This window comes from Miscanthus floridulus, chromosome 5 (genome assembly GCF_019320115.1).
Source record: "Miscanthus floridulus cultivar M001 chromosome 5, ASM1932011v1, whole genome shotgun sequence".
NCBI lineage: Eukaryota > Viridiplantae > Streptophyta > Magnoliopsida > Poales > Poaceae > Miscanthus > Miscanthus floridulus.
Window position 1 is genome coordinate 88,945,387 of NC_089584.1, and position 69,568 is coordinate 89,014,954.

Sequence of the window (69,568 nt, forward strand, 5' to 3'; positions counted from 1 at the left end):
GAGTTGTTCAAATCTACTTTTCACTGATCTTTTTGCCATATCAAACATAACCAGAAAGTAACTAACTTTAAAATCCTTCTCAGCTTGCAAGATGACTTCCTCACTATTATTTTCATCAAAATGTTTTTTCTAAGAGCACGACGCTTTATAGGAAATGATGGCTCAACACCCATTTTAGATGTAATTTCTTTAGCACTGACCATATTAGAAGCAAACCCATCATTCCTATAGGTCTCAGAGTAATCCATTATGCCTTCTGTCTATCGTATGGCAGAATCAATGTACATAGATGGTGATTGCAAATTTTTCCTCACTTTATTGACAACAAATAGATTGTCATGCCAAATAACCATGCCAAAAATAAATTCAAAGCTGCCAAGCACATTAAATAAATTATTTGCGTCACTACTACCCTTGGGTTGATCTTCACTTAATGCAAGTAAAGCAGCCCTTAGCTAAGGAGCTTGATATCTAATTGTTGTAACACTTTTAATCTGACTCTCCCAACGTGTGTTGCATAATGGTTTCACAATTAGACCATCAACATAATCAAGCAAAAATTTCCATCTTTTGCTTAGCCTAATTCTCAACTGATTCTATGAGGTCATATTGGTAATGCGCTCAACACTAATGCCATGCTCCCTCAACCTCTCATTGATATGCCTCCAATCTCTAAACCCATCATTCTCTAATGAACTCTTGCATTTGTTAGAATTAAAAAGCTTACAACAGAAGTAAAATGCTCTGTCCAAGTGTTTGGAATAAACTAACCATTTTCTATCATGTACCTCTCCATTGCTCATTTTTCTAGAGTAATAGGCATTGGAAAAATGTCTATCATTGGCATCCCAAGGGAATTCAATATTCTCTTCTCTTATAGGCCCCTTCTCAATAATGTATCCCTTGCTTTGTTATCAAGTTTATCTCAATTTCTTGGATCATAAATATCAATAGAAACTGGATCCTCATCAACAATAGTAGGTTATGTTTCATTTGAATTAAATATGTGCTCATGATCACTCACATTATGTTCATCTAGGTTGATGTCAACATTGTCTGTCATATGGTCTTGATCTTCTGGATTAGCATTAGCTGGTTCCTCCACATCAACTATCACCCAATGCATCTGGATCTCTTGAAGTGCTAGTATTATTCTTAAGAAATTTATCAAGAGCCCCTCTCTGTGATTGTATCAAATCATCTATTCGCCTTTTCTTCTTCCTTTTTATCGTTGCTAGAAGCATACTTTCTTGATGACATGTTACTGTTAAAATTTAGAGAAACAATTAGTAACAATAATTTTATAAAGTAGGGATCACGTGAGAAATAATTAGTAACTAAATTTCAGATTCCTACTTTGTTGGTTGCTGCTGCCGCTGGCGCCTGCCTGCTCTGCTGCGTGCTGGAACTGCCCACGAACAGCGGAACAGGGATGAGGGTTGGTTGAGGGATCACAGATCACGTGAGAGGTGAGATTGAGATTAGGGGTCCCTGCGATTTGCCGCCTGCTCTGCTCTGCTGGACTGGAACAGGCCCATGGATTGGAACGCCGCCAGGCCCACCATGCAAAAGCCGCACGCACAGGAAGGAAGGCAGAACTCGAAAGGTCGCGTCGCGCGGACCGTGCATCTGTACATTATTATGGGGAGTCAGGGATCTGGTGTATCGCGTATTACAGGGCCTAGGACGGCCGGTCCCACCACCACCACACACAAATAGCCTGTACGCTAGTTGGTTTCGGCCAGAGTTTATCAATCAGTCAACGTTGTTTTTCTCTCGCAACAACCGGCCAAATTTATCAGCCTAAAAATCTACCAGCGAACAGGCCAAAAGACAAAGCCAATATGATGATCTTATTGTTCTTCTTAATTTTCTCATTAAGTCTGCTGAAGATGTTATATCTTACTCTATCCGTAACTAATAGTTGATACTTCGCTATCCACAGCTTTTTTTTATGGTACACTATCCACATGTTTGTCAGTGACTTTTATCATATGCAATATTTACATGCTCTTGTATATTATCTCAGTAAGCCGGTCTTCAACAACCGCGACATAAAATATAAGACACATTCATCGTTTGGATGGCGCTACAGGTAAATGATTCAATATCTATTTTTGGTCTTGTCCAACATCAAAACCTAAAAGATAACCCTTTATGTAAATAGATCTCCAGGAGAGATGATACTTAAATTTAGGTTATAACCCTCCTGATACCTAAAATGAGTTTTTCATTAGGTACTCTGAGAGACTATAGATATTACATTAAAAATATATTTTAAGTTTAGGTTTCATAATAGATCTCCTGTGAGACGGCCTCACAGACTTATGGTCTATTTGGTTGGGCTTTTGGCTTTGGTTTTTTGCCCCCAAAACCAAAAGGGCTGCTTTTGGAGGTTGCTTTTTCAGAAGCTGCTGCTTTTCGGTAGTATATTTTTGAAAGCTAGTTTGACCCTGCTTTTGGCCTTTAGCTTTCTGCTTTTCGAAATTGGTGGAATAAAAAGTTGTTCCATAGTTGCTTCAAGAGAGATAAAGATAGAAGGTATATTTTATACTTGTTTAACCAAATAGCTTTCAGCTTTTTCATAACTCACAACCCACAGCAATTTTTTCACAATTCACAACCCCCAACAGTTTTTTTCACTGGAAGACCACGACGTCGTGGAAGCATGGCAGGACAGGAGGGACAGGCGGCTCTTCCGTGCGCTGGGCCGTCGTGCTCACTCGCGCGACAGTAATAGAAGATGCAAGTCAACTTGGGGCTACTTCCCCAGTTCACGCGACGCTTGGGCACAATATTATTATTACATGGAACACGTGCAAGTACACTCTAACTTGACTGCCAGAAATCCCGTAGGCACTGTAGCGTACTGTATCATTTCGTTTGTATTTAGTAATAATTGTCTAATCATTGATTAATTAGGCTTAAAACATTCGTATCGCAAAGTACAATCAAACTGTGCAATTAGTTTTTAATTTCATCAGCATTTAATACTCCATACATATACCGCAAGTTTAATGTGACGAAGAATCTTCTTTTTATATAGTGTCAAAGTTTGGATTTTAGCTAACTAAACATAGGCTTATCCGTTGCCGAGAACTGCAGGGCTCGGTGGGAAAATTGGATCGAGGTGACATGTTACGTAAGCAATGACGAAATGGACTGGTACTTTTTGAGAGTCGCTTCTAGGCTTTTGGCTGTTCTTGGAGAACGTTTTTTCAGAAGCAGCTGTTTTTTCGTAGTTTATTTTTAAAAGCTGGGTTGACCCTGTTTTTGGCTTTTGGCTTTCTGCTTTTCAAAATTGGTGGAATAAAAAGCTCTTCCATAGTTGTTTCAAGAGAGATAAAGATAAAAGGTATATTTTATACTTGTTTAACCAAATAGCTTTCAGCTTTTCTACAGCTCACAGCCCACAGCAGCTTTTTCACAGCTCACAGCTCACAGCAGCTTTTTCCCATAGCCACAGCTCAACCAAACAGGGCTGAAGGTGCTCGAATTCTCATCTGAACTTCTAAAGCATCCCTTACGAAAGCACCGCAGCGCATTGCTCACTCGTGGAATACATGGAACTCAGCTGGTAAACTCTAGGCTTACGAAAGCACTGTATACAATTCCAATTCACCACCTGCAGAGGCTGTTCAAACTTTGCAAATGAAGCTACACACACTTGGAGGGCGCCCCAAGTAATTGGATCATTTGAGGCTTACTGGGATGGAGATCACCAAATCATACTTAGCGTTCTTCCTCGATTGATGATTCCGTCAGATAGTATACAATAGAAAACTGCAAATATAATAGTCTGTCCAATCATCATCTGGAACATGCATCCTTTCTAGGGCCAGTTTGGATGCCAAATTTTTTGACAAAACGCTACTGTAGTGTTTTCGTTGTTATTTGACAATTAGTGTCCAATCATAGTCTAATTAGACTTAAAAGATTCATCACGTGGATTTCGTCTAAACTGTGTAATTAGTTTTATTTTTTATTTATATTTAATGCTTCATGCATGCGTCCAAAGATTCGATGTGACGGGGAATCTTGAAAAATTTGACGTTTTGGAGGTGAACTAAACAGGCCCCTAGCTATCTTCCGCCAAAAGTTTCCAGATTTCTTGCTGCTCCGCTTTCTAGCTACGCCCTCCCTTCCTCTTGATCTAGATCTACTCCCAAGAGCGCAGCTGCGCAAGTGCCGACATGCAGCCAGCCATGGCCATCAAAGATGAGCAGAAGCCGCTGCACATCCTCTTCTTCCCGTTCCTCGCGCCGGGGCACCTAATCCCGATCGCCGACATGGCCACGCTCTTCGCCGCCCGAGGCGTCAAGTGCACCATCCTCACCACCCCGGTGAACGCTCAAGTCATTCGCTCGGCGGTAGACCGCGCCAACGACGCTTCCCGCTGCACCGAGGGCACCCTGGCCATCGACATCGCCGTCGTGCCATTCCCCGACGTCGGGCTACCCCCTGGCGTCGAGACCGGTCCGGTTACTCCACGAGCCGTTCAACCGGTTCTTGGCGGAGGATCGCCCCGATGCCGTCGTGGCTGACAGTTTCTTCGACTGGGCCACCGACGCCGCCGCGGAGCACGGCGTCCCGTGGATGGCGTTCCTCGGCGGCAGCTTGTTCTCGCGGACCTGCATCGACTGTATGCTGCGCTACAACCCCGTGGAGGCCACCCCCGACGACCCCGACGCGCTCGTGCTGCTTCCGAGGCTGCCGCACCGCGTCGAGCTGAGGCGCAGCCAAATGATAAATCCCAAGAAGCGGCCGGAGGCCTGGGCCTTGTTGCAGCGCATGAGCGCCGCGGACCAGAGGAGCTACGTCGAAGTGTTCAACAGCTTCCACGACCTAGAGCCAGACTACTTGGAGCACTACACCACTACGCTCGGCCGCCGTGCATGGCTCGTCGGGCCGGTCGCGCTCGCCAGCAAGGACGCGGCGACGACGGGCGCCAGCAACGGGCCCTCGCCGGACGCGGACGGCTACCAGCAGTGGCTCGACACCAAGCCGAGGGGCTCGGTGGTGTACGTGTCCTTCGGCACGTTGTCCCATTTCTCGTCGCCCGAGCTGCACGAGCTCGCACGCGGCCTCGACCTGTCCGGGAAGAACTTTGTCTGGGTCATCGGTGGCGGCGCGGACACCGAGGAGTCGGAATGGATGCCCGACGGGTTTACGGAGCTGATGGCGCGCGGCGACCGCGGCTTCATCATTCGGGGCTGGGCGCCGCAGAGGCTGATCCTGACTCACCCGGCAGTGGGCGGGTTCGTGACGCACTGCTGGTGAACTCGACGCTGGAGGCCGTGAGCGCCGGTGTGCCAATGGTGACGTGGCCGCGCTACGCCGACCAGTTCTACAACGAGAAGCTGGTGGTGGAGCTGCTCAAGGTGGGTGTCAGCGTGGGATCCACGGACTACGTGTCGAAGCTCGAGACCCCACGCGTGATCGGTGGCGAGGTGATCACGGAGGCCATCGGGAGAGTGATGGCGAGTGAATTTTTTGTATTTTGGTCCCTTTTGAAAACATTTTTTACAAAAAGACCTATGCCAAAACGTTTGCTAAAAATAGACTATTTTTAGACGTCTTAGAACATGACGCCAAGTTATGAGGGTCGGCGTCGATTGACACGACGTCGAGGTCTTGCCACGTCAAGGACGACCCCGGTCGACGGCGACACGGTGGTGCATGGGGTCCGACACGTCGGCGTAGCGTCAGCCAACGCCACAGGCCGAACCTCGGCGCTGTGGAACTACACGCCGAGCTATTGGCACCATCCGGCGCGCGGCCCAGGCGGCCCAACAACGCTTCGTGGCCTAATAACTCGGCGCGGGGTCACTTAACGCCGAGCCACCAGACTCGGCGTGGCCCGACTCAACGCCGAGGTCTGAACTATTGAAGCCGCGCCGCGGCCCCCTTCTTCTTCTCCCTCCATTCTGAAAGCGTCGGCTCTCTGTCTCCCAAATCCCCCCACGGACCCCACGAAACTCTAACCCCAAATGCGACCCTAGGTGCCCCGATCTCGTCTCCTGAAGCTTCCTCGAGGTAATGGTCCCTCCCCTCCTCCAATCTATCCACGTAGATGTGCTTTTATTGTCTCTAATCATGTGGAATCATGGGTGTATGGTGTTTTAGTATATGTGTATTTGCATTTGCAAAATGTATGGCTTAGGTTGATTGAGTGCATTGTTGTTTAACTGTTTTATGTGCTGAACATGTTAGGTTAGTTTGGTTTCTAGTTATTTTGGTCATTAGGGTTCTTTGTTTATTATAGGTGTCATTAGGGTTAGTTATTTGTTGGTCATTAGGGTTAGTATGTATTTTAGTTATTTGTTGGTCATTAGATTTCAATTTTTTATAACTAGAACGTTTTGCCAAGGTACTCCTCTTTCCCCTCTTTCATTTCATCCATTTAGATTCGGTTGTTTGTGTTTTTTTTTGAACTTGGCATTATAGGTTTGGTTCATGTTCATGTCATTCGTGCAATGTATGGTGGTTCAAATGATTGAATGACCCAAATGTATGGTTGTTGTTGTTGTTGTATATGTTCTGGTTTATAATTATTGAGTTAAATTTTGTGTTTGTTGGGATTTAAATTTGCTTAGGGTTTGTAATGAAAAGCTTATTTGGGAGGTATGGTGATTTAGTGTTAGTAGCTTTACATTCGTTGCAAGGTACTTTGGATTGATTTTTTTCTACGTAATGTTAGGATGCCAAGGCGTGGTAAAGCTCGTATTCCAAGGTAATCCCAATGTTTATTTATTATTTGTGCAACAAATAGAAAACCCTAGGTTTAGGTTTGGTTCTCCGTTAATATGACTAAATTCTTTCAATTGTAGCTATGGTTACCAGAGGGTAAATCCCTACGACCTAAAGCCTCTCCCTGAAGGTGTTCCTCGACCCATGTGCTTTTGTGGTGATCCTTGCAAGGTAGACATCTCTGAAGATGAGGAAACATATAGACAGATGTACTGGATGTGTCCCAATTATGCATGGGAACCTACAAAGCAACAGCGTCGTGCATCGATTGTGAGAAATTTTTATTGTGTGTTAATTAATTTTCTTGTGATATTAAGTATTGCTTATTTATTTGTTTTGTAACAATTTGTTTTTCTTGCAGACCGTTCCACCACTGTGTGACTTTGAGCAGTGGATTGACACTGAGATCAAGGAGTCGAACAAGCAGCATCTAGAAGGCCTGAAGGAGTGGGATACGGAGGTTAAGGAGAGGTTTGAGCAGAGACGCAGACCGGAGGCTATAGAAAAGGAGTATAAGGAAGAGGAGGAAATGAGGCGTGTTGCTGCGTACAGGGCAGAGAGGGAGAAGAAGCTTGAGCGTGTGTGCTAAGCGAAGGCAGCGATGGAGGAGAATCCCGATGCCCAGAGGAAGGGAAAGTGGCCTCGTTGCACTCAGTAGGTATTTGGTTTATTCATGAGCGATGTCGTGTAGCCTTGGACTTTTTTTACTATGTTGTAATGCACTCTGTTTTTATTTCAGATGAACTTATTCTCTAGACTTTTTTTATTATGTTGTAATGTACTATGCTTTTATTTCAGATGGTCTTATGCCCTGTACTTCGTTAACTATACTAGGACTGTAGTGCTACTGTTTGTATCACTGAAAAGGCTACTTGTGTTGTTGTAGTCACTGAAAGGGCTACAAGTATTGTTGCAGTCAATGAAAAGTCTATTTGAAAACTCACTGAAAAGCCTAGATTCGTTTACTGTTGTATCCGTATACGCAATTAATTAATATCAGAGTGATGTACTGCATTTAGATGAAGTGACAAAACACAGGTGTAGCCTTTTCAGATGAAATGACCAGTCATGGTTATAGGCTTTTCAGATAAAGCATCTAGCCTTTGCAGATTCAATAAATGAGTACGCACACAAGTTTTTTGTCAAGTAGCATTCATGGTGAACCTGCCTTCATCTCTATATATAGTGCTCCATGTCTTGCTCCACATCCACACAACTTGTTTTTTGGTTTAGTTTTAGCAAATGTTGAGCAGAGGTTCCTCGAGTGGAAAGGGTTTCGGCGGAGGGAGAGGAAAGGGGGTGAGGAAGGGGCCTCCGATTGTGTGGGAGGGTTCTCTAGGTCCTGATTCTTTTGAAGAACCAATAGAGGAATTTCCTTTGGAGATGAAGAGTGACTTCACCCGTGAGAGACCTCTTAGATCATACGACAAGCGCATTGAAGATTGGCCAAAATGCCGCCACGGTTTGGATTGCGTTGTGCAGATGTACAACGACTGTGATGGTGGAGGCCATCGTTTCTTCAGATTCTCACGATGATTTGCATTTCCTTTGAACTCTCACCTTTTTTAGATTTGCATTTGGTTTGTAGTAGTACTTATTGGTAGATGGGTTTTTAGGATTCAAGTTGTCCAGATAACTGTGGCTTCACTAGATGGGTCGACCCTCCTTCTATCTATCCCCATCAACAGTACATCACATATCTACAGGGACGCATCTTTGACCTAGAGTATGGCCCTAGAAGTGATAACAGGGACAAGTCGGACGATGACAACAGCAATGATGTAGAGGAGGCACTATGCAATAATCCGTACTGCTAGTGCCCATACCATAAGAAGCACGGGCCTCCTTCTCCACCGCCACCGCCACCACCGTCGTCAACTGGAGAATACTATGGGGAAGGCGCAACTCAGTTCAATATGTGGGAGCATTATTAGGACCAACCTTTGTTAGTCAATCCAAATGTGGAATGCTTGTATGAGTTGTTCTTTTCAATCTCCTAAGGCATGCTAGGTTTAGTTTGCAACATGTCATTGTTAGTTTTCATGTGAGTGTGTAATCGTAGTACCTTTGCAACGTCTATATCACTTATTTCTTTCAATCCCCTAAGGCATGCTAGGTTTAGTTTGCGACATGCCATTGTTAGTTTTGATGTGAGTGTAATCGGTGTGCATTTGCTATTTCATAAATTGCAGTTTACCTATATCTAAGTTTCATGTACTATGGTTGATTCCCAAACTAAAAAAGATTTGACTCTCTAAAAATAGGGGATTGAAATCGAACCAACCTTCAGTTTTTCTTGCAGGAACAAACATAAATATAGCATGTCTACTCTTATTAGTATAACTCGTGTTAGTAGAATGTCACGGTCTGGGCGTCTACGTTGGGTGGGCACTCCCGAAACTGCTAACAAAGCCACCTCAGGGACACCCCACTGCTACGCCGTTTCTTGCTAGCCTCAACTGTCGCCTTATGGGTGTTCAGGACATTTTCTCTTATTGTGGTCCGTCTTATGGCAACCAGAGCAACGGCTCTTTTGGGTGTCCTCTATAAAATGTGTCCCAACCTTACTCGTGGTTGATCTACCTTTCGTGGCTCGGTCCATGTCCATCCTAAACCGCTTCCGCCGCCTAGGTCCTCTACTCTTCCAGAGTAAACCAAGATCAGCCACATACTTGGGTCCATCATAAGTAGGCCATTGACTCTCGTCAAGAAATGGCTCGAACTGAGGATTCCAGGTGCTCATTAGGTTCCTCAAAGAGAACTCCGCGACCATACGGGGAGGGACCTCAGCGTCAACATGTCTAAGGCGATAGGCTGTAATCATGTGGGAGCAAGGCCTATGGTATATGGTCAGTTTTCTACACGTACACTTGTTCTCATTGATCACTACTTTATGTTTTCGAGCACCCCGGTCTTTACCACCAATGTTAATTCCACCACCCTCTAGAATCTCATATCCATGGTTGATCGGATCGAAACATGAATCCTTCTGTCGTTTAGACTTTTTCTTTGAGAAAGCTAGTTCCTAAGATGCTAAAAGTGGCCAAGCTTTGCCTACTGTCCATAGAGACCTCGCATGCTTCTTCCTCGAAACGAACCAAGCATTCAACTTGTAGAAGGTGAATAAGGCAATAGCAATCACAGGCAGACCACGACAACCTCTTAGAAGGCTATTGAACATCTCTACCATGTTACTAGTCATGAAGCCCCATCTCCAACCTCCGGTGTCATATGCAAGTGACCACTTATCCTTCGACGCCATCAACTCGCTCAAGAATTGTCTGCCATCAACATTTGTGGCTAACTTTAGGGCATCTAGCTTGTCTTTGAATAATTAAACCTCTTGCTGCCTGCAAACCTCCTCAAATAATTTGAAGTTGTCCTTTGTGTGATCATGCCTTATAAGATTCTGAGCAAGGTGTCTGGTGCACCACCAGTGATGTATTTTGCCGTAACCAGGAATCTCTTGTTCTACGGCATTCAGAATGCCAGCATGCCTATCGGATATCACACAAACATCACGTCCCAAACCAATTACCACTTGTCTTACTAGCCTAAGAAACCAACACCAACTATCCGTGTCCTCCTTCCGAACAATCGCAAAGGCCAATGGCACAAGCTGGTCTTCTACATCTGTCCCAATATAAACAAGCATTGTGCCTTCAAATTTCCCTGTAAGAAAGGTCCCGTCAATTAAGACGATGGGCCTGCAATGCTTGAATGCTTCGATGCTCTGCCCGAACGCCCAAAAGGCCCTTCCAAATACCTGGCTACCATTCCTTGTTTCACCCTCCTTAGGTAAATACTCAAAGTGCATCCTAGGATTTATAGCCCTCATTGCGTTCAACATTACAGGGAGGCGCTCATAAGCTTTTTCCCAATTTCCAAATATTATTTCCAGTGCACGTTGCTTTGCCCTCCATGCTTTTCCATACTTGACATAGTAATTGTACCATTGGAAGATGATCTCAACCAACGTGGACACCATAATGGTTGGCATATGCTTTACCATGGGGCATAACTGCCTTGCAATGAACCTAGAATTGAGCTGCAGATGGTTCTCTTCTGCCTCAGCAGTGGCACAAACATGTGGTTGCTTCACTGAGGTAATCTTCCATTTGCCTGCCTTCGTCTTCCTAGCACATACTCTCCAACCACACTGTTGTTCTTCACAAGCAACAGTGTACCTCTTCTCCTTGAATGAATTGATGACCCTAAAAGGTCGGTTGTGTACAATGGAGTACTCTTGCAACCATGATTTCAACTCATCCATGGTAGCAAACAATATGCCCTTCCGTATGATGAGGCAACCGCTAACATCAGGCACTGTTGTATCACTTAGCCCACCATCAGCTACTGCCCTGTGACCATGGCTAAGGTCCTCGAAATCACCAACTAGTGGATCTCTCCAAGGCAAGACCCTAGACAATATCTCTATTTCCCTAAAATTGAGACGACCAACAGGGCGATCGTCATCAGAGTCTTCGGCTATCTCCTCTACGAAGGATTCATCATCTCCAGCTATCTCCATGTCAAAACGGTTCATAGCCCTAGCATCACCAAAGTCTTCTTCACCACTAAGATCATCTTCGTCGCTAAGCTCATCCTCAATAGAAAAGTCTCCGCTAACGTCATCCAAACCTTCTTCTGCATCACCAATTACATAATCATCATCCTCTTCATAACTATCATGATTGCCCTCACCATCGGCAACCGCATTCTCCTCCTCATCTCCACCGTAGCCTAGTTGTGTGACAAATATTTCTTCTTCAGACAAAGGACCATAACCTATGTGAGCGGGGGAAGATGGGCATGCTTCGAAGTTATCATTTCCTAAGCCGGACTCCTTACTTACTACTAAATCCAAAGATCGCACTTCTGAGGCCAATACAACTGCCTTGTAATCATTCCATTCAGACTCGCTTGTAATTTTGAGCAACCGCTTGATCCGAGGACCCTTCGACGACCCAACATCTATGACACCTTCAAACTGAACATGCACGTCTCCTTCATTCCAGCCTAACTTAACCTTCACTCGCTTCACTAACTGGGTCAAAGATGGTGTTTCAGAAAAAAATCAACAACTCCTCACACATGTCCAGAAATTCCAAACTATCATCTCTTGTCCTAACAATACGGCCTCCATGATGCAACCTCACTAATTTATCCATCTACAGCCATCACACAACAAGTAGTGTCACATATCAATATATCATGCGAGTTTCAATCCAATAAGTAGAAACTAAAATATATCATTTCATCTTTTTCAACCCCAACAACATAATCATTTCTAGTCATAAAAAATTGAAATCTAATGACCAACAAATAACTAAAATACATACTAACCCTAATGACCAACAAATAACTAACCCTAATGACACCTACAATAAACAAAGAACCCTAATGACCAAAATAACTAGAAACCAAACTAACCTAACATGTTCAGCACATAAAACAGTTAAACAACAATGCACTCAATCATTCTAAGCCATACATTTTGCAAATGCAAACACACATATACCAAAACACCATATATCCATGATTCCACATGATTAGAGACAATGCAAGCATATCTACGCGGATAGATTGGAGGAGGGGAGGGACCATTACCTCGAGGAAGCTTTGGGAGACGAGATCGGGGCACCTAGGGTCGCTTTTGGGAGTTAGGGTTTCGTGGGGGCGTGGGGGGAGCCGAAGAGCAGAGCCGGCGCCGGTCTTTAGAATGGAGGGAGGAAGAAGAAGAAGGGGGCCGCGGCGCGGCTTCAAGAGCCCAGACCTCGGCGTTGAGTCGGACCGCGCTGAGTCTGGTGGCTCGGCGTTAAGTGACCCCGCGCCGAGCTATTAGGCCACGAAGCGTTGTTGGGCCGCTTGGGCCACGCGCCGGATGGTGCCAATAGCTCGGCGTGTAGTCCCACAGCGCCGAGGTTCGGCCTGTGACGTTGGCTGACACTACGCCGACATGTCGGACCCCATGCGCCACCGTATCGCCGTCGACCAGGGTCGTCCGTGACGTGGCAAGACCTCGGCGTCGTGTCAGTCGACGCCGACCCTCATAACTTGGCGTCATGTTCTAAGATGCCTAAAAATGATCTATTTTCAGCAAACGTTTTGGCATAGATTTTTTTATAAAAAAATATTTTCAAAAGGGACCAAAATACAAAAATTTTACGATGGGCGACTGCGAGGACGCGGAGGAAATACGGGAGAAGGCCAAGGAGCTCGGGGAGAAGGCCAGGCGCGCGGTGGCCAAGGGTGGGTCCTCTTACGATTATGCGGACGGTTAGTGGACGAGCTGATGGCTCGCAGGAGGTCCGTCAATGTCTGATTGGGGCATCGGTGAAAGCATGTTTGATTGGAAGAGTTGCCTTTCTTTTGAAAGGTGCCCCGGCCTGCGCGTCTACAACTTTAGGCCATGATTAGCTGTCTTCTTAACACTTCTTCTATATATTTCGATGTCTGAATTTTAAGGTTAATTTAGACGACACTCTTCTACGAACAACTAGTATAAATAATTATTACTTTTATTATTTGTTATTAGTCTTTGTTTCAAAATATATTAAACTTTTGTCCTTGTCTAACTATATAAATAACCTTAAATTGTTAATTGTGTTTGTACCAATACAAATCAAATTTTATCAGGTTTGTGATTTTATCTAACGGGGTTTTTTATTCTTGAAACCAAAAATCACGGATTATGCCTAACATAAATTGCAATGAAAAAGCTATAATTTTATTATAAAATATATGCAATAACCGTCGCCTAACAGAAAGCTAAAATTCAGTCACGGTGAATTTAACAAGTCCCTCATCTTAATATAAGCTCTCTGTCCTTTCAAAAAAATGTTGAATAGTATTACTGCGGATCCAGAAATTTAGTTGCCACGGTGATACTCCCTTTGTCAGGTACTCCCTTCGTCCCTGACAGTTTCTAGAGTTATCTTATACTCCATTCATCCACGAAAGAATGTAATTATAGGAATCATACCGGTCAAATTAGCTTAAGTTTGACTAAGTTTATAATAAATAATATTATCATTTATGTCTATAAATAAATTTATTATGAAAATATATTCTATAACTTATCTAATGGTACTTATTTTTGTTTCATGAGTGTTAATATTTTTCATATAACTTTAGTTAAAGTTTAAACTGTTTGACTTCTCGAAATGTGAGAATTGCATTCTTATATGGACGAAGACCGGAGAGAGTAAGTTATAAGAAGTACTTTTTAATTTGATCAAATTATAAACGAGAATATATCATTATATACATAGTAGAATATATTTTTTTAATATACTTATTTGATGTCATAAATACTAATGTTTTTTCTATAAATTGAGCCAAAGTTTTGGGTTTAACTTAAAACAAGAAGTTGATTTATTTACATATGGAGAAAGTAATCCAGTTGCGTATACCAGTCTGTGATCTTGAACAGTTGTTATCATTGGCCACTAGCCAAAGAGTACGTGTGGAAGTGGAAATATTCCATCGCAGTTGTTTGAAAAGTCTAGCCGAGTTGCGAGTATTTTTTTTCCTTGGGCACGTTTTTGAAATAATTTTTCTGGGAAATTTGTTTCATAATACAACTTTCAAATCATAAAAAAATGTCAAAAAGAAAAACAAAAAAGAAATTCCGCGCCGCTAGAGCAAAACCTCCCCGCGCGGCCGCGCGTTCGCTCCTCCCGGCGGTTCGCATACGTGCATGCCGACATGTGGACCTGGGGATTGCCCAGTACCAGTTTGCGGTTGGAGACGGCAGAAAGAGCGGGCGGACGCGCAGATGGTCCGTGCGCCGCCACCGCCGCCGCCTCCCTACTCTCCGTCTCTCCCTCTCTCACACATCTGCTGCCGCCCCCCTCCCTCTCCCCGCGTCTGCTGCTATCCTCCGCTTCGTCTCCCACGAGGCCACGACACCAGCGCCCCACCCTTCCTCTTCCCGTGCCGGCCTCCACTAACGGTGGCGCCGACCTCGTTGTGTGCCCGTGCGTTGCAGCGATGCGAGGGGACGTTGCGGGTTGGCGATGAGTTGGAGGCGCCGGATCCAGATGAGGCTGCCGCGTCCGTGAGGAGGATCGCCGTGGCGCTGTACCGGCCGCATCGGCCGCCGCGGGAGTGCGGGAAAGCGCGGCGACGGTCGGAGGTGAGCCTTTTTTCTCGACTCGAGGTCCAATTTGCGTTGCTGCTTTCTAGGCGAGCTCTATTGCAGCGCCGCACTGGCAAGAGAATATGGGCTCGCTAGCTGGGCCTGCGGAATTTAGTACGAGCTTGATTGAGGCTTTGATTGCTTGTTCGGAAGGCCGTATCGTATCGTGGATTATTTACTGCTGGCTGGTTTGGTGTGAGAGAAAAACACTATTCCCGACTGGAAATTTACGATCGTTTACGAGTAAGCGAACATGCTGAACAGGCTATGCCAGTTGCATTCTTACACGGCCCGGCCTGGCCCGGCTATGCCGTCGCAACAGTATTGTCCAGCGCTCTCTCTCAAAAGAATTTGTTGTTCAGTTCCTCAAACCGGGGGAGAAAAAAGAGAGAGAAGCGGAAGAGTTGTTCAATTGACACGAAACAGTCCACTCTCTCTATAAACATGAGGAACTGTTAGTGAGAGGGACGTTCCCAAGATCATTCAAAAAAAAAACTCTTGTTTATCTCTCCAGTTTCCACTGGGTCTTCTCGTCCACGGAGCCCCCACTATTCGACATTTCTATTGCTTGCATCCCATTTGGCCAATCTTGCTGAGCCGACTGTCCGGCGGCGGCGTCACACGGTGGCTCCTTCCCTGGTTTCTGGATCGGCATCGTCCTCTACGCCATCTGCCGTCCGCCGTGCGCTCGGCGTGATCCTGACAGTCGCGTCCGGCGAAGCGAGGAGGGTTTTGATCCACGGCTTTCTTGCCCCGGGTACGTACGCGCGCTGTCCTTCTCTATGCATCGATGGCCATGCGTGTTCTGTTATTGATGTTATATCATTCATGGCGTTGAGTTTTCATGGAAGATTGCATGCTAGAAACTGTAGAAAGGTTCTCTATTCACCCGCGCCGCCTCGAATTCGAAAAGCCGCGGTGTTGTTCCGGATCGATCAGTCCAGGAAACTAGTTACCAGTATATAGTAAGCAAAAATAAGAAAACCAATAAAAACGAACGCTCGTCATTCCTTTCAAAAAGAAATAAAAATGTTTTTTTAGATGTTTATAGAGTGGAACCGATCCAACCGTCGTAGTCTCGTAGCAGGTGAGGGGGTTGCCATCACAAAATGCAACACCGTGTCTGACGTTTTAAATTTAATTTACTGGATCAAAGTTTGGTAATGATATTCGAAGACCGTTTCCATTGCACTTGTCCGGTTGCCGTACCGTTACATATGGGAGGAGAAGGTGGAGTAGTGGACTATATTGAACGCTAACTAATTCTTTTTCCAGAACTGAACCGCTTCCATATATTTCGTACGGAAGAAAACAGTCGTAATCCTGACGTGCTCACCTTAACTGTCGCTAGAGCTGATACATCAGCAGACAGCAGCCAAGCTTTTGCGTGCGTGCCTTAACTTTTCTGTTTACTCCTTATCCTCCGGTATTAGTATATCCACAAGACCATTTGGTCGCTAATGATGGCTGAATTCCTGGATTCTTGATGATTATGAACAGACAACAGAGGTTTGGCGGCAGCGGCATACGCCCGGAGTCGTTGCGCTAGTGTATTTGGGGGGCGGACGGGCCGTGGGCAATCATGGCGACGCCGGCGCGCCCGTACCGGTTCCCAGCTCTGCCGGAGGAGGAGGAAGACGAGCAGGTGGCCACGCAGTGCACGAGGCAGACGTGCGGGACGTGCAGCGCGTCGGCGGTGGCGAGCTGCGTGGCGCTGTGCTGCTGCCCGTGCGCCGTGGTGAGCTGCCTCACGCTGGCGCTCGTCAAGGCGCCCTACGTGGCGGGCCGCCGGTGCGTGGCCAGGATCGCCAGGAGGCGGCTCCGGAAGGCGAGGACGAGGCGCGTCCGCGACCTGAACGACGAGCACGAGCAGCAGCAGGGCCCGTGGCGAAGCAAGGAGCTGTGGGGCGACGACCTGCCTCGTGCGGCCGTGGACTGCGCCGACGACGGCGGCAGCAGGACGAAGGTGAGCTCCAGGATGGACGTGTCCGAGAAGGTGTGGGTGGACATGTACCAGGTCGGGCTCTGGGGGTTCGGCCGGCTGTCTTTCTCGGCGGCGATCGGAGGCGACTCCGAGAAGGACGGCGACACTACTGCACCTGAGTCCTTGAGTAAGGCGGGCACTGGTTCACCCTAGAGCCGCGTCTAATGTCGTATTGTACAAAGTACAAACTTTTTCCTTTGGCAATTGCCTGCACAAACTTTTTTGTGATGGTGTGGATCGTTGTGATGCGCGCTGCCTGTGGTTGACTCACCTTTATTGTTTCATCAAAACTCTGTACAAAACTGCACCCGGTAGCCGGTACATCATTGCACACACACCCTGCTCCTTCTCGTCCACAAGATGGGCCACCGATTGTGATGCGTAGCTTTGCTATTGATTCGCTTCCGGTGCCCGCTTGTCAATGGGCCACCGGTTGCAGTTGCAGACTGGTGTAGTCAACCCTTGCTGCGATGATGGCTCGTCACTTCCTCAGTGCCATCGGTTTCCCCCTTCATGGCAATGCATCTGGGAGCTAGCTAGTCAAACGCGCCGGAGTAGTAGGTGTCGTACGTGCACCTCCTCCTGGAGGACATGAGCCTGGACAGCTTCCGCTTGCAGAGCTCGAACCTGGCCGGCCGGTCGTCGTCGGAGCCCTGCGCGGCCGCGGCCGCGGCCCCGCCCGGCAGCCCCAGCTGTCGCTCCAGCTCGGCGAATTCCTCCGGCCGCTTGACCACGTGGTCGTAGCAGATGTACCTCCCGCCGGCGGTGTTGTCGCCCATCGCCTCGTACGCGTGGACGTGCGCCTCGGCCACCGTCTCCACGTTCGCCGTGGCGAGCAGGCCGTCGGCGAGCATGGCACGAGCCCCTGCGGCAGAATACGCAAAAGGAGTCAGGTCAGAGTGATGAACAACGCGTGTTGGCGCACGTACGAGTTGGTGCGTCTCACGGTACGCATCCGGGCGGCACCGACCTTTGAGATACGCGATGGACGCGGTGGAGTTGCGGCGGCGGAATCCCGGGCCGGTGACGAGCGCGGGGCAGATGGTGACCAGCTTCAGGTCTCGTCCCCGCGCTGCCCTCCAGGCAGCCTTCTCTGCTGCCGTTTTGCCAAGTGCAAACCACAGCTGAAAAACGTTTACTATTAGATTAGACATCCCCATAATAGTAGACCTGTGCTAGGGATGGAAATGGGCCGGAGTCGACCCATTGGGAACAGGCCAGTAGGCCACAGGCTGTGCAGTTTTTCAACAGAAAAAGAGCAGTTTTCCACTATTGTGACTTGGGGGTGCTCTTCAGCAGTTCAGTACCACTGAACCCTGGAAACTGACAAGAGCTGAACCCACATACTTGTTGGTGCAAACTTTAGATGGATTTCCTCGAAGATGGTTATGTGGCTTCTCCCTGATCGCACTAGTTTGTGTGATCAATTAAAGGAAACATAAATGCATTTAAACATAAATACAAATGCATTTATGTTTTCTCCCAATCACTCACTTTATTATCGCGGCAAAAGCTCTCGTCGCTCCAGCAGCTCTCATCGATGATGGTAGGGCACCGCCGGTCATGAGGGTAGTTCTGCCTCCACACACATGCCAGCAAGGAAGAGGTGAAGACACATTTCCTGACGGACTCCGTCCTCACGCAGGCTTCAATCACCCGCTCCGCTGCTTGGGCTTCTAACGTTGCCATGTGTTTCTGTTGAAATCAGATATTGCCATATGTTAGCCACAAATTTCTTCAGCTTGTATTGATGTTTTTTGTGAGGAATACCCCAACTTTGTTCAAATATCTACTAAAGTTTTATTCAAAATATGTTGCTAACATGTGAAACATTATTATATACTGTTAAAAAACAAAGTGGCTTTTCTTGTTTTATATAATAGTGCTCGCAGTAAAGTTTGGTGTCCTCACTCACCGTGTAGCCGGACATGCCCCCGGGGTCCACGAAAGTGGAGGTGTGGAACACGCCGGCGCATCCGTCGAAGGCGCGGTGCAGGCTCTCGGGGTCCATCACGTTGGCCATCACCGTCCACACCCCGTCCCTGCCGTCCTCGCCGAACATCTCCATCTCCCGCAGCTTGTCCATGTCCTCTGCCAACAAAACAGCACGCACGGGACACCGGTCCATGTCAGATCAGAAAACCAAAATACTGAAACACTTTGAAAGCTGAATCGGGACTATATTGGCAGTGACAACACACAGCAAAACAAAAAGTTATCAATCAGCCTGCGTCTCCTTCGGATTCTAGCTTGTCCATGACGACCGGCTCGCAGATCGGACAATGGGACCTCGTGAGATACCAAACTGCTAGAGGACACACGCGTCGCGCGTCACAGATAGGCTGAGGATTGATCGATCGAGTTCTCCGGATGGCCCCCATTCAGCAAAGGTGTAGGTTGAGGTGAAGCTTTCAGAAACCTAAACCCTCGCCCCTGGTTCACCACGGTACCACTTGAGTACTCTGTTCATCTAATGGTTTGCCTGCCCGCTTTCTTGCAAACAGCATCAAGACTTTTCGTTCATGGTTTAGTCTAGTTGACACCAACAATCTGTTGCTAGCTGATCGAGGTGACATATTGTAACGCCCAGTCCAGGAATACGGCTAAGATCCACTCTACACGTTGAATAGACCATGTCTGCTAATTAACTCTCTTACGTTTTCGTCCTCGCTTCGCGCAAAAAGTTCAAACCAGAGTTAACAGCTTCCCAGACCGAGACTTTTAAGTTGGTTCGGTACCCCTTCAGGGATGTGGGACTAAACGCCTCAGCTACAGTACTCACATCACACTTCGCTGCAGTACTCAACTATTCGGCCTAACCCATCAGCTCGGCCCAACTTAGCCCATTAGCGGGGTCTCACGCATATCCAATCTACGCACAAGATCTTTTTTTTAGGGGACCTACGCACAAGATCTGGTTGGACTACGAAAAGCACATGTGACCAATCGCCAAGTTGGATGGTACTGTGGTAGTGCAGTGCTAACAAGAGCACCAGTCAAAAAAACTAATCGTCTTGACTAATGCGGTTGACCCCCCAAAGTTAAAGGTTTTCTACGGTCGCGTCTCCGTCAGAAAGCATGCGCGCAGCAGCCGTGGAAAATACGGTCTGATCAGACAGTGTTTGATTTGTGGACTACTACTAACAATCAGGGGTGTTTGGTTTTTAGTTGCTCTTAAAATTTATGTCACATCGGATTTTTTTAAGCCTAATTAATATGTCATTAGCATATGTTACTGTAGCACCATGTTGTTAAATCATGGACTGATTAGGCTTAAAATATTCGTCTCGCAAATTAGTCGCAAGTTGTGTAATTAGTTTCGTAATTAGTATATATTTAATACTTCATGTATGTATCTAAACATTCGATGGGACAGGAATTTTAGACGCGCAAAACCAAACATGGCCTTAGCCAGCATTATATACTGCCGATCAGTTTTACCAAGTCAAAGTGCAACTTCGAGCGGACGCGTATGGTTCCGTCGTCTTTTACCGTGCAAGTTGTAATATCCTATAAAATAGAATAGAGTGCCTGCAGCCGACTATATTCTCTTTTGTCTTAGGAGCAAGTTAGATTGATCAAAAATTCATTTCGTCCTTGGTCGTGTTTCTTTCGGTCGTTTCAGCAGGTGAGTTGATCGGATCATTCATGTGAGGTAAGCAATGGGAAGACGTAAACAAACAAAATAGAATGCTGCCGCGAAAACCATGTGCTGCAGAGCCCCATGCATAGGAAGTGGCTGTCATAATTCATAACTACCATTCGATCTTTTAACAGACAAATGATGATAAAGGAAAGAGAGAGAAGACAGGGGGAGGAAAGAAACAGAGCAAGAGGCCATTGTCAGCCAGCCAGTCTGAAACTCATCGTGGAGGAAAGAAAAGACCAGCTAGATGAAAAACCCGGCCAGCTGTCTTCTTCAAACGGGGAATAATAAGAACGAACAAACGGGCTAATAATTGCCTAGTTCGTTTGGCTGATAAGACATGTCTAAAACTACTGTTGGCTAATTTGTTACAAGAGAAAAATATTGTTCATTCGCTAAAAAAATACGACTTATAAATCAAGCGAATATGACGAATAAATAATAATAACAAACGCCTAGGCATGCCTAAACACGTGATAAGTTGCGGCGTGAGACCAAGTGTATTTGGGACATGGGCTTCGTTGGCTCGTCTGACCGTTCCAGCTGAATTATTGAAAAAAAAAATATTTTAACTGAAAAAAAAGTCGATCAAGCCGGTAAACCGAACTGGGCCCAACGCATGGTGCCGCCGCGTGAACGAGCATGTCCGCTTTGTGTTTACCTATTCGATTTGAATTTGATGACCGCCTTCGTGGATTCACATCCAATCCAATCAAACGAGAGCGATCACTTTCCTAACCCCGTCCCTGCCGCCGGGGATTGGCATTGGCTGCCGGCCGAGGTGCGCGAGAGGCGGCGTGACGACCGGCGAGAGCAAATTAACGAGCAGAACCGACTCCACGCGAGCACAAGCACCATTGGTGCGGAAAACGTCACTACGCAAACCCAACGGGGCCCACGTGGCAGCGGCTCCAAAGCCAGAAGAAGGCACAAACGGCAGCGAGAGGCCGAGAGCGAGCGAGAGAGAGAAGCAGCTGGGTAGGTTCCGAGGTAGTAGCGGGGGAGGACGGGCGGCTGATGCTGACCTTGCGTCTCCAGCGCGAGGCGGACGGTGTACCCGTGCCGGAGGAGGCGGTCGACGACGGCGAAGCCGACGAAGGAGATGCCGCCCGTGACGCACACGGCGCGCGCCGCGGCCCCGCCCCCGGGGCCTCGCTTGGCGTCCGCGTGGCCCCGGCCCGCCGAGCGGCGCCACCCGGCCGCGGCCTCATGCCCGCCGCCGGCCAGGAGCGCGGCGCGCAGCTCGTCCACCTCCGCCTGAAGGCTCTGCGTGCTCCGGAGGACGCCCATGCCGCCTGCCGCCGGGCGCGGGGCCGGGTCCCTGCTCCCGCGCTGCTGCTGCGGTAGTGGTGGTACGTGCCTCTGCGCGCGCGCGTGGGCGTCTGCCGATCCCCCTCCGGGGCGGGCTCTGCTGCCTCTCCTCTCGGTGGCCTGGTGTTTTCACGACGAGTGGGGTGGGTGCGCCTGCGCGCAGGCGGGGATGTGGATAAATAGCCACTACTGCTAGGTGAGCTCTGTCTCCGTCGCGCGAGGGGTTGGGTCGGGTAGGTAGGCTTGTGTGCCGGGAGGGCGCGGCCCGCGTGGTCAGCCACTGTGCTGTGGACTCGCTGCTGCCAGCCTCGCCTTCTCCCGGGACATATATCGGGGGTAGTTGCGCTGGACGGCAGGGATCGCACGGCCGTTCCTGTCCGACGGTTTAGCCTTGGGTTCGGCTTCGGCCTGACCACGTGTTGGATCACTTCTCTGTTCTTTCTGATTCCGTGGAGTGTTGTTGGGTTGAACTCTTCTCCTCCGCTACCCCCGACTTCTTCTTGGTGTTAACACTATTGCGCTTTTGAAACAGCAAACCGAGTCTCCACCGGATGGTAGCGGAAGTAGCCACGCTATGCATCGAAGGCCATTGATTTCGATGGAAACCGGTTTGATTATGAAGCTAAACAGAATACTAGCACCTCAATCAGACACCAGGATCCTGATCGAGAGGTCCACCCTATTCGCTAGCTGGTGCTGGTGCTGGTTTGGGTTGGCTGGTGCTTGTTTTTTTTAGAGGAAAACATTATTGGCTAGTTAAATAAGCATGGCTCAAACCAACCAGCGAACAGGATAAACGATGGTTTACGGCTCTGGGAAATTTTATGAAGCGCGCCGTTGGCCCCGTGTATTGGCACGGCGGACACATATTTGACAGCTTATATTATATACAGATAGAGAATATATTGGTTATCTCGGTAGAGTATTATATATAGAATCATGAACATATGGTTATCTCCAGGGGCGGTTCTCTCTCTCTCTCTCTCTCTCTCTCTCTCTTTGAGACGGAATAGAAGATTATCTCGGCAAGATCCGAAGACAGCTTCTTGTACGCCACCTATTGGGACCAAATCACTGACTTATCTGATATACTAGTATAGTTGAGTACCCATGCGCTACGGGTTTAAAAATCTATTCTTTTATAAGCAAATTCACTATGTATGCATCATGGTTTCCATTCAAGTACAAGTGATGTATTTTGTGAAACACATAATAATTCATGCTACAAAGCAATTTTTTATAACAAAGTAGAGATACAGGCCTGTTAATTTTCCCTAACGAGTGTTTTGGAGTCCTGGAAGCATAGTGCAGATACTGAAATTAGTATTTTTTTGTCCCAAGCTCTTATCTTCAGTCAGTGGATTATATATCTATATTACGCTGGAGTGCCGTTTTGCACCTTTTTATTGTCATCATAATCATCGGTTGTGTTATTTTCCGCTTCATTTGCTAGTCAGTCATGATCCGCGGGAGCAGCTTGTTCCCTTTCCTCACACATCACTCATGCTCTTCATCAGCCTTTTTGATCTTTTATTAGTCCTTGGTTCAGTGATATGTTTATATTCTCAAAATGTTCGCAACTCAGCCTCCTTATACTCGTTGTCGTCTCGCAGCCACCCCAGTTGGTTGGTAAACAGAAAGCATCAGTTTTATGCAGCGCTGATCCCTACAAGCATCAATTTAAACTTGCAGGTACATTAAACTGAAACATGGGCTACTACACGTCTACACAGCATCACAAATCTTCAGGTCCCCCTTTGAACACAGGATTCTCAAAACACAGGAACAGGAAAAATGCATGATTACAATTGTATGAAACTTGCAATCCTACATAAATCTATAATGCAGGAAAATTTCTAATGTAGCCTTTGGACAAAACACAGGAAAAATACAGGAACCAGAGGAGAGAGAGAGGCACAAAGGAAAGTTTCCCTGAGGTCCAACCTTATGTTAGTTTTCCTCCAAAATTCCTATGTTTTCATGCATCCCATGATAATCCTACAAGGAATTTCATAGGGTTCAATCCTTTTGTTCCAAAGAGATGTATATGAAACTGTACTATACAGGGTTAAAATCCTCTAAAAAATTCTTGTTTTTCCTCTATTCCAAAGGAGGCCTCAGGATCCCCACCTGATACCTCTAAAAAATTCTTGTTTTTCCTCTATTCCAAAACGGCCCGTGAGATACATTGAGGATTACAGTTATAGATGCCTTCTCGTTTGATTCAGAACTTAGGAAACTACACAGCATCACAAATATTCAGATGCCTTCTTGTTTGATTCAGAACTCAGGACAAGAGAAAAAGATACATGAAACATGAGCTACTACGTACTATCACAAATAATGAGATGCCTGCTCCATAAGTTGACATGACAAAATGATTTATCTCTAACGAATGGAGCATGCTAAGGCTCAGGGATAAGGCGATCGAAGAAGAGTGGGTCTGGGCTGTTGCTGGTTATGCAGTAGAGGTAAGCAAGAATGCAGAATCGCCTTAATATGCATCAGTTCACTCCGCGGCGAGCTTGGCAATGGGGCAGCGGCAGGCAGCTGGGGCTGCATAATTTTTACAACCTACAAATTATATTCGTCGAGGGTATGTCATCATCAAGCGTCGCCATAGACAACCGTCAGTCCCTCGTTATTTGTTCTTGTCTGATCTTGTTTGTGGTTAGTGCAAAAAATAATTTTCAACGATGGCAAACAGCCCAGCCCAGGCTCATATCAGTTCTGTAAAATATCAAAAAATTTCTAGAACAACAGTTTAATCTTATACTGATGCATCGTGTCATCGGTTTTGCAGTGTTTCTGGCCACTTTTGTAGGTCTGGCAACAGAGCAGCCTCTGTTTCATTGTAGTCTACCTTCACCAGAACACTCCACATGCAGTCATGCACACACAGTCATGACCCGGTCAGGCGGTGACGGTCACCATGGACTGCTCAAGTTCTCATGGGACTGCTCAAGTTCTCATGGGACTGCCCTGAACATAGAAAATTTAACGGGTGCAGAGAAAGAAGCATTTTATAGTGGCAAAGAAGTATTTTTAAGTTTTAACCAGACCTAGGATCAATAGCTGCTCCTAATTCTTGAACAATGGTGTCGCCAAATTTCTGTAAATCTCTGGCCAAGCCTTTGGCATCACAGCAGACATAGATGTAAGCGCCTTGGCTCTTGGGAGATCATGTCCCAGATTTCGATGCCTGGAAATGGGCAGAGGAACTTTGAGCCACCGAGTTAGCGATTGGAGGGTAAAAAAAGAAGTTTATCAGAAAATTGGCAGCTGAATTACTTTCTATGCCATTTTGTGTTGCATCAATTCCAAAGTACAGCCCTTACGCGAGAAAGTCATACATGGAATTGGCACGGCGATATACATGGAATGATATTGGCTGATCATATTCCACAAGAAAAAGAGAAGCAAAATTAAGTAGAGGTGAATCTATATTAAGGTAAAGACTTATGTGCATAGCACTCCTTTTATTTGTCTCATCAGCAGTAGCAGTGAGAAGCATTGATTCTTTTATGGGCTTATGCTTTCTGAGCAGTGACACATAAACTATGTCGAATTACAATTATGCTTGTCATATTGGTGTTTAATGTCTTTTTCCTACACAAAAAAATTATTTCGGCGTATTTTTTTTTTTTAATTTTGCTCAATGCAGAGACCATATAGGAAAAGTGCCCGCTCTAGTTAACACCATCAGTCAAGGCCTCCTTGTAGAGATAATTTAAGTAACCGCGCATGGGAACGAAGGCAAACTCGATCTATGTGTGACAAGCTAGAATCAATTGAATAATATTGTTTCTGCTTCAAGAAAAAGACCAAGATATATGCCCCCCTATATACCCTTTTAGAAAGAAAGAACATACATCACATATATACACCTAGTAGCCATGTCTTCTCTCTAATGTATATGCAAAAACTAAATTAGTACTTCAACCAGAGTTGCACAACTTGTAGTATGAAGTAATCAGAGATGAACCACCATTCTAACTCTAAACCTATTTAAAGATGGTCTTTTTTACAACAAACAATTGATAGAATTTGCTACAGGAAATATCTTCTGTACATGGAATCTATACGGAACTCTAAACTCAAAGAGCTTCGTTCTTCTGGACAGCCATGTCCCTAATATACATTCACGGTACAAGAACACTTAGCAAGTTTGGATCCTCCCTCCCTGAATCCATCGGTCAATTCAATTCTGGCTAATGTATGTTGCACTATTGGTCCAATTCTTACTCTAATGAAATGGTTCAAGCAAATAGGCATTTTACTCCCAGGCCAAACCAACAAGGCATGAGTGAAACTAAAGGGAGTTCAGAGATATCAAGCAGGAAGTTAATGAAAAGGTTCAAGCAGGAAGTTTCAGAACACCATAACATAGAGTTAGATCTAATAAGAAACACAAACATCTATCTGCGAATCTAAAAAGAATTTAGGTCTCACTAAAACTGCATGAGATCAAACTCTAGGATTACATTTGTTTATTATGGTGACTACTCTACGTTGTCCATAATAAAGGAGACACATGAGCGATATGCTCTTCTTCGGAAACGAAAAGGTTTTCTCAACACATCAGTTTTCAAACTTTCGAAAGAAGGGATCATTATTTGTTTTGATGTTTTTGTTCAGATGCAAGGCAAGGGAGAAAAAACAACAGATTTTGTGCATCCCTTGAAAAAGGAAATTCAAATCAAAACACTGAACATGGGGGAATAAATACTTCTACGCTTATGAGGTCAAGGTCAGATTAGGCACAGAGCAAAGAAAAACTGAAACATAAAAAAGGGAAGGAAAGGAAAAGAAACCTGATACATAAGTGATAAAGAAGCTATGTACAAATTCCCTAGAAACGGAAAGATAATTGAAGCTCATAATAAACATGCAGATATTTGTGTTATTATTAAAAAATTAATCAGCAACTGAAAATGTAGCCAGAGCATCCCAATTCAGTCGTCTGTGTCCATACCAATCAACAAATCAAACATTCAGAACTACTCTAGATATCAGCAAAATGACTTACTGCATGTATCATGCAATTCATTGATGCTATCTGTCAACAAAATGTCAATCGATAGGTTAGATATCAGACTCTCGGAGGAGGCTTACCCAATCAAGGAGACACAGTGAGGAGGCGAGATAGACCGACAACAGATGTAGTTTCCTGATCGATGGCGGGTGCATGATCGATCGACGGTGGTGGCTATCGTTTACTGGCCTCTACTGTTTGATTCTTCGTGCGGGGGGCAGCGCTGATCGATCGACGGCGGTGTCTGTCGTTCCTCCGCCTCCGCGCCTGGTTGATTCTCCGTGCAGGGGGGCGGCGGGAGTTTCCGGCAGTCAGGGGAGATGGGTGGTGGCGGTACGGTGGTGACTGTCAGCGGGGGAGGGGCGGCGAGGCGGCGGGGATAGGGCGTGTGGGGCTGGGGCCGAGTCGTTTTTTTTTTTTTGTTGTTGTTTGGGTTAATTTAACAAGATCATACCCACGCATTGTGCATCTCCGCCCGCGGCACCGCGCCGCTGCTCTCCCGCCCACTCACGCCGGCCGCCCCCGCCCGCGGCACCGCGCCGGTGCTCTCCTGCCCGCCCGCTCCTGACCGGGGCCCCACGCCGGAGCTCTCCGCCTGCCCGCGCCGGTGCTCTAGCGTGCGTGCGCGAGAGAGAGACGGCGCTCGTTCTGGGGGAATATTGGAGAAAGGGCCAAAGGCGAGCGGGGTCCATCCCTCAACCAAACGGAACCGCTCCGTCCCGTCTCAACCCGTTCCCCCTCGGTCCCTTCGACCAAAGTCACCAAACGCATCGTAAACCAGCTCCTCGACTCGAGCTCGAGCTCCAACACGGCGGAGATCTCCGGCGAGGCGCGGGACGCCGGCGATGGCACCGGGGGCCGACGAAGCACTGTACGAGATCCACCGGCACGCGTCGGGATCCCACGTGATCCCTCATGTGAGTGCCCGGCCCCTCCCTCTCCCCCTCCTCATCCTCCCATGCTTCCTTCCGCCTCGTAATCCAATCGCGGGCGCGTTGTGCGTGGGAGAGATGCGAGGCGGGTCATCGTAGATTCGCGCTCTTCAACACTATTTTGTTGATGTCCTTCTTCCGAATTCTGTTTTCGGGTGAGGGTGTCGCCAGAGTTCATAGCAATAGCTCACAAGGATTTTTCGTTTTAGCCTGTCTATCATTCTATATGTGTTTTTTTTTAATTTCGTGCAACGTTGCTGCGAGGGTGTTCAATTTACTAAGTTTTTAGTAGTATTTTGGAAGCTAAATAGCTGTGAAATCCTGATGGTTATCTTCATTGTTATGTAATTCTTGCAAATACAGCAAGAAGAATACCAAGGTGCTGCGACAAGTAGTGGTAGCTCGGATGCTGGAGGAGGAGGCGTCCTCTCCTATCTTTCCTTGCAAGGTACAGTTCCACTCGCTTCGAATTCTTCACAAATCCATCCATACAGGATGCAGCGCTGACCAGTTGCTTCTTCATGCTACCACCAACCACCCTTGAAGGTGTGAGCAAACTTAAGGAAAGGTGGGCTAGGTACAGTGTGCTGGGGAAGAGTAGGCAGAGGAAGAGGGGGGATGGCGTGGCACTGTTCGTCTCACCAAGTGCGGAATACGTGTCTGTTACTGTTGGGAATGGCATCATCATCTTGAGGAAAGGCGATGGCTATGCATCACCTTGCGGTGTTTACACAAGTGAGTGAGTGTCCTGCTTGTTCCTGCATCGCTTCGGTTCTTATAGTGTTATTCACTGCTGTTGACTATTATGTCTATTATTAAGCCTGAAAGAAATTGCCTCTCAATTCTTATGCGTAGAGAGTATTAAGTTATATTTATTGGAATGAGTGTACCACATATTATTTGACCTTTGAAGTCCTTTCAGAAATGTGGCATCTGAGATCATCATAATTTGCATTTAATTATACAAAAAAAATGTTGTTTGTGGAAGATATCTTTACTTGGCCATGACAATAGCATTTTTTGGCGTGTAATTTTAATATGCACTGCTGACACAGAAGTAAGGTTGTTGTGACTCTAGCTTCCTAGCTTGCTGCTCCCTTTGTCCGGGAAAGAATACAATTCTAGCATAGTACCGAGTCAAACCATTTTGAGTTTGACCAAGTTTATTATTATGACAAAATATCAATATTGATAATACCAAATAAGTGTCATTTCATTTTTCATGAAATATATTGTTACTATACATATTTTGTGTTGTAAAGATTGATACTTTTTCTATAATCTTGGTCAAACTTTAGAAAGTTTGACTAAGGATAGAGCTAGAGCTGCATGTTTTCCTGGACGTAGGTAGCACTTCACATATAAATTGTCTATGTTAAGGCTCCAAATTTATTTATCCAAAAGATGGAGGATTTGGGTGCAGGCTACCATTTCCATGCTTCGAAGAAAAGTTGAACTGATTATTGAAAGGATTTCAGCCCATGCATCATTTGTTACCATTTACATCAAGCATACATTTTCCACTGCTCATTATGTTTTCGTTCCTCAGGGAGACCAATTAAAATTTTTGGGAGATTAGGTTCCAATTTTTGTTTATGTTGGCAGAAATATTGCACTATGCATTTTGCAACAATCCCTATACAGTAGCAATCTGCACCTTTCCATTTTCTTTTTAGTTACTTAAAAAAATGGTTTTATAATGTGGAACATAGTTTCATGTGCATTTTCTGCAGTAGATGTCCTTGGGCATCATTTTTTTTCTGATTATACATTGTATTCTAATTATTTATGGTCAGGTAATGACAGAATAACATTTTTCACAAATGGGGCTTGGCTGGAGGCTCAAGGCATTTTTGGTGTGGTGGATGACCTAAGCACACTTTACTTGATCAAAGAAAATGGGGAGTTATTAGCAAGGAGGACATGCGATCAGTTGAAGCTATCTTCTTCCATTATTGATCTGGTTTTGCAGGATGGTTCAAGCTTGCTTAGGTGATTCTCAGTTGTTTTCAGTTGGGAGCTTTCCCCTTAAATTATGTATGACTTCATTTCGTGGGAATATTTGGCAGTAACTAATAAATTCCATATTTCCATTACTATTTGTAGGCCAGGTTTCTACATTTTTACAAGTGACTGCTTGGTTCATAGAGTTGATTACACTGAAGAACCTGAGGCCAGATTATGCAAAGTTCCCATATCAACTAAAGATGTGATGTCAGCTAAGACTATCCAGTTACCTCGAAGTTTATCGTGCATTGATTACCATCAACGTCACTCACTATTTGTCCTAGTTGGAGATTCCAATGTTTCATTTAGCTCCAATAGTTATTCTGGTATGCTCATTCACTAGCTTGTTCTCAACTGCTATACTTGTCCATCCTGCACTATATAGCTTGTTCATGAAATTCAAATGGTGTTGTTTCTAATCTTCTTTATTATCATATTTTAGGAACCTATTTTATGTATCTATTACACGTCAACAAAAATCTGGAACTTAGTCTTTCATTTCAAAGCCTGCAGTTGGAAGGGGTATTTTCTCCCCTAAAGGATCAAAGAACCTTTGTTTCGTCCCCGAAAATCAGGATCTCGCCTCAGGGAAAGTATGTTGCTACGTTGGATTTGACTGGAATTGTAAACTTCTTTTCACTTGATGGTGACATGTGCACTGTTTCACTTCATACTCTTGGAAATGGTAGACACCTAATTGATGTTAAGGACATCAGTTGGTGGACAGATAATGTTCTCATGTTCGTAAGAAAAGATGGTAGCATTAGCATGTACAGCGTCACTGAAGACAAGATAGTTTCCAAAGATGACCCAGTTTTATCTTCACCAGTATTGGAGAAAGCAAAGGCTACTGAAGGACATGCTTTTGTTTTGCAATCTAAGAGATATGGAACAAACACTCCAGTTAATAAGCAGATGGATAGTGACTCGGAACCTAGCCTGCTGAGTGGTTCTGGGGAGCACCAACAAACAGAAATGGCTGAAACGTCCTGGAGTCTGATATCATTCTCCAAAGTTACAGTAGCAGAAATGTACTCTGTTCTGATAAGAGAGAAACGATACAAGGAGGCTTTAGATTTTTCTTCAAGATATAATCTAGATAAGGATGAAGTTCTTAAAGCATGCTGGTTGCACTCTGACAGCAATACTCATGAGATAGACTTGTACTTAGCAAAAATTACAGACCAAGTATTTGTATTATCAGAATGTGTAAAGAAAGTTGGGCCTACAGAAGCAGCTTTAAGGGCTCTACTTTCTTTTGGACTTTGTATAACTGACCGTTACAAATTTTCTGAGTTGGATAACAGCAGTAAAGGTTCAACATGGGACAGTCGCATCATTAGGCTTTGTTTATTGCGGCACAGAGACATGTTAGAGACATTCATGGGAATTAATATGGGAAGGTATGTCCTTGCTATTCTTTCTCTAGATAAGAATGCACAACCAGGAAATTGTTAATTTCTTGGAAGCATTTACAACTATATTACAGTTGTCGAGTCACATTAATCCTACACACATCTAATTAACATAATTTGTTACGGGTCTGATTGGTTGCCTGCACATCTCTTTATCCAGGGCACCGTAGTGCAAAGGCTACTTGTTTGGTTGTCTGCATATCTCTTTATGCAGCATAGCACTCTCCTCAAAGCATCTCTGGCCTGCAAAACCGTGTGCGCTCACAATTAGTCGTATCCACCTATGCAGCCTTGCATTGTGCGGTGCTTGCACCCGCTCTACAGCCTGTTGCACCCGCTCTGCACTTGTGTGCTCGCGCTCTTCCTCCTCCTTGCCTTTGCTCTCCACCATGCGCATGGAAGCCGCCGAAACCCAGCACCAGGTCTCCTTCGTCCTTGAGCCCCAGCACCAGGCTGTCGTTGCCATGGACGCGAAGAACTCGTGCATCTCCCCTCCAGAGATGTGGCCGTGCAGGTGGCCTTGCCGCTGGTGGGTGGGTGAGGTGTAGGCCGGGCAGGTGGCCTTGCCGCTGGCAGGCGGGTGGCCTTGTCGTTGGCGGGCGTGCTGCGTGGAGGCTCGGTGTGGAGCTGGGTTTCGACACGTGCCGCCGTTCATGGTGGCGCCCATGGGTGAGTGGTACCCGGGCAGATGAGGAATAGCAGGCACACAGGGAGGACAAGCAGGCCATGAGTGCGCCGCGCAGGACGAGCTGTCATAGTCGTACTTGTGCCAGCGCCAGCCATTGCCGTTGCCTGCTCTCTCTCTCTCTCTCTCTCACTCTCGGTGATGGTAGTAGACTGAGAAGTAGAGAAGATTTTATTGTTTGACTGATTGCACTGATGAGCGGTGGGTGGGGTTGTGAGCGTGAATGACTAAAGATTGATTTTACTAATGGATGAACAGCGAGTCGGTAAGTGACAGAGTCACGGGGGACTCGCCGGGGTGACCTGGGTTCCTGCAGCGAAGACGTTCGATGAACTGCTGATGCCTATTTTAGATGTGCAGTGCAACCAAACACAAATTATTAGACACAGCCTACCGTTGTACATTCAACCAGAGGCACAAACAATGCAACAGAGTAATTCAGTCTAACCAAACAAGAGCAAATTGCATTCATTTGTGCAGGCGTAACCTATACTGCATAACCCCTAATGCAATGCAAGTGTTGTGCGAGCAACCAATCAGACCCTACATGCATAGAGCATATCTGAGTCACAGTTCATTACTCAAGGTACTATAGAGGTTTCTGCACCGATATACTCCCCTTAGTAATTTGGCGTAGTGTTCCACTTATAACCGAAATGAGCTTAACCCAATGGCAACCTGGCTCTAGTTTTTTACATGAAGGAAAAAGAAAAATGGATGCAAACACTTATCTTCTTCGTCAAAGGAATGTTTCTTGACTTGTTTCCATTTTATCGTTAACTTAACATTTCCAAGATTACATGTTGGCTTGTTTTTCATTTGTCTAACCTATTTGCTCATTCCAGTTCTTAAAACCACTTTCCTCTTTTTCTGCACTGTATGATGATGTTAGCTTTCTTAGAAAAATATTTTGCAAAGTTGATTGCATGCGCATGCAGTGCATGTGCAACTTGCCGCTTTATATTGGACTTTGCTTGCTTGCTGCTTACTTCTTTATGCCAAATGCAATGGTCTTGTTATGCAGGTACGCTGCAGGAGAATATAGCAAATTCCGTTCAATGCCATTGGTGGAAACAGCCATAGCATTAGCTGAAAGTGGCAAAATTGGCGCTTTAAATCTTATATTCAAGCGTCATCCATATACTATCTCTTCAGATATTTTACGTGTTTTGTCTGCTATCCCAGAAACTCTTGCTGTTCAGACTTACAGTCAGTTGCTACCAGGGAAATCCCCTCCCAGTGTTATCATATTGAGAGATGGTGATTGGGTTGAATGTGAACAGATGGCTTCATATATAAACAATTGCCCTGCCGAGTTGGACAAGATTGGAGAGATCAAAACGGAAATACTTGTAAAGCACTCGAAAGGCTTTTCATGGCCTTCAGTTGCTGAACTTTGTGAGTGGTACAGGAACAGAGCAAGGGACATTGACTGCTTAAGTGGACAGCTGGAAAACTGTCTGGCCATGATAGAGCTTGCATGTCAGAAGGGCATCGTGGAGTTGCAGCCATTCTTTGATGATATTAAATGCCTCTACCAGGTTGTATATTCTAACGAGTTGAATGAGTTTACAATGAATCTTTTGACATGGGAAGATCTGCCTGATTATGAAAAGTTCAAAATCATCCTCAGAGGAGTCAAAGAAGATACAGTTGTTCAACGGCTAGAAGAAAATGCTATCCCTTTTATGAAGAAGAGATTATACTCAACCTCCTCAAATAACGAACGCAAACAAGAATCCTACCTGGTTAGATGGCTGAAAGAGGTAGCTGCTGAAAATGAGCTTTTGATTTGCTTAGGCGTCATTGAAAATGGTTGTGGGGAGTCACCAATATATGGGCTCTTCAAGGATCTTGCTGAGATGATAGAAACAGCTGTTCACTGCATTTATATGTGCAGTGCAACTAACCAGTGGAATACCATGTCATCAATATTATCAAAGTTACTCTATAAAACAAAGAGAGAGAAATCTTTAGTGGCTAGTGAAGAAGACTGCAATCTGAAAGATGCTAAGCATGCTCTTAGTTCTTCTGTGGTTTCTTATGAGGAGATGCAATGCGTCTGTGCTGATATCTTATCTGGTCTGGGCAATGCTCCAGAAGATTTTCATCACTATGATTCAGTACCTTACGAACCTAATAATTCCAAATATCTTGATATATTGGAGAAGAGACTAAAAGTTGCTGAAGGCCATGTAGAAGTAGGACGGCTCTTTGCTTATTATCAGGTATTGATGCCTCTTCAATAAAATTACTGCTTCTATGTTTTTGTTTTGGTTTCTTTGGTGTTTTTGACATGTTGAATTGCAGTAAATCTACTTGGACTTCTTTAGCAGTGCTGCTCTGTATAGGGATATCTCATACCTGTGAGCATATGTGATGTGAGGGAAAAAATGAAAAATTTATCACATGCTTTTCCATTTGTGCTGCAAAACATTGTCTATCTGCAAGATCAAACCCAACCAAAAATAGGGCTTCCACCTCTTAATTCACAGAACCACTGCTTGACAGAATAATTGTCACTCTCAGAACCCCTTTGTTGTGTTTGAATTCTATGCCAATGAACCTTTCATGCTGCCAAACAGAATATATAGATCTTTCATTTTATCAGTGAATAGTTCTATTTATTTAATCAGTTTATAAGAAGCTTGAAGTATTAGGAACCTTGAATTTTTTATCGGAAAGGAACCTGACCTTCAGGAATGATTTCGAGATGTTCACAAGATTGAAGGAGAGTTCTTTGTAGCCATAGTTCTTTTCTTTCCTTTGGTGGGCTTGGAAGCACTGGTAAGTGGCGATAAGAGTGCACTGTGGGAGATGTGGGTGGATTGATTGGAATCGGTGAACATGTGAGGCAGATGCTGTTTGTGAATAAGTTGTAGAATTGTTCATTCATTTTCATTCCTTTGCATATTCATTTGCACTGATATACTCCCCTTAGTAATTTGGCGTAGCATTCCACTTATAACCGAAATGAGCTTGCTAGCAGTCATACCTTTCATTTTTCGTGGATTGTTTACTTGCTTGCCAATGTTTTGCACTGTCAGTGCAACTCATAGCTGAATGTGGTTACAGGTCCCAAAACCAATGCATTTCTTCCTTAGTGCTCACTTAGACGAGAAGAATGTAAAGCAAATTATACGGCTGCTTCTATCGAAATTTGGCAGACGTCAACCTGTTCGATCAGACAATGAGTGGGCTAACATGTGGCGTGATTTGAAACTCTTCCAAGAGAAGGCATTTCTTTTTCTTGATTCAGAATATATGCTGGCAGAATTTATTAGAGGGCTTTTGAAAGCTGGTAAATTTTCGCTAGCCAGGAATTATCTTGGAGGAACCAGTGCTGTTTCTTTATCCACAGAGAAGGCTGAAAATCTTGTGATACAAGCTGCAAGGGAGTATTTCTTCTCGGCTTCAACTTTGTCTGGGAATGAAGTGAGTTAATGTTACCAATTTTTTTGCCATCCAATTATTGATCTGCCATTTCATTTCTGATTAATGCTAACTTGGATTATACAATCCTTTGCAGATTTGGAAGGCCAGGGAATGTCTAAATCTGTTACCTAATAGCAAAAATGTTCAAGCAGAAACTGATATAATTGATGCTCTTACTGTTAGACTTCCTTATCTAGGGGTGACTATCCTTCCTGTTCAGTTCAGGCAGGTAAAGGATCCTATGGAGATCATCCGCATGGTGATAACAAGTCAAACAGGTGCATACCTTCATTTCGAAGAGATTATTGATGTCGCTAAACTTCTGGGATTAAGAAGTGAAGAGGAAGTAGCGGATGTGGAGGAGGCTATTGCCAGAGAAGCTGTGGTAAATGGCGATATTCAACTTGCTCTTGATATCTGTATAAATTTAACAAAAAAGAGTCATGGTGCAGTGTGGGATTTATGTGCTGCAATTGCTAGAGGCCCTCCACTTGACAATTTGGATACAGGTACCCGTGAAAAGCTATTGGGTTTCGCTCTCATCCATTGTGACGAAGATTCTGTTGGGGAATTGTTGAATGCTTGGAAGGAGCTTCATGCTCATGGTAAATTTGAGAAATTAATGATTACAACGGCAACGACTCCTCCCAATTTCTTGATTGATGGATCTTCAATCACACCACTTCCTGTACAAAGTGTGCAAGACATACTTGACCTGAGAGTTGACAGTGGCCATGATAGACATAGAGATCATGCGGAAATTGTTAAAGACATGCTGTCAAAAGTTTGCTTGGACTTCTCAAATGGAGACACACATAATTGGGAGTCTATGTTGGAAGAAAATCGGAAATTATTGTCCTTCGGAGCACTGGAATTACCATGGCTTTTGAATTTGTTCAATAATGAAGCGTGTGATGTTGAAATAACGGATCATCCCACTAGGAGATGTCGATTTTCAACAAAAGTAGAAGCAGCAATCAGCATCACATATTGGCTAGCTGTAAATGGTTTGGCCCCCAACGATAATATAATCATGATTCTTGCAAAGTCTATAATGGAGCCTCCCGTTGATGAAGAGTTTGATGTACTTGGCTGCTCGGTTCTTTTGAATCTCATGGACCCTTTCAATGGAGTGAAAATAATAGAGGAAGAGCTAAAAAGACGAGAATGTTATCAAGAAATTAGCAGCATAATGAGTATAGGAATGTTATATAGTTCCCTCAATAATTCTAAGAAAGAGTGCTCCACTCCTGAGCAGAGGAGAAATCTGTTGCTTCACAAATTTCATGAGAAGTTCACCTCAGCCGATACCGGTAGGTGTACTAAAATCAACAAGTTATTAATATGGTCACTATTTTACCTTTGAATATTCTGCTGAGCTCAATACTTCTGGGCTTTATATGAATTGTTTTGTGCTAATATATACCATATTCATTTTGTTTCTACCAACTTTGACAGATGATTTAGACCAGATTGATATGGCAAATACAACCTTCTGGAGAGAATGGAAATCAAAGTTAGAAGAGGAGAAACAACTGGCTGATCAAGCGCGGATGCTCAAGCAGATATTACCTGATATAGACACATCTCGATTCTTGTCTGGTGATGTTAATTATATCAAAAGAGTAGTTTACTCCTTTGTTGGTTCTGTAAAGCTGGAGAAAAAACACATACTCAAGGAAGCAGTGAGGATAGCTGAGACATATGGCTTGCAACGAACTGAGGTCTCTCTCACACATCTGAGCTTATATTTTTGTTTTCTTTAGATGTAAATTTCTCATCTGCAGTTTTTTCTCCTGATGTTTGACAATCTCATATTGTTGCTTGGATTTTTAGGTGCTTTTACGATTTCTCGCCTGCAGTCTTGTGTCTGAATACTGGGATAACAATGATATTCTGAACGAAATTTCTGAATTCCGGGAGGACATTGTCAGATCAGCTAAGGGTGTGATCGATATGATATATTCAGATGTCTATCCGGAGATAGATGGGTATAATAAACAACGCCTTTCTTACATTTATGGCATTCTTTCAGCATGCCATTCATATCTGAAGAGGACCAATGAGATAGAATTGAGATACCCAGAGCATGTGCATACCCATAAGCTTGAACCATTTCAGTATTATAAGGTACTTGAGGAAGAGTGCAAGAAAGTCTGCTTCATTGATGGCTTGAACTATAAAAACATTGCTGGACTGGATAATCTGAACTTTGAGCATTTCAATGAAGAAGTATGCAAGAATATCCATGCCTCTACCGTCACTGCTCTAGCCAATATGGTACAATCTCTTGTGAGTATGTATGTCGATGTACTGGCCAAGGGACTCATATCACAACAAGGTGTTTACAAGCACTATGTTCTGGGGTTGCTGGCATCATTAGAAGGCCGCAGTGAAGCACAATCGAACTGCACAGATTATGAAAAGTTGCAGGCTGCCCTATGCGAAGTTGAGTTGAACTATGATAGTTGCAGGGAGTACATCCAAGCTCTTCCAGCCACAGATATTTCATATATTGTAGGAAGGTATTGCACCCTCTGCTTTCCATCTAACTTAGCACGAAACCATCCACAGGAACCTTCATGGAGGAAACCTCTTGCAACGCTACTAGCATTTTGGTCTAAACTTGTTGATGACATACCGGGGGATTCAATTGATGCTTGCTCATATGAAAGAACAGACTACTTAAATTCAAATAGGTCATCGCTGTGCATAGGAGTTTTCAGGCAGCTATTGATAAATGATGAGATAGCACTGCACCAAGGTTGGGATGCCATCTCCATGTATGTAAAAGATTGCCTTAGAAGTGGAATGATGATGGGAACATCATGTTTTTGTAGAGCTATGATTCTATCAGGCTGCAGTTTTGAATCTGTAGTTGAAGTATACTATGGAGGACAGGGACAATTAGGGAGTGAGAATGCAGATTCAAGCAATTATTTGGATATCTTAGAACTTTATAATGCTGCTACAGAAGAGTGTTTGTCGGATTTGAGTGAGGAATCTTGCGAATATCGAATATTGCTTCATCATTTGCTGTCATCTTTGAGCCGGTCAACGGGAAAACATGCTGGTACTCTAGAAATGGTCAGATCTGGTGTTTGGGGGAAGTTAATCCGCTTTTCGGAAGACATGCAGCTAGAGAGCCAATTACGCGTCTATGCGCTACAGCTGATGCAATGTATCACAGGAAGAAACCTTAAAACCCTTCCAAATGAGATGGTGTGCCAGGTTGAGCCGTGGGAATCATGGTATGAGCATGGAGCAGGTGCTGCCATGGCTGATGAGAGTATCAACTCCTCTAGCAGCATCACAGGGACTCTTGTGGCACTTAGATCTACTCAGATGGTCACTGCAGTTCTGCCTGATGCTAATATCACTCCAGAAAACCTAGCAACTCTTGACTCTGCAGTATCTTGTTTTTTAAATTTGTCAGAACATGCTTCTGCTGCGAATGTTACTGTTTTGGAAGCAGTGTTAGAAGAGTGGGAGCAATTGTTCTCCCCCAAAGAAGAGCATGTTGCGCCTCATGAATCACCAAAAGAAACAAGTGACTGGAGTGATGGATGGGATGATGGCTGGGAGGCCCTACCGGAAGAGCTGGAGAGTCCAAAGAATAAACAAGAGGGTGTGTTGTTATCTGTCCATCCCCTCCACAGTTGTTGGATGGAGGTTATCAGAAAACGTGTTGAGCTTGGTGAGCTGCACAAGGTCCTTGAACTTCTGGACCGAGCATCTGCGAAACATAGCGTGTTCCTAGAGGAAGAAGAAGCACACAGCTTGGTTGAGCTTGTATCTGCTCTGGACTGCTTCATGGCTCTTAAAACTGTGCTGCTACTCCCATATGAAGCTCTGAGACTGCAGTGCCTGCAGATGGTGGAGGTGAAAATGAGGGAAGGAATCGTGTCCACCTCATCAAATGCTGATGATCATGAGCTCCTTGCCTTGGTTCTTTCCTCTGAAACTATCCAGAAGATCACCACAGAAGAGGCATACTCCAAATGTTTCTCTTACATATGCCATCTTGTCGGGCACCTTGCAAGGTCATTCCAGACTGATCTCCTCATACAATGGAACGATGAAGCAACATCTAAGATCAACAGATCTTTACTGTTCGGTAGAGTTTTGTTTCCATGTTTTGTATCTGAACTGGTCCTCAGAGAGCAGTATCTTCTGGCTGGGTTCGTCATCTCGAGATGGATGCACACACATCCATCCCTGGGCCTGATGGATGTCACTGAGACCAGTGTGCGACGCTTCCTTAAAGGCCAGGTTGCCCAAGCTGAGCTGGTGGGAGGGAGCGATGCTGCTTTCACTGATGGTGAAGTTTGTGTAAGGCACACAATCTCCACCCTACAGTCGAAACTTGTTTCTCTTCTGCAGTCCGCATTGGCAGCCCTCCCAAACCAGGAGTTGTAGGCAGCATTAAGTCTTGTGTACATTTTTTAACTTTACACTGTTGCTGTACTACCAGTGTACCTGTAACATAAAATGTTTACTTGAGATAATGGTAAAAGTGAATAGTTGAAGATTTCAGAATATTTTTCACAAACCTACAAAGTTCTCTAGGTTCAGAAACACGACCAACTAAAACAACCGCATCCACCAATCCAAGTCTTCTGATCACCAAGCCTGGGTTCAACCAAACAAACAGCGCAAGCCCACAGAGGCTGCAGAGCACGTTCACAAAGAAGTTAAAACGACTTAGGACCCGTTTGGAGGAGCTCGGGGAGCTCCGGCTCCGGCACTGTTCATGCACTGTAGCACGGAGCGGCGGAGCTCGAAATCGTGGCTTCGCCGGCTCCTCCTCTTTTCGGCTTCTTTTCAGTTCATTTTGCGCCTCGATTTCCGAAACGGCTCCTGCTACATTGTTTGCTACAGTACCCAAGGTGAGGAGCCGGAGCCGCCTGGAGCAGCGCCAAACGCGTCCTTAAACTACTTCATTACAGGCTATGTTCCGGCAAACAGCACACAGGCTGACAGGCTGAAGAAGAACACTACACAGCACACGGTCAATCAGAACCATGAGTTGCTGATCATCCGTATTTCCTTCCTTGGTGACTTGGGCCCAGCTCGCTTCGCTGAAAAGTCAGACTGAAAAGTACCGTTGACTAATTTGTTGTGAGAGAAAAACATTGTGCAGTTTAGACTTGTGCAAACCTGCCAAATAGACGAGGAAAGAACAGATCATACAGATGATCTCAATCAAGGATTTGACGCGTTTGTCTTCGCAGCAGACAGTTTCTTGTGCGCGAGATTGTCTAGCAAATAGCAGCAAGACCCACTGCGTATTCGCCCAACGGTCGCCTCACAGCCAACCTCCTCGATTCCACTGTCAAGCACATCAGTCCATTATCACCCAAATTTTTTTAGGAATTCGAACAAAAAAAACATAGTGTTTCTTTTTATAATACAAGCAAAAACCCTCTACACTTCATGGATGAGCTCGGACAGCCGTCCGGGATCACCGGGGCGGTGGCTCCGCCACTAAGACTCTTTTTTTCGGGTGATGCCAAGGTCTATAACGACTCTACACCGTGCTTTTCCTCCCACATGATGTGTCCGTGTGTGCTGTCTGTCGGGTTCATAAATCCGAGGTCCCTCGGGGACCGGCTTCCACGCCAGGGCTCAGCCCAGGAAAACGACCTTTATTTCTTCTGGACCGGCCCGAAAGTCTAAAACCAACAGACTGGAGCACTCGCTTCAGCCCAGGCCGCCTTCGGCTCATCTCTTCGACCGGAGCACTAGCTCAGCCTCAGGCCAGCTCCGAACGGCCTCTCCGATCGAAGCGCTAGCGTCAGGCCCCGGCTGCCTCTGCACGGCCTCCACTAGGAAAGCCTGACCCGAGGACCGCCTCCGACTCCGACCCCGTGTCTCCGACCGGGATTCATAGAAAAACACCGCCATCACTATTCTCCGACTGGCGCGCCAGAACCGACTGGGGAACATCCGACCGAGGACGCCCGCTCGGAAAGAACCAGAAGGCGTGCGGAGAAAGGCAAGGCATGGCTCACAAGTCAACACCACTGTACCAGGGACCATACCCTACACGAAGCAGTGCTCTACGGCCACCCTGACACAAAGTATTGTAGGGGCCGCTAGAAACTCCCATATGGTAAGCCCCCCGCGTGTCTCTGGACATCGATCGTGGTATGGGCTCCAGGATTTGCCATACCGGGTGAACATAGCACGGCTCCTCACATGCCACTAGGCATCGAGAAGTATCTTGCAGGTACCGGCGTCATCCTTCCTGAAGAAGATAGCTCGACCTCCCGTGCACATCCGACATCCGACATCCTACAGTGACATCGATAGTATTGGGGGGCTTCAACCATTATCCAGTTTTCATCACCGTAGGCAACAAGACTTAGAAATATCTGTACTCTCCCCCTCTCACCTGTAAAGCCATCCCCTTCATCTATAAAAGGGGATGCGCTCCCTCCAAGCAGGAGAGATCGACTTCTTCAAGCCCAGACTCACTAGATTGACCTCAACGCTTCCAACCACAGGACCGCCAAGTTCCGACCGTGACTCTTCCGGTCGGAGCCGACCGAACCTCTTGTATCCCACCTTCTTCCTCCTTCTCGTTTGTACTCCCACTACAGACTTTGAGCACCTGGGCTCAGGAATAAAGTCACCGACCGACCCCGACTAGACGTAGGGCACGTTGCCTGAACCAGTATAAATCATGTGTCATTGTGTGCTAGGCCACCTCTAATCATAACGTACAACAAAACTACAAATATTTACTAGTTGGTCACTTTCTGCACCGACAGTTGGCGCCGTCCGTGGGGAAGATGTTGTACGTTCAACACTCATCGGATGGCCCATTTTTTCGCCACTCCCGCCGTGGCAGGCTCGGGCGATACGATTTGCTTCGGATCGCTGGAGTTCCTCGCACTCTCGCCCGTTGGGATGCGGGTTCCACCCATCTTCGAGCCATTCTAGGTCTTCCGCTTTGGGAGCCTGGACTTCGTCGCCGATCGGCTCGACGTACTTCACCTCCGCGAGGAGGCTCACGACCTGGCACCCGTCGGAGGGATGTCCTCCATCGACTCCGGGACGCGCGACTTCAACGGCACGACATCTGCGCTTCATTCTGAGCAAACTCTCTGCTCAAACCCCGCTGTGAGTAATATACATGCCGTTATTTACTTACTGTGCTCTATCTTCCGCCAAATACCCGGTGGGTTACCGTTGTCCCCATTGCAGCCGCCATACGGCCGGTTCCCCTATGGCCTTGCGTCTTCCGCGGACACATACGCCCGGGGACTCCAAAAGGTGCTAGCACCGCACCCTCTCACGTCTGAGTTTGTGGGGATGGCGAGCTATGCTCCCACCTGTTTCCTCGACATCATGGATGACGACGTCGGGAGTGATGGCTCTAGCATTGGCGACGTGGCGCCTAGCCACCGTCGGTCCCGGGAGTACGCTACGGCGGATGCCTCGGAACGGCCGCTAGGGGTAACGGAGTCCTTTCGGACCCACGCCCCACCGGGTCCTCACGCGGAGACCCCTGAGCTCACACGTGAGCACGGGGAGAATCTACGATGACAGTGGCCGCATCAACCACCAACTGCACCAACGCGCTCAGCGCACCACACTGCGCCCCATGCGCATAGACCAGCGAGCGGCGCTCAGGGTCGCGCCCATCAGCCCTAGTGCAATGCCCCGGTTCGAGGGACCAACCCTCCGCAGTTCGCTCAGGCCAGTCAGAACGTTGCCGCCGCGGCAATGCTCCTACGTGACCTGCCCGAGCCGAACGACCCTCGTGGACGAGCAATCCACCAGAACCTCCAGGCACTATTGGAGACCGCCGCCGTTTAGCAAGCAGAGTGCTCCGTATCGCGACGCCGACCCACGACCTTGCTCCCCGTCCGAGGAACAGGGACGCAGCAGACGGGGCACTACACCCTATCATTGCCACAACCACCGATTGCGGCACAAGAAGCTACAACCGCTCCTTGTCTTGACTTGACGACCACCCCATGCCGACCGCCCATCTACGCGCGGCTTAGGCCAAACCAAGACGCGCGGAGCGTCGACCGGAGTCCCAGCCCTGACAGCCTGGAACCATGGACCTTTGTCCAACACCCCCAGCAAGCGCCTTTTCCGCCGCGCTTCGACGGGGGCCGCGACAAAGGTAAGGCCAAGCACCAGGATCAAGACAAGAGCCCCTCCATGCAGAGGGGAAAGAAGAACAGAAAGGATCGCCATCGACCGACCAACTCCGCGTTGGTCGCCACGACAGATTACGCGGGCACTCAGCCCTAGCAAGACCCGCCGGGCCACTTCCATGATCTCATGGAGAGCCCATACACCAACCACAACTATCCCGTCAACCATCTCTACAAGGACTGCTAGCTCCTCAGGCGCCTGCTGAGGTAGGCCGGCAGGCCAAAGGAGGAGGAAGACGGGGAAGCAACGACCGAAGAAGGGGGCGCAGCAGACAAGGATCCAGACGACTGAAGTGATCCGACCGAAAGCCTACCAACTGAAGGACAACGACGACGACGACGCTCTCTCCGACGACCTTGGAACGGCTATGTCTCTTCTTCTCTTCCTAAGTTTCAGTCTTACCTTTACTTAGCGAACGCTCCAGTAAGAGCACCCCGACCCGAACACTTTTCGGCTTAGGGCGCTCGGGGGGCTTCACTAGGGGGCTCTACTACCCCTTTGTTTTTGTTTTTACCTTAAGAACTCTTTTGGTTTTGTATGAAGAAACTCCTTCCTACCTGAACAAAAGGGTAGTTCATTCCTTTGTTTTACCTTACGTAACTTTGCTTTAGAACATTCCGACTGATCGCACCTCGCCTTTTCCTACGGTTACGACCGGCCGAGCCTCACGGGCCACGCCCCGGGCTCGCAAAGTTGTGACCTATGGAACAAACAGGCAGGTATGAGATAGAAAGAAATTTAAAACAAAATTATGCTAAGGGAAAACTAAAGAACGAAAGGGAACAAGCTTCCCTGAACGGAGCGACTCCATCACAAGAACAAAAACCAATTACAGTCATTAAAACACACCACGAAACGTCTTACACGGGGGCTTCCCCACGAACTTAAAACTTCCTACATTTGCTAACTACTATTATATTTTTACATGCTACTAGGCCGACCCGGCGACATCCGACGATGGTGCAACCGACGAAGGCTCGAGCTACTCACTTCCCGACGACGCGGCATCTGGCTCGGCTAAGACTGGGGCGACATTCACCTCCAATCCGACATCACGCTATGGGTTTGCAAAAGGATCCGTAAGTCCTCCCCCTCGCTCACTCTTCCTCTCACTAAGGAACCGCCGCAGCATACAGGCACTCTCGGTGAGAAAGAAGAAGGAAGGAAGAGCGAGGAATCTCCGCCAGAAGAGACCACCAGACCTCCCTGAGTCGATCGAGTCACCCAGGAGAGATCAACTGGCCTCCTGAGTCAATCGATTCACTTAGGACAAGCACCTGAGATACAGGAAGGAAGCGAAGGGACGCCCCATGTGGGCCATGCCGACTCCGTCTCGAATGACGAGCACAGGTCCTGGTTAGACATTTCTGACTAAAGCTCTCCGAACCCCGTCTCTCAGGTCATCAAGGTCTCGGATGGGCATTTCCAACTGGAGCTCTTTGAACCCCGTTGCTCCAGTCTTCAAGGTAAAACACCATCAAAGCCCCTCTATTTCATTACAAATCATTCATACATCCATACGCGCATTTATCCCATACGCCTGAACCCCCCGGACGGTTAGGGCATGAACCGCCCGGGGGCTCGGGAACTAAGCATCGCACATGCAGCGAAATGCACCAAAATGCTCTGTGTTGCGCCACAAAGCGGTGGCTTGCCTCATTCAACATGAGCAACCAAACAGAGCCAGGGGAGAAACCCGTAGATGAGCACCGTGCGGCCTTCGCCTGGTCTGGCAAACTGGGTCATCTCAACCTTCTCATTCGATCCTGAACCTCTTACCAAGCCCACAGAATCTCCATCGAGGGAGAGGCCGTCAGGCCACCTGGGTTGATCTATGGAATGACCTAGGCATCTGTCGGGCTGCAGGTAAAGGAGTAGTGGAATGTCACAAGAGAGCTATGCCGACCCCGTCACGAACGATGGACCTGGATTCCACTCGATCACACCCGTTAACGAGCTCACCGAGCTAGTCTTCGAGCCCGAGCGATCGGGACAGGCGACGAAACTCAGCCCCTCCAGTTGTGAGGAACCGGATGGGGTAGCGCAAAAACGACTCACAGCCCCCACGAAGGCCCGACAGGGCTCGGAGGTTTAAACGCCATGGGACCGTGACTCTGAATTCGTGTCGACGGGATAGGCGACATCCGGCTACGCCTTGGGACCGTGACTCCTTAACTCGCGTCGACGAGATAGGCGACATCTGGCTATGGCTTGGGTCCGTGACTCCTTAATTTGCATCGACGGGATAGGCGACATCCGGCTACGGCTTGGGACCATGACTCCTTAACTCGCGTAACGGCTTCACTAACTAAAACTAACTCTTTCGATCCACAGCGAGCACCGACGCCTAGGTCTACTCGCGACTCTAGCTTACCCGATCCCACGGCATGCACCGACGCCAAAGATCGAACTCTGTTGCATCCGAAACTAAGTTATTTCCGTTCACGGCGCGCACCGACGCCAGGGCTTGTTTCAAAAAACTAAAAACTTCCTCGTCCGATCCCCGGCACGCACCGACACCGGGATCATTAAGTTCTGTCTCAATCTAATCCTCGCGCTTAAAAACACCTCGGCTGCACAACGACGCCATGGTTAAACAAAATTCCGTCTCAAACTAAAAAATATGCATACACGCCTGCTGAGACAAACACCCTCAACTGGTTCAGCCCGAACCACCTGGGGCTCGGGGGCTACACCCGCAGGTGCACTCGCGCGCACCCGCTGGCAAGACAAAAATCCCCTGGACGATTCTGCCCGAATCGCCCGAGGGCTCGGGGGCTTCTGTCGGGTTCATAAACTCGGGGTCCCTCGAGGACCGGCTTCCATGCCAGGGCTTGGCCTAGGAAAACGGTGTTTCTTTCTTCTGGATCGGACTGAAAGTCTAAAACTAACAGACCGGAGCACTCGCTTCAGGCCCAGGCCGCCTTCGGCTCATCTCTCCGACCGGAGCACTAGCTCAGGCTCAGGCCAGCTCCGAACAGCCTCTCCGATCAGAGCGCTAGGTCAGGCCCCGGCTGCCTCCACACGGCCTTCACTCGGAAAGCCTAACCCGAGGACCGCCTCCGACTCTGACCCCGTGTCTCCTACCGGGATTCATAGAAAAACACCACCATCACTATTCTTCGACTGGCGCGCCAGAACCGACTAGGGACCATCCGACCGGGGACGCCCGCTCGGAAAGAACCAGAAGACGTGCGGAGAAAGGCAAGACATGGCTCACAAGTCAACACCACTATACCAGGGACCATACCCTACATAAAGCAGTGCTCTGCAGCCACCCTAACACAAAGTATTGTAGGGACCGCTAGAAACTCCCATATGGTAAGCCCCCCGCATGTCTCTGGACATTGATCGCGGTATGGGCTCTAGGATTTACCATACCGGGTGAACATAGCACGACTCCTCACATGCCACTAGGCATCGAGAAGTATCTTGCAGGTATCGGCGTCATCCTTCCTGAAGAAGATAGCTCGACCTCCTGTGCACATCCGACATCCTACAACGACATCGACAGTATTGAGGGGCTTCAACCATTATCCAGTTTTTATCACCGTAGGCAACAAGACTTAGAAATATCTATACTCTCCCCCTCTCACCTGTAAAGCCACCCCATTTATCTATAAAAGGGGATATGCTCCCTCCAACCAGGGGAGATCGACTTCTTCAAGCCCAGACTCACTAGATCGACCTCAACGCTCCCAACCACAGGACCGCCAAGTTCTGACCGCGACCCTTCCGGTCGGAGCCGACCGAACCTCTTGTATCTCACCTTCTTCCTCCTTCTCGTTTGTACCCCACTACAGACTTTGAGCACTTGGGCTCAGGAATAAAGTTGTCGACCGACCCCGACTGGACGTAGGGCACGTTGCTTGAACCAGTATAAATCATGTGTCATTGTATGCTAGGCCACCTTCGATCATAACATACAGCAAAACTATAAATATTTACTAGTTGGTCACTTTCTGCACCGACATTATCCTTTGGTGTCTCCACGAGCTGGTCTATAGAGTAATACGGTGGCACACCTCACACTGCAGTTGCAAGCGTCCACCGTGACATGGCCAACGTAGGGTAAAAGGTCGGATTGGCGCTCTACAGCGTCCATTAGTTTGGTTTTTATCTTCAATATGTTAGATCCTTTTGTCATGCCTTCTTCCACCTATGAGCATGAGTGCCGATTCATCGGGTGCATCTTCGTACCTTGGCTAGTTAGCCTGATGATTACTCACGTGGACACTGTACATCACGTAGGCTAGAAATAGATTCTAAATGGTTTTCAAACAATTCTAACTGGTTTGACGATATTTTATAGCTGGTTTGGGGATAATGGGGGTAGATTGATTTTTGGATTGGAATTGTGCGTGGGTTGATCCGGTTCGTTTTTAATGGGTGGGCAAACAACATAATCAATAAGGCCCTGTTTGGTTTCTACACGAGTGCCTAAAATTTCTGTCACATCGAATGTTTAGACACATGCATGGAGTATTAAATATAGACTAATTACAAAACTAATTACACAACTTGCGACTAATTTGCGAGACGAATCTTTTAAGCCTAATTAGTCCATGATTTGACAACGTGGTGCTACAGTAAACATGTGCTAATGACAGATTAATTAGGCTTAAAAAAATCGTCTCGCAAATTAGCCTCCATCTATGTAATTAGTTTTGTAATTAATCTATATTTAATGCTCTTTATTAGTATCTAAACATTCGATGTGATATGAATTTTATGAGCGACTAAAGAACCAAACACCCCCTAATTCAATGTTAGAAGAATGGAATGGACTATCTATCCAAAATGTTATTTAATAGATTATTACATCTATTATTAGGAAGGGTTGTAACAAAGTTAGCGTACGAAAGGATCGACGTTTTTTCATTGTGGGTAGGTAAGCTAGCTTAGCACTATTTCTAGTCAATATCTCATGGTATATTAGACCAGCTTCTTAGCACTTAGTTTGAATATGTAGGTTTGGTAGAACTTATTGGGTTGATAATAATCAAGTATCATTACTTTGTCAGCCCGAACCAAGAAATCCACTAGAAATGTTTTTTAAAATAGACATTGTTCTCTCTTTTGTTAGCAAAAAGAAAAGAAGTGGAGTTTAAAACGAACGAAATAGTCAAACCAAAACTACTAAAGAAACATATTGCAATAACGTAACTTAGGCTCGTAGAATATGGATCCTTTAGAATAATCTATTTGAGCAAAGGCCACTAGAAATGTTTTAAAAACAGATATTGTTCTCTCTTTTATTAGTAAAGAAATGGAAATAGTCAAACCAAAACTACTGAAGAAACACATTTCAATGACATAACTTAGGCTCGTAGAATATGAATCTTTTATAGAATAATCTATTTGAGCAAAGGGATATATACGCAGAATATGATTAGGATTTTCCTAGGGATATTGGAGCGTGAATTGGATTCGTATTCTCAGTGAAAACGATTTGGTGTGGGTTCAGGTTCATGCCCGCTGATAGGGCTATCCACTTGGCCCAATCCCGCCTACTGCTCCTCCAGCTACTCCCTTACTAGTCCCTGCAGCGTCGCCCAACACCGGGTGAGACGAGAGATCATTCCTTAGGTAACATTTGGTCGAGACATGGTGGGGATGAGATGGTTCCGTCTCAGTTTTTAGGGGTGGGACGAGGGAGGAACGATCCCATTTATTGTTTGAGTTAGAAGGGATGAAATGACTCTATTTTCTATTCAGTTTTGGGACATTAAAAGTGGATGAGCCATGGTACGTAGGGCACACCATTCATCAGTTTTTTCTTTTTTTTTCTTCTTCCTTATCGTTTCTTCTTCGTTCTTCCGACACGAAGACACGAACCAACGCTTGTGACCCCGCGGCCATCGAGCCGCTCGCCCGCGCGCCCGTGGCCGTCGAGCCGCTCGCACCGCTACCCGTGGCCGTCGAGCTGCTCGCCCGCACGCCGCCGCCACCCGTCGAGCCGCTCGCGATGGCTATCCCACTTTCCGTGACTCTGTCCGCTGGATTTCGAGGGATGGGAGTCAGTGCCTGTTTAGTTCCCAAAATTTTGCAAAATTTTTCAAGATTCCCCGTCACATCGAATCTTTAGACGCATGCATGAAGCATTAAATATAAATAAAAAATAAAACTAATTACACAGTTTAGACGAAATTCACGAGACGAATCTTTTAAGCCTAATTAGACTATGATTGGACACTAATTATCAAATAACAACAAAAGTACTACAGTACCATTTTCAAAAAAAATTCGCCAACTCCTCAGCCGAATATACTCCAATATTCCGGGTGGGATGACTCTGTCCCTTGCCTGACTTTCATCCAAACGGCCTCAAAACCAGGCCCATCCCACCAAATCCTTCCAACCAAACGCTACTTCGGAAATTTCTCAACACGACCGCACTTCCGTCTAGTTCGCTGTTGGCCAGCCGCATCGGCATCATCGCCGCCAGCGCCCATGGCAGCCGTCGCCCCCGTCGTCTCCGACCTCGTCGACTTCCTCAACGTGTCGCCCACCGCCTTTCACGCAGTTGGTACGCATCATCTGTTCCCCTTTCCTCTCTTTTTTTCCCTCGCGGAATTGATCTGAGCTGACTCCGTTGGGCTGTTGCTTCCATCGGGAGAAGACGAGGCGAAGCGGCGGCTGAAGGCGGCGGGGTTCGTGCAGCTGTTGGAGCGGGAGGAGTGGGCGGGTCTCGAGCCCGGGCGCAAGTACTTCTTCACACGCAACCACTCCACCATCGTTGCTTTCGCCATCGGCGCAAAGTGAGTGAGCTAGATCCGCTCCCCGTCCTCTTGTTCTCACCAGCCTTAAGTTCTTGAGAGCCTTAAATCCATACTTTCTACAGTAGTTAACAAAATATTCTGTACATATTGCGTTGACTTGTTTGTTATGTGGATTAATTGGCTAGCTTATGTGTTGATGTTTCACAGATATGTTGCTGGCAATGGGTTTCACATCATTGGTGCACACACCGACAGCCCTTGCCTCAAGCTCAAGCCCGTCTCCAAGGTATCAAGCCTCAACTCTTGCTCAGATGCTCACTGATTTCAGAGTACCTTGTGTCCTGTATTTTAATTTTTTATATGATAGCAGGTGTCTGTGTAACCAGTGATTCATGTCTTAACCAGGAACAGAAGTTGTTATTGAGTTGTAGGTGGTAGATGATGATGCACATTTTGATAAGTTACTGATAGTATCTTGCTTGTTTTGCAGGTAACCAAAGGAGGTTACCTTGAGGTTGGGGTTCAAACGTATGGTGGTGGATTGTGGTACACATGGTTCGACCGTGATCTTACTGTTGCTGGTAGGGTGATTATAAGAGAGATGAAGGATGGTGAGGTCTCTTATGCACACAAGCTTGTACGGGTACAAGAACCAATTATGAGGATACCTACTTTGGCTATTCACCTAGACAGGTTGGGACACAGTATATTTCTATTGTGTTATGTCTCATTGTGTTACTATTTATTATTATTGTTGTTGTTGTTATTGTTATTGTTATTGTTATTCAACAACAACAACAACAACAACATAGCCTTTCAGTCCCAAGCAAGTTGGGGTAGGCTAGAGTTGAAACCCACCAAGAGCCCCTAGTCACGGTTCAGGCACTTCAATAGCTGCTTTCCAAGCACTTCTATTCAAACATAGATCTCTAAGTATATCCTAAGCTTTCAAATCTCTTTTTATTGTCTCTCCCATGTCAATTTCGGTCTTCCTCTACCTCTCATATTATTAGCTTGTCTTAGGACTTCACAATGCACTGGTGCCTCTGGAGGTCTCCTTTGGATATGGCCAAACCACCTCAACCGATGTTGGACAAGCTTTTCTTCAATTGGTGCTACCTCTAGGCGATCACGTATATCATCGTTCCGAACTCGGTCCATGGCCACAAATCCATCGCAACATACGCATTTCTACAACACTCAGTTGGTGAACATGTCGAATCTTTGTAGGCCAACATTCTGCTCCATACAACATAGCCGGTCTAATCGCCGTTCTATAAAACTTGCCTTTTAGCTTTTGTGGTACCTTCTTGTCACAAAGAATGCCAGAAGCTTGTCGCCACTTGATCCACCCTGCTTTGATTCTATGACTAACGTCCGCATCAATATCTCCATCCCTCTGTAGCATCGATCCCAGATACCGAAAGATATCCTTCTTAGGCACTACTTGACCTTCCAAACTCACATCTCCCTCCTGTGCAGCTCCGCCAAAGTCACATCTCATGTATTCGGTTTTAGTTCTGCTTAATCTAAAACCTTTAGACTCAATGATCTGCCGCCATAACTCTAGTTTCCTATTTACTCCCGCCTGGCTTTCGTCCACTAACACTACATCATCAGCGAACAACATACACCAAGGGATATCCCTTGTATGTTCCTGGTAACCTCATCCATTACCAAGGCAAAGAGATACGGCCTTAAGGCTGACCCTTGATGAATTCCGATTTTAATCGGGAAGTAATCTGTGTTACCATTGCTTGTTCGAACACTAGCTACAACATTGTTGTACATGTCCTTGATGAGGGTCACGTACTTTGATGGGACTTTATGTTTGTCCAAAGCCCACCACATAACGTTTATTATTATTGTTGTTGTTGTTATTGTTATTATCTTATATTATTATTGCAACCATTTGTGATAGTACAATCAATCCTATAGGTTGTAGGCTCCCTTGAAAGTGTGGCCTGTTACAGTGACACTAAATAATTTAATACATTATGTACAGGACTCTCAACTCAGAAGGTCTCAAGCTTAACAATCAGAGTCATCTTGTTCCAGTGCTGGCTACATGTATCAAGGTGATTTGAATGCATTGATTTGTTTGTTGGTTGAAAAGACAATTTTGTATAGCATGGGCAACTTTTCCTGAATAATTGATTTGCAACAGATCAATTGAGCGTACATCTTTTGATGCTGAAGGTAAACTCATACTATCATTTTACAGAATGAAATGCAGAAATTTGTAGCAGAAAATGGCCCAAAGCAAGCATCCGAGAATGTGAACACAAAGCATCATCCATTACTATTGCAGGTACTTTTTTGGCATTGTAGTTCAACTCCACCAGAGGTTCTCACATATAATATAAAAACTAAATATTAAGAGTCCTTGGGTTCTGAAGTATGTTCCACACTTCCACTTCCACTGATGTTAATTTTTTGTCGCAGTTGATTGCTAAAGAAGCTAACTGTGAGCCTGATGAGATATGTGACTTTGAACTGCAACTATGTGATACTCAACCAAGTGCTGTAGCAGGTGCCATGAAAGAGTTCATCTTTTCAGGAAGGCTTGACAATCTTTGCATGTCATTTTGTTCATTGAAGGTTTGTCTTTACTATTTTAGTTACCTATAGCTACCACATCTTGTGATTTCTTGGTGTCATTGTTCTATATAAAGTGTCAATTTAGAGCTAGCTACTTGCAGTTGCACCAATGGTATGTTTTGAGCAAATTTTCTAGGGGAAAAATATATAATCTTACATGTAGGAAAGAAGATATTTGGTTTATACCTATAGCTACCATTCTGTTTAAAAAATACTAACTGTGAATGTTATCAAATGTGCTAGCCATAGTTTAATACTTTTATATACTTAGTAACATTCTCTCTTTTGTATAAGAAATCTCTATAAGATTAACCGTTCCATGATACTTGTATGATTCTGAGTGTTCTAACATCGCATGGACTCTCAAGTCCGTATTGCCAAGAGCATTTTCTTTTTAGTAACAAAATCCTAATTAATGCCATTTTTTTTGCAATAAAATCATAATAACAATTATTTCTCTAATACTATTTCAGGCCCTAATCGACTCCAGTTCTGTTGAACACTCTCTTGACCATGAATCTGGTGTGCGAATGGTAGCTCTATTTGACCATGAAGAAGTTGGGTCTGATTCTGCTCAGGGTGCTGGTTCCCCTGCCATGTTGGATGCTTTGTCAAGAATCACTGGGTCTTTTAACTCTTCAAATTCCAAGGTACTTAGTAATGTGTGTTCAACCTTTCAGAATTGTTATCCTTTGTTTTGTCCTACCACATTATTTGCAGTTTTTGATATAATAAGTTAGTTTCCAAGTTGTAATAGAAAATGACACTGTTTTTTTTTATCTTTTCAGTTGCTAGAAAAAGCTATTCAAAGGAGCTTTCTGGTGTCTGCTGACATGGCACATGCTTTACACCCCAATTATATGGTAAGAATTATCTAACATTTTACATATAGGCATTGAGATATAAATACAATTCTGAATCATTTTGTGATCTACTTTTCCAGGACAAGCATGAGGAGAACCACCAACCAAAATTGCATGGAGGACTTGTAATCAAGCATAATGCCAATCAACGATATGCTACAAATGCTGTGACAGCATTTATTTTCCGAGAAATTGCTGAGAGACACCAACTACCTATACAGGTTAGTTGATACAGAAAGGACCCCTTATAATAATTGTGAATTACTAATGGTTACTCCAACTTATGGTTTGTACTCTTGACATTTTTCCTTATAGTTCTGATCTATATTAATTTGTTTTTGTAATAAGCAATCCATTTATTGATCTACAATTTTTATAAGGATGAACATAAGCCTTATGAGCTAATTTTGCAGTCGGAGATGTAACTGAGTTCCCAATGCATCCATACCATCCACATCTAGAGTTAATGATTATGATGTGTGTTCCTAGTGTTTATCTTTCGTTGTTAAGCTTTTTTCATCTTTTTTTTGGGTGACCTTGCTGTTGAGCTTAGGCTGATCTAATGAACTAAGTTTTAGAAGATTGGTTCTTAGGTTTTATTTTATTTGTCTATATATGCTTCTCTCTCATGGGAGACTGGTATCTTGTAGGAACATTGACCATGGGATGTTTTTCTACTTTATGCTCCATCTAAACATTTTGTTTCACATCATTGTCTTTATTAATGTGAATTCAGACAATGCTCTGAGTTTCAAGTTTTTATTATTTGTGTATATTTATTGCTTTTTAGTCAATAAATCAATTTTGCTTGATGCATTGGCAGAATCTTATTCATTTTCCAAATATGCAGGATTTTGTTGTTCGCAATGACATGGCTTGTGGTTCAACAATTGGGCCAATACTCGCTAGTGGTGTTGGTGTTCGCACTGTTGATATTGGAGCACCCCAATTATCAATGCACAGCATCAGAGAAATGTGTGCCGTTGACGATATTAGCCACGCATATGAGCATTTCAAGGCATATTATGAAGAATTTACTGAATTGGATAGCAAGGTCAAGGTGGATTACTAAGGCATTGAGCACAATAGGTTAACCTTTGTTACAAGCTGTACTTGTATACAAATTTGATAAACAAGTGGAGAACAAATTTGGGAGAATGTGTTAGCTGTGCGTGCTTTGCACCACGTTCTAAATTTTACCTATTTATCTGACCCAAATACCCACATGTTTGAAATTCTTTTGGTGAACGGCTTCCTATCATGAAAATGCACTAGACTATAAAATGGCTTCACAAAGAGTCAGTTCTTTGTGACCAAGAGGAGACTGGTGCAACATTTTCTTACCAGCTGTGTTTTTCTAGGCAATTTTGGCATAATTTGCTGGCCCCTATCGGCCTCCAACGCACTTCACCTAGATGCCATGAGTGATTCGCCGACTAGTGGACAAAAGCTAGAATTGGAAGGCCTTAAAGAAAAAGGTTTCAATAGTGTTGTGATCTTGGGAGCTTGACCCTATGAAATCTCAGGAATGCCTTTGCTGGCAACTCTCTATCATTGCTGGCTGCCCAACAGTTCTTTTAACGAAGAGCTGCAGATGTGGTGTGTTGCTGGAGTACGGAAATTTCAGGAAATGTTCTTTGGTCGTGTTGAGGTTGTAGGGTTATTTGTCATCAGGATCGGGTTATGCTGTTGTATGTGTTTCAGGTAATCATCTCATTGTTCTTCATTGTTGTTTGCCTCGTTTGCCATCCCCACTCCCCAATGCGAGCGGGAACTACATTGGTCTTTATTGTTGTTTGCCTCGCTTGCCATCTTTGTTGATTGCCTCGTTTGCCATCCCCACTCCCCAGCCCATCTACGTGACTATATCCAGGCAATCAGGCATTGGGTTTTGGGCTGTGCCACATATTCACTCTTCAGCAATCTTATTCAAGTCGTGACATTATCAATTGTGCAACAGTTTTTTATTAAGAAGTTTCTCAAGTTGTACATCTACTCAAAATAATAAGCATGAGTACAACCGCACTAGCTACCCCAACACGAATAAACATCACTACGAGTTCAGAATCATACAACTTAGAAACGTTTATTTGACATCGTAGCACATCGATACTTCCACTCAACATAGCAAGGTACTGGGCAAACAGAACAGCTAGGTATTTTCCCGATTATCATAGCCAGTCACATAGCATTGATGAAAGAACTGGAACATGGTTAGCATTGCTGTAATCATCTCAGCATTGTACTGAAAACAGCTTCCCTCATTCGAAACAGAGATTATTCAGACAGTTCCCGAGCTTGCCAAAGCGGTGACAACATTGTGCATTCATACAAAAAGGACACTCCATGATGTTGGCGTAAGTAAAATTTTGAAGAAACCCAGACCAAGAGATTTTGGTACATGTCATGCTTAACCTGAAGAGTGGACACTTCATCATGAGGGCTTTCTCTGCGGGCAGATTCGCCACCAAGCCCTTCTTGGAGTAATAGTCAATCACCTGGGACAAACCAATTGTTTTCAAATTAGGAACAATATTGATCTAAAAAAATTACAGAGATACACAAATTGATTCTCATGACGTAAATCAGAACTATGAATAAAAAGTGGAGAGCCCAAAAGACTTATGTGATCACAAAAAACATATATGAATGAAAACTATAATAAAGGACATAAAAACGCATATCAAACAGGGCCCACCAAATCGTTGAACTTTATGCAGCACTACTATGACATAATTGATGATATAAATATTTAAATGGAAGGAAATCATCAATTCTTAAACAATAGAACCAATTTTTAGAAGGTAAGACACTAAATAACTTTAATATATACATATATAGTGGTACAAGATATTTTTTTAGAAAAATGATTCTTTTAAAGAATAACATACATGCTCGGTTTGTCTGTGGAAGGCTTCAAGCCTTGACTTCAAAACCTCGGCTGTGTCATCTCTCCTTTGAATCAATGGCTCTCTAGTTACCTTTGTGAAAAAGAAGAGCAAATACACAACAGATGATAAATATATTCTGGATAAAGTCACATAAACTTTCATGATTAATAGCTGAATACAAGAGAAGGCAGAAGTGCTTTCAATAATGCAGTTTTTTCTCCTTGCTGCAAAAAAGATAGCAATAACTGTAGAATGTATCTATGTGCATTTTTCATGAGCATGGTTTTCCTTGAGGGAGAAACAGGGTGCAGAAAGAGGCTGCACCACTGCTTAAACTAACCAGTACATCATGCAAGCAGAAATAATAGCATCCACAAGCAGAAATAATAGCATCCACGAGCAAACTCAAACCATAACAGTATCCTAATATTCACTCAGCCATTTCTTCTTAATACAATGACATGCAGCTCTCCTGCGTGTTTCACCCAGCCATAATTGTCAAGATGCGATTACTCTAATTTATTATCTAACATATTGAAAAGTCATGCCACATGAAGCTGAGTGGAAAACTTGAACAACATACACGGTAAAATACTGAATCGATCCACACTAAGACTAGAAGAAAGTAGAAGCAATACAAATAAGATCATGCAAACATAAAATAAGCGGCTAAACTAAATGCTCTGTACTTGACTTACATCATCAACTCCTGGAGACTTTGGAGGTGCAAATTTTGTATGGTAAGTCCTACCACTGGCTGGGTGGATCCAACGACCAGTAATCCGTTCTTCCAATATAGCATCATCAATTGCAAAGTTCAGGACCTTGTCAACATTAGCACCTTGCTTTGCCAACATCTCATCGAGCTGTACAAGATGTCCAAAAAAAACAGCGTGGGGGGAAATTATACTAAATCAAATATAGAAACTACAAGAATATGATATAGGAATGTTTCTTCGTTGATGCATCGATCGAGCATCTGACCTTCTGTGCTTGAGTGACAGTTCTAGGGAAGCCATCAAGAATGAAACCTTTCTGGCATGAGGGTTTCTTCATAGCTTCATCAATAAGCTCCACAACCAAGCCATCTGAAACAAGCTCCCCCTAAAAGAGGAAGGACAATGGAGTCACAAAGAAACACTTCTGCTGGTTAGCATTTCTCTTATATGTTTTGGTCTGCTAACATTACCTTATCCACAACTTCTTTAGCTTTGATTCCTAGAGGTGTCTTGGCCACCACAGCAGCCCTCAGCATATCACCAGTGGCTAAATGGCACAGGCAATATTCATCCTTAATAAGGGGAGACTGAGTACCATTTCCAGAGCCAGGTGGGCCTACAAGATTAGTAAAAGGGGTGCCAAATTCTCCAAATCAGGAGCACTATAGAATAAAAATCAAAAGTCAACATGTTGTGAATGAGGAAACAAAAAGGCACTATGACATTACATCTTCCTATACAACACTACCCTACCAGAATAATATATCAAGTCAAACAGCATGACAAGGAACAAGGCTACCATGAAAAAAGTACACCAAATAGCAGACACACCATACAATGCAATTTACTTGTGTTCAGTGTCACAGTCTAGTATCATTTTGTTAAAAACGTCTCCAAGAGCTCCTTAAAACTCCCTAATCGGCCCTCCAACAGTTTTGTATCTGAACTCCCTAAAGATAAGCACTTGGTAAATCTACCCCCTCAACTCACAAACATACACGTGGGTTCCACGCTTGCTATCTGTCCAAGGGCACTCCATCCGCTGCAGTTTTCCTCCTGTCCTGCTTGGCTTTTGAGTTTCATTACAAAGCTAAACTATTGGACGAAAGGCAAAAATAGAGCTCCCTATTTATTTTATTCACTTCACATAATCATTGGTTTACCAAGTAATTTTTAAGGAGCTTCGGAGATGGCAGGTAAATTTTTTTGCGATGTAAATGCATAATCATTAGCAACAAAAACTAAAAGTATAGTTGCATAAGGTTTGGATGACAATAAACATTGAGTGGACCCAATGTTAGAAAGGTGACAGGTCAGGCTAGCACTTGTCGAGATCTACATCACTACGCGCATGCACAAAGTTGCACCCATATCTTATCGTCATGGAAGAAAAGGCTTCCAGTTGTTAGGAACACAGTACCTCTTATCGTCATGGAAGAAAAGGCTTCCAGTTGTTAGGAACACAGTACCTCTAAAACGTAGATCAGGAGGATAAACATCTTACTTAGATGGAGAAACTGATTCCTCTACTTTGCCCTGGCGCAGTTGCGCCGCAGCCGCGTGGACGCCAGTGTCGTGGGAGCTCGGCGCGATGGAGTCCAGCGTAGTGGTGGCGATGCAGAGGCGACGATGACGCGAGGTGCCGCGGTCCGGTGGTGACGGCGAAGTCAGTGAGTCTTCCCGTCGCTGGTAGCACCCTCTTTAGATCGGGTTAGGTTTAGCTGTTGGTGGGTCACGGCGGCTCAGGTCAACCTCGTAGTTAGAGCCCTGGTCCCTACCTCTCTTTATAGTGCTATGCGACGGGGGCCCACCAACCATGGAATGGTTGGACGCCCCTGACCAGTTGATCCAAGGGCCCAATTAGCCGTTGGTGGAGATCAAACTAATATTCTCCTCTTTGATCTCACCTTACATCTTTTAATTTTATATCATTTACTTTTGTTCATTCCATTATAGATTAGCGCATAGAGTATGTTTCATCGTCACGGTCAATTGCCGATAGATTTAACAACTACAACACAACACTCTGTTCTGAAATAGATACTTAATTTTGGATCTTCTTTTGTCCAGAAATTATAAGCTTTTCCTTAAACCTATGCCGGCTACATGTTCTCTGAACATGTTGGGTGGTAAGCCTTTTGTAAGCGGATTCGCGAGCATCATTTCAGTACTTATATGCTCTAAGACTTATGATATGATCCCGGACTTTATCTTTCACAACATAATACTTTATGTTAATGTGTTTGACAACACCACTTGACTTATTGTTGTGAGCATACTGTACTGCCGGATTATTATCGCAGTATAACTTAAGTGGTCTATAGATGTTGTCAACCACCTTCAAACCGGGTATGAACTTCTTTAGCCAGTTCACCTGCCCCGTTGTCTCATAACACGCTACAAACTCGACATATATTGTGGATGATGTAGTGACGGTTTGCTTTGAGCTTTTCCATGAAATAGCTCCCCCTGCGAGAGTGAATACATATCCAGACGTGGATTTTCTATCATCTCTCGCATAATTAGAATCTGAATATCCCACCATATGGAGTGAATCTGATCTTCTATACGTCATCATGAGGCTTTTCGTTCCTTACAAATAACGTAAGACTTTCTTTACTAATTTTCAGTGTTCGGTTCCAGGATTGCTCTAGAATCCGTCAAGTAACTCGGTATATTAATTGAGGACAAGTGCTTGTTGCCTTAGAAAAATCATATTTTTTTTCATGGTGTCCAATAGAGATACTGTTTAAGAAAGTTGTAGGATTTGTTAATTATTCTTCACTTGTTAATTGTTATGCACTTGGTCTTACGGGTTAATATTTTGTATTGATTTTTCATATACGGACCGTGTTCGACATAATTCCGCTCGAATTAGTTCGTTTTCATAATTCTCAATATTTCGTAAGTTCGTGTTCGTTTTCGTTTTCATATTCAAATGTAGAAGTAGAAAATGGTTCCAACCGTTTTTCATCCCTATGTGCGATGTAGAACCATATTATTTTTGAAAACAATAAAAATACTTTACATTTAAACAGTGCCCAAACCTGTAAAGATTATGTGGCATTTTAAAAAAAACCATGTATCAATATCGTTGAGAATGGCTTAAGGTAAAAAAAATGTCACCAAGAGCGCATAATTAACATTCAGCGCAAATAAAAAAAAACCAAATAAAAAAACATTTTGAGACGGAAATGATATGAAACCTACGGCATAATATCTGTCCACCTGGTCCAATTATCGCACTCCTCTCATCTACACCACCAAACCTCCGCCGCTCTTCGCCGTCTCACTCCCCTCCCCGTCCCAACCGTGGTCGCCTCGCTTCTCCCCGCCCGATTGTCCGGGACTCCGGGTCCCTAACGCCCATGGCCTCCGTCTCCCCCGCGGTCTCGGGCTCTCACCACGGCCGCTTCCTCCTCCCATCGTCCCCGCGCCGCCTCCCCCGGCCCCGCCCGCGCCCTCGTCCGCGCCTCCGCCTCGCCGCCTGCCACGCCGACATCCTCTTCCCCTCCTCATCATCGGAGGCCCGCGCACCGCCGGCCCCCGCGGTGGAGCCTTCCTCCGAATCTGCCACCGACTGCTTCGTCGACTGGCTGCGCGCGCGCGGCCTTCCCCCGGGCAAAGTGGACATCCGGGAGCGGCCAGTGCCCTGCTTGCGCGACGGCAAGGACCTGCCGCTGCGCTACGTCGCCGCCGGCGTCGACCTCCAGGTTGGTGTGTCAGCACTTAGATTTTTGTTTCCTGCAGTAATGATCGGATCATGACCTGGATTTTGTTGGCTGGCTCGTTTGTGGCGCAGGCGGGGGATGTGGTGTTCGAGGTGCCAATGTCCCTAGTCGTCACGCTGGAGCGGGTGCTCGGGGACGAATCAATCGGTGAGATAGCCTCTGGCTCTTGTAATCTATATATGTGGTTCAGTGGTTGTATTGGTTATTCAGTTCTGTCACTCATATGAATTGCCGAATTGGGGAGTTCCATTTCGTGGACGTACACTGGGCTATAATAAATTGATTTAGTATCGGAATAAGTCAATAACTGAACTGTTAATGGCAAGCATACTTTGCTCTAAGATTATGTGGCCTGGTCATTCCTCTCTTGACTCTTGAGTAGATGTCCTGAACACGGGTCTTTTGCATTTTTCAACATTTAGAGGCATGTTTACAATAACCAAGATATAAGAGGGACTGATTTAGACATTTAGGGCTTTCCCCAAAATATAGGCTGCTTGTCCCATTTTCATGTTTTGCATTACTATGTCCAAGCTTTTGGGCATGCCTTTGTGTTATTTAGCATTCTAGTTTGCAGCCACTGGCATCATGCATGCACACTTTTAGATCAGATTCCAGTGCTTGCACAAAATAAGAAAGAGGAGGGCAGGAGGCATTAGGTCCTATCTGTAACTTGACATTCGTGGAAACATCGATCATGTTTCAAAATGTTGTACCTTGACTTGGAACTTGGAAGCTTACTAGAAATGCAAAACAGCTTTACCTTTTTTTTCCTGTTTCGGTTTTCATAGCTTTTTTCATGACATTGCATTTGTTGTCTGCATCTTTCGTTAGGTTGTTTTGTTATTAGTCAAGATAACAGGTAGTCGAAGCATGAATGCATCAAAAATTGATGTGATATTTCTGTTTCATCCTTGTAAATGCATTTGTGCTTGTTGTATATTTTGCTTGTGTGATGTGTGCAGTCCACTGCTAATTCTGGTTCAGTAGTTCTCTGTGCTTTATGTTAACGATATTTCTCTTTATAACTTTTTATCCCTAAAGGGAATAACTACTTCAATGGTAACAATTACCCACCTGTGTCGCAACAATTTTGTGCCATTTGCCCATTTGCACAAAGATAAAAGTAACTGATTTATATGTCACAGATATGTTTCTCAGTTTGTTGATATTTTTGAACCATGCAGCTGAGTTGTTAACAAACAACAAGTTATCTGAGCTGGCATGCTTGGCATTGTATCTCATGTATGAGAAAAAGCAAGGAAAGGATTCATTTTGGTACCCCTACATTAAGGAACTTGACCGACATCGAGGAAGGGGGCAGCTGGCTGTTGAATCACCACTTCTATGGACTGAAAGTGAACTGGATTACCTTACTGGAAGCCCCTTGAAGGTTAGTGGTTTTACTCTGTTGTATCTCAATTCTCAATATAACATTATTTCTTTTTGATGTTGAAGGATTACTCAATATTCTGTAAGAACATTAATATCCTAACATAGATGATATGTTTGCAGGATGAAGTTGTTGCTAGAGATGAGGCAATAAGGAGAGAGTATAATGAGCTTGACACATTGTGGTTTATGGCAGGTTCACTATTTCAGGTATTCCTTGATCCTCCAAGCATATTTTCTTTCTAGGATTGGCTATATCGTCAACTGATCCTCTTTCTCACAGTGATTATTGTTTTGCAGCAATATCCTTTTGACATACCTACTGAGGCTTTTCCATTTGAAATATTCAAGCAGGCTTTTGTTGCCGTACAGTCTTGTGTGGTTCATTTGCAGGTAATGTGTTGTGATGGATTTATGTTTAAACAAGTATGGTTCTTCAATCTGTTGCTTGTACATTCATTGTATTTCTTCTTTGTGAAACTCGATGCTTATAATTTGTTCTGCAGTTAGCATGAAATGTAGAGAAATTTAGTGCTGAAGTGTTTAACATCGCCACACTCATCACTTGTAAAAACCTGACAATGTTTTTTTTTGCCACCAAATGTGCTTCTCTGAATTCTGTAGATTTAGTTCTTTTGCACATATTCTATTTAGACTTCCAGATTCTAAAGAATGTGAATATAGATCATTTAGTTTGCCCCCAGAAATTGTGGTCCAGTGCACAATGACCCGGTGCGGCGGTGCCCATTTGTTTTCAAAATTTATGTGCTTTACTTCTACATATGTCAATATGTGTTGGAAGAATGGAGCCTCGGAAGATGCCATCTGTTGTCAATTTGTCATTGTATTTAATCATGTAACTAGTGTCTGATAGGAAGAAGTTATCTGATGCACTGCAAAGGGTAGAACGACCTACATGTGGAGAAAAAATTATAGGACTTAAACCTTTAACAGAAGAAAGTATTACTATGTTATCATCTTTTGTGTGAGACCAACAGTGCTTAGTCTGCTGAGTGTTTGGTTGTTGGAGAAGTACTGAAATGCTCCCAATATACTTCTTATTCAAGAGCAGAAAGTTAGTTTAGCTCGAAGGTTCGCGCTAGTTCCCTTGGGGCCGCCACTATTGACTTACAAGAGCAACTGCAAAGCAATGTTGACAGCTGATGGTGATTCTGTTCGATTGGTGGTAGATCGGCCATATAAAGCCGGAGAACCAATAATCATCTGGTACTATGTTTTCTTCAGTTGCATCAACATTCTTGTCCTTCCTCATCATATTTTGCAATCTGAGATGCTGATCACTTAGTGCAGTTTTTGTGCATTATTTTGGTACATACGTTCAAGAACCTCAAATTATGTAGATTATACAGGTGTGGACCCCAAACAAATTCCAGGCTTGTTCTGAATTATGGTTTTGTTGATGAAGACAATCCCTTTGATCGCATAGCAATTGAGGTAGACAATCTTTATTATGCAGCAATCTTCTTTACTGTGTGGTTGATGTAACTCTGTTTGAATCACTGTTACAGGCATCTTTAAATACAGAAGATCCTCAATACCAAGAAAAGAGAATGGTTGCTCAGAGGAATGGAAAGCTTGCTATCCAAAATTTTAATGTGAGAACTTTTCCCCCTTCCTTTTGTAGTGAAGATTGTAAATGTTATACATTCATTTGCCTCGTTGAATCAGGTCTATGTAGGTAAAGAGAAACAAACTGTTGCAGAAATGCTGTCTTATTTGAGATTAGGATACATATCAGATCCAGATGAAATGCAGTCTATACTCTCTTCTGAAGGAGATACATGTCCAGTAAGTCTGCCTACTCTTCCTTGATGTTGCTACCTATTTCTTCATTGATTTGGTTGGGTGCTTCTAAAATATGATGCATACATGCACAAAAGCACTTGCCCTGATAATTATTTAACATTTTTCCTTTTTAGGATTGCGATTAGTACCTGTTTGACCTTTTTTTTTTTTCCTTCTGTATGGTCCAGTTTCGTGGTTTCTGGGCATAAACCTAGCCATTCAATTTAGATTCAATTGTTGTGGTGATTCTGTATGACTGCAGAACTTTTTATCATCAGGCTTTTTGATTGGACCTAAAACTAAAAACATGCCACCTATTTGTCCCCTATCATTGCATGTAAAATCCATAGGTTGAAGCTAGCTAGATGAGCAAGGCCTATATCTTGACAATTCTCTAGTTACACTGAAATGTTAATTTTTGCATGGACTTGTAACGGAAGGCAGAATATGTACCCTTGTTGCATTCAATTTTGAGAATTTGGTTGCATTAGAGATTTTCTTCAGGCATTCCATTCATAGTTTCCTATGTTTGGGATCGTAGCCAAGTATATTTTGGGTTGTAATCCAACTGAAATTGCTCATATTTGAGTACCTGCATGCCATTACTTGCTGTAGACATTAGCTTGGGTATAAAACTGCTGATAACCTGGGGTATGATTTTTCTTAAAACTACAGAAAGATGCTATGTAAATTTCAGCATAGTATTCTAACAGCATGATGTTTTAATCTATGATTTGATATTTTGTTTACATTTGCTGTACTTCTCTAGCTTAGTCCATGTACAGAGCGAGCTGTACTTGATCAACTTGTTGGTTACCTGGAATCTCGGTTGGCTGGTTATCCAACAACTTTGGATGAAGATGAAGCTATGGTAATGAGCTTTGTGTTTTTTATGAGTTGTTTCTTGATCACTCGATGGACTTGCTGAATGGTATACCATTGCTTTGGTCACTGCCAGTTGGCAGATGGCAGTTTGGAACCAAAGAAGGAAGTTGCCACTAGGCTTGTAAGGTTAGAGAAGAAGATGCTCCATGCCTGTCTACAGGCCACAAATGAGTTTATAGACGACTTGCCAGACCACACAGTATCACCTTGCCCTGCTCCATATGCCCCTGAACTGAAATGAGGTACCACCGGCGATGATCTACATTTTATCAGTTTGTCAATTATAATGCTGTAGCATGTAATTTGTTCATTTTTCTTGCAGATTGCATGTTGTTTTCTTTTCCCAGATGGTCATACCATTAAGAATGTCAAAATTTGATCAATGTGCATCTCTATATGAAGACCATATATGCTGCAAGGTGGATATAGCATTTTAAAGAATCTGCTGCTTGTTTCCTTTAGAGATCACAGATATGTTAATTGCATGCTAGAAGGTAAATGAGGCAGACCAAAGTTGTATTAAATTGTCTCATGCCAAAAAGAACGCTACATAATACAAATTCACTGTTCATTGATACAAACGCTGCTTATATGGTTACAACTTGCCTGTTCCAGGAAATCGCATCTCTGGCTGTTCAAGTTAATAAGGATCTCATTGCTCTTCAGTGGGATATGGTAATGGTCTCCAACGGGATGTGGTCATGGTGTAGTTTGTTGCAATGGACGGAAGTGTGCATGTATCTCTTTTGTTAACCTAGTTGGTGTTGTATTTGCAACCTCCATTTGCTGATAATCATGGGCTAGGAATGCCAATCAACAATCATGATTCATGTACATAATGCTGACTGATCACTTTTTTTTTTCCGGAGACATGACTGGTCAAGTGGTCAGTGCCTCAGTGGTCATGGCTGTAGTTATCTCTAGGATTACTTGCAAAAGTGAATTCGGTGCAGAACTGGATTCAGTTGGCCATGCTGCCATGCGGCTGGCATTTCGAAAAAATCTTTGCCTGAACCCACAAGTTGAAAATTCCATTTACATTAGGCTCTGTCTGACTCATGACCTTAAGCTTGCCATAACGGAACAGCGCCATCCAGATCAGGCGGACAAAATGTTACGGGTAAGGCTACTGGAGGCAATATTGGGAGTTTTTTTTTGGCATTTTTTGAAAGTTTTTCATAGATACGCCCCTGGAGGTATGTGCTTTGAAATAATAGACTCTGACCTCGGCGTCGTGATAATTGGCGCCGAGGTCACACGTCTCGGCGCCATGGTACGAGGATTGGAGCAATTGTGGATGTGGACGTGGCGGTGACCTGGCAACCGGCTCGGTGACGCTAAGCCGACAGACTATTGGGGCTGAGTCTTTCTCTCATTCGTCTGCTCGAGTTGGACGCCCTCTCTCTCACTCGCTCATCACCGCCGCCTGCTTGCCTCCTCACAGCGGGCGCCTGCCTTCTCAGCGTGCCCGCCCGCCTCCCCTGCACCACTGGCGACCCCGCTCCCTTCCCCGGCCGCCCGCCACCGCGCCAGGCCCTCCCCGCCGGCTCGTTGCCCCCCACTCCGCCTGGCCGCCTCATCACCCCCAGCCCCTCGCCCACCTCGGAGCCTCCCTGTCCTCCGTTTCGCGGGGGGCTAGGGGCCAGCGATCTCGGCGTCAAGACGGCTGCCACGTCCTCGTCACCTGTACTGCTACGCCGATGCTGGCCCCCTAGCTCGGCGCCAATTGCTCTGGCGCCGAGACATGTGACCTCGGCACCAATTGTCACAGGTGAGGCCAGAATCTATTTTTTGAAAGCATACCTCCAGAGGCATATCTGTGAAAAACTTTCAAAAAAGGGGCCAAAAACAAAAAAAAAAAAGCAATATGTTCCGGAGTGACTCGCGCGAGATAAGTGTTAGTCGTAGTGGGGATCGAGAGGAAGAACTTGGGGGCAAAACGAGCAGCAATTTGGGAGAAAGGATTGTCTTAAAATTCATAGTTGATACAATAATGTTCATATCCCTGCACCCTCATCCTCTGTTGCCTCCTATTCATCAGCACATCCTCCGCCTGTTGCCAACTCTTTTAGAGAGTGTTTGCTTTGAAGAATCAATCCATTTTAGATGAGGGGATGCATGTCATATAGAATGAAATGATACTTGGATGAAACATCCGCTCTCAATGCAAAGTTCTGTTCCATAGTTTTATAGACATTTAATTTTAAGACTCAGAAAGTTGATAATCATGCCAAGAGAGTTTCAGCCACATGAAACTCATTTCTTATCTCTTCATTCAAACATTGTCGTGTCATAAAAAATGCATATGTGACATGCTATTAAATACAAATGAAACTTTCATGAAACTCCCACTAAGACTGGCCTTAGGTCATTTTGCACGCGCCCCCTGTCTTTGGCCCTTTGGTCACCTATTTCGATGGTGCGGTAGTAGCTAGAGGAACAGTATTGATGCCCCCCTGAACAACTTGCATGTTCCAGAGTAGGCGCCCAGCCCAAGGAAACAATTGTTTTAGTTGATTTTGATAGGATTTACTGGACCTCTATGTGCAGATCTAGTGGGTAAAACTTGACTTAGATGGGATGACTTGCTGATGTACCTCACTAAACCGTGTCGCGGCTGAGGCGCCGGTGATGTAGTAGCCACAGCGGGTCGGAGTAGAGGTAGCCGTGACGCGCCCGCTAGGGCGTCGTAGGTAGCAGCGGTGCAGGTGCGGTGCTGTGGCAGCAGTGAAGGCGATGGAGCTTCCTGTCGCTTACAGCGCCCCTCTCGATGGGTCTAGGGATAGGACATCGGTGAGGGGCTAACGGCTACGGTGAACCTTGTATGTCGAGCCCTAGCCCCCACCTCCTATTTATTGCGCTGCGCGACAGGGGCCCATCAGCCAGTAGAAAGGCTGAACGCCCCCGATCAGGGAGCAGATCAATAGCCCAATTGGCCGTTGGGCCAATTGGTGGAGATCAACCTAACATTCTCCCCCTTATCTCACCTTATAACTTAAACTTAACTTTCTTTTTTTTCATTCCATCACAGATCAGTGCATAGAGCGTGCCTTATCGTCACGGTCAGTTGCCATTAGATTTAACAGCTACAATGCACCTCTGTGTTTTGAAACAGATACTCAACTAGGCCCTTAGTATCTAGAAATCATAGGCTTTCTCGTAAACCCATGTCGACTGTGTGTTCTCTGAACACACTGGGTGATAAGCCTTTGGTAAGCGGATCCGCAAGTACTTGCTTGGTACTTATATGCTCAATGCTTTCAAAATGATTCTAGATTTTTTCCTTTACAACATATAATATAATGTCAATGTGTTTGGTAGCACACTTGACATGTTGTATTAGGAGTTAACTACTTTAAATAGTTATTGCTGCTGACTACCATTGTTAAATCCGGGTACATATTCCCTTAACCACTTTTGCCTGTTCATGAGGTCTTATGACAAGCTATACTATGGTATGCATCATTGATGATACCATAACTGTTTTATTGGAGCTTTTCCATAATAATACTCCAACTGCGAGGGTTAGCAATTACTGTGGATTTTACTACACATCTCGCCAAAACTTAACATTTGTACCCACAACTATTTGAGAGTACTTGTTCTTTCTTACTCAGCATGAGGCCTATGATACTTTGCAAAAATTACAAGACATCCTTAACTCCATTCCAGTGATCTATATCTAGACTAGACTTCTGCCAAAATATCCCGGATACGTAATCTATGTCAGAGTAAGTTCTTACTTGTATATTCATTAAGCTTCTAACAGCTGAAGCATATGGAACCATATTCATTTGATCGATCTCATATCGGTTCCTGAAACACTGAAAATTCCCAAATCTATTACCCTTGACTATAGAAGCAGGCATATGTTTACTCGCATGCATACTTTATTTCTTTAGAATCTTTTCTAAGTATGCCTTTATGATAGTCCTAATACCCTATTTTCTTCTATCTCGATGAATTTCGATTCCTAGAACCAATGACGCTTCACCAAGATCATTCACATTGAAAATTAAGGACAAAACTTCTTCTTCTCCAATGATAGATTAACATCACTACTAGTGAGTAGAATGTCATCTATTCACGGGATGTGGAAAATGAATTTTTCATTCTTGAACTTCGCATAAACACTATTGTCCTTCTCATTTTCTTTAAAACCTAAACTTTTTTATTGTTTTCATCAACTTCAAATACTACTGTCTAGAGACTTACTTTTAACCTATAAATGGATTTCTACAGGCGGCATCCCATGTGTTCTTTTCTTCCACGACAAAATCTTTTGGGTTATGCCATGTAAACGTTTTCATACAAATCCCCGTTGAGGAATGTCGTCTTTACATCCATCTGATGTAACTCTAAATCGTAATATGCCATGAACACCATTATGATTCTAAAAGAATCCTTGCATGAGTCTATAGAGGAAACTCTCATTGT

At 44.9% G+C, this 69,568-nt stretch overlaps 6 protein-coding genes, 1 long non-coding RNA gene and 1 pseudogene across 9 annotated transcripts; 5 read left to right on the forward strand and 3 right to left on the reverse strand.

Annotated features, from left to right (window-relative positions):
- Nucleotides 1-4,205: 4,205 nt before the first annotated feature.
- Nucleotides 4,206-13,151, forward strand: LOC136452557 (anthocyanin 3'-O-beta-glucosyltransferase-like; annotated as a pseudogene).
- A 1,600-nt stretch (nt 13,152-14,751) lies between these two features.
- LOC136450200 (uncharacterized) lies at nt 14,752-17,044 on the forward strand. Of its 2 annotated transcripts, none has more exons than XM_066450560.1 (2): nt 14,752-14,890; nt 16,394-17,044. In XM_066450560.1, the coding sequence occupies exon 2, from the start codon at nt 16,476-16,478 to the stop codon at nt 17,028-17,030; it is 555 nt and encodes a 184-aa protein (XP_066306657.1). In that variant the 5' UTR covers nt 14,752-14,890; nt 16,394-16,475; the 3' UTR covers nt 17,031-17,044. The 2 variants fall into 2 exon arrangements, with proteins under 2 accessions (XP_066306657.1, XP_066306658.1); XM_066450561.1 differs by lacking the exon at nt 14,752-14,890 and adding an exon at nt 15,172-15,650.
- A 90-nt stretch (nt 17,045-17,134) lies between these two features.
- Nucleotides 17,135-22,028, reverse strand: LOC136450199 (cinnamoyl-CoA reductase-like SNL6). Its single transcript, XM_066450559.1, has 5 exons — nt 21,549-22,028; nt 18,793-18,968; nt 18,372-18,572; nt 17,848-18,001; nt 17,135-17,742 (listed from the first exon to the last, which is right to left on the reverse strand). Exons 1-5 carry the CDS (start codon nt 21,811-21,813, stop codon nt 17,414-17,416), a joined length of 1,125 nt encoding a protein of 374 aa, XP_066306656.1. The 5' UTR covers nt 21,814-22,028; the 3' UTR covers nt 17,135-17,413.
- A 2,001-nt stretch (nt 22,029-24,029) lies between these two features.
- LOC136450203 (uncharacterized) lies at nt 24,030-27,087 on the reverse strand. Its single transcript, XR_010758282.1, has 2 exons — nt 26,950-27,087; nt 24,030-25,036 (listed from the first exon to the last, which is right to left on the reverse strand). It is a non-coding gene; the product is annotated as an uncharacterized lncRNA (long non-coding RNA).
- Nucleotides 27,088-27,577: 490 nt separating this feature from the next.
- Nucleotides 27,578-39,882, forward strand: LOC136450201 (MAG2-interacting protein 2-like). 2 transcript variants are annotated; one of them, XM_066450562.1, is made up of 11 exons: nt 27,578-27,786; nt 28,165-28,249; nt 28,348-28,536; nt 29,598-29,793; nt 29,908-30,134; nt 30,251-31,211; nt 32,933-34,136; nt 34,984-35,343; nt 35,438-36,656; nt 36,802-37,067; nt 37,180-39,882. In XM_066450562.1, exons 1-11 carry the CDS (start codon nt 27,715-27,717, stop codon nt 39,760-39,762), a joined length of 7,362 nt encoding a protein of 2,453 aa, XP_066306659.1. In that variant the 5' UTR covers nt 27,578-27,714; the 3' UTR covers nt 39,763-39,882. The 2 variants fall into 2 exon arrangements, with proteins under 2 accessions (XP_066306659.1, XP_066306660.1); XM_066450563.1 differs by lacking the exons at nt 27,578-27,786; nt 28,165-28,249; nt 28,348-28,536 and having other exon boundaries at nt 29,632-29,793; nt 29,913-30,134.
- Nucleotides 39,883-49,959: 10,077 nt separating this feature from the next.
- Nucleotides 49,960-54,925, forward strand: LOC136452558 (probable aspartyl aminopeptidase). The gene is made up of 11 exons (XM_066453164.1): nt 49,960-50,050; nt 50,144-50,282; nt 50,451-50,529; nt 50,734-50,936; nt 52,249-52,321; nt 52,468-52,554; nt 52,689-52,844; nt 53,318-53,494; nt 53,633-53,707; nt 53,788-53,928; nt 54,558-54,925. The coding sequence occupies exons 1-11, from the start codon at nt 49,975-49,977 to the stop codon at nt 54,777-54,779; spliced, it is 1,428 nt and encodes a 475-aa protein (XP_066309261.1). The 5' UTR covers nt 49,960-49,974; the 3' UTR covers nt 54,780-54,925.
- A 1,043-nt stretch (nt 54,926-55,968) lies between these two features.
- Nucleotides 55,969-58,750, reverse strand: LOC136454901 (adenylate kinase 4-like). Its single transcript, XM_066455146.1, has 6 exons — nt 58,738-58,750; nt 57,788-57,933; nt 57,583-57,702; nt 57,297-57,464; nt 56,599-56,688; nt 55,969-56,205 (listed from the first exon to the last, which is right to left on the reverse strand). Exons 1-6 carry the CDS (start codon nt 58,748-58,750, stop codon nt 55,969-55,971), a joined length of 774 nt encoding a protein of 257 aa, XP_066311243.1.
- Nucleotides 58,751-60,572: 1,822 nt separating this feature from the next.
- LOC136450204 (fructose-bisphosphate aldolase-lysine N-methyltransferase, chloroplastic-like) lies at nt 60,573-66,029 on the forward strand. Its single transcript, XM_066450564.1, has 13 exons — nt 60,573-61,030; nt 61,120-61,195; nt 62,236-62,441; nt 62,564-62,650; nt 62,741-62,833; nt 63,513-63,667; nt 63,811-63,895; nt 63,970-64,056; nt 64,130-64,249; nt 65,016-65,117; nt 65,205-65,373; nt 65,454-65,625; nt 65,747-66,029. Exons 1-11 carry the CDS (start codon nt 60,686-60,688, stop codon nt 65,370-65,372), a joined length of 1,524 nt encoding a protein of 507 aa, XP_066306661.1. The 5' UTR covers nt 60,573-60,685; the 3' UTR covers nt 65,373; nt 65,454-65,625; nt 65,747-66,029.
- The last annotated feature ends 3,539 nt before the right edge of the window (nt 66,030-69,568 follow it).

Bases quoted from the DNA above. Each gene is read 5' to 3' on its own strand.
- LOC136450200 (XM_066450560.1), top strand. From the start codon at position 16,476: ATGGCGACGCCGGCGCGCCCGTACCGGTTCCCAGCTCTGCCGGAGGAG.
- LOC136450199 (XM_066450559.1), bottom strand. From the start codon at position 21,813: ATGGGCGTCCTCCGGAGCACGCAGAGCCTTCAGGCGGAGGTGGACGAG. The intron at 18,573-18,792 runs GTGAGTGAGGAC...TGATTTCAACAG, and splicing joins GGGGCATGTCCGGCTACACG to AAACACATGGCAACGTTAGA. The intron at 18,002-18,371 runs GTGAGTGATTGG...AACGTTTTTCAG, and splicing joins GCTTTTGCCGCGATAATAAA to CTGTGGTTTGCACTTGGCAA.
- LOC136450201 (XM_066450562.1), top strand. From the start codon at position 27,715: ATGGCACCGGGGGCCGACGAAGCACTGTACGAGATCCACCGGCACGCG. The intron at 31,212-32,932 runs GTATGTCCTTGC...CTTGTTATGCAG, and splicing joins ATGGGAATTAATATGGGAAG to GTACGCTGCAGGAGAATATA. The intron at 35,344-35,437 runs GTGAGTTAATGT...AATCCTTTGCAG, and splicing joins CAACTTTGTCTGGGAATGAA to ATTTGGAAGGCCAGGGAATG.
- LOC136452558 (XM_066453164.1), top strand. From the start codon at position 49,975: ATGGCAGCCGTCGCCCCCGTCGTCTCCGACCTCGTCGACTTCCTCAAC. The intron at 50,530-50,733 runs GTATCAAGCCTC...CTTGTTTTGCAG, and splicing joins AGCTCAAGCCCGTCTCCAAG to GTAACCAAAGGAGGTTACCT. The intron at 52,322-52,467 runs GTGATTTGAATG...ATCATTTTACAG, and splicing joins TGCTGGCTACATGTATCAAG to AATGAAATGCAGAAATTTGT.
- LOC136454901 (XM_066455146.1), bottom strand. The intron at 57,703-57,787 runs GTAATGTTAGCA...TTCCTCTTTTAG, and splicing joins CTAAAGAAGTTGTGGATAAG to GGGGAGCTTGTTTCAGATGG. The intron at 56,689-57,296 runs GTAAGTCAAGTA...TTTTTCACAAAG, and splicing joins AGTCTCCAGGAGTTGATGAT to GTAACTAGAGAGCCATTGAT.
- LOC136450204 (XM_066450564.1), top strand. From the start codon at position 60,686: ATGGCCTCCGTCTCCCCCGCGGTCTCGGGCTCTCACCACGGCCGCTTC. The intron at 64,057-64,129 runs GTGAGAACTTTT...TCGTTGAATCAG, and splicing joins TTGCTATCCAAAATTTTAAT to GTCTATGTAGGTAAAGAGAA. The intron at 64,250-65,015 runs GTAAGTCTGCCT...GTACTTCTCTAG, and splicing joins CTGAAGGAGATACATGTCCA to CTTAGTCCATGTACAGAGCG.